Source organism: Cimex lectularius, unplaced genomic scaffold, assembly GCF_000648675.2.
Source record: "Cimex lectularius strain Harlan isolate CLEC.00 unplaced genomic scaffold, Clec_2.1 scaffold204, whole genome shotgun sequence".
Taxonomy (NCBI): domain Eukaryota; kingdom Metazoa; phylum Arthropoda; class Insecta; order Hemiptera; family Cimicidae; genus Cimex; species Cimex lectularius.
The window spans coordinates 302,553-369,137 of NW_019392743.1; the positions used below are offsets into that span (position 1 = coordinate 302,553).

The following is a 66,585-nucleotide window of genomic DNA, read 5'->3' on the forward strand; positions in this document are numbered from 1 at the left end:
TTAATCTCAAACTACCAATTTATTAAACAACAATTCCTCAATAAATTGTTATGAATCAATAGTTTGGTCATTCCCCATCATTTTAGTCTATCTACCATACTATTTGGTCTGTCATACATTTCAGCTTTTTGCCATCTTTACTTATAGGTGGAAATTGACCTGATTTTTGATTTTACAATAGGAGGAGACTCATCAGACTCCTTTTGTTGGGTGTGCAAGCTATTACAGATTATTTAAAATTAATTATCATTTTTAATTTTACAATAAGAGGATATTCATCAGACTCCTTTTGTTGGGTGTGCAAGCTATTATAGATTATTTAAAATTAATTATACTTTTTATTTCAACCTTAACTTAGATAAAAAGTATAAATAATTTAAATAATTAATATAATCAATTTTGGCTACTAAATACATATATGGACTATTATAGATTGTTGATTCGTTGATCTAGCTAAAGAGCCTTTTGCCCTGTATTCTCATAAGGGAGGACTTGCTGCTCCTCCGCTAGGTTTTGGCTATGAATACAAACTCATGATGTCGAGAAGCAAATCATGTTTTAAAACCCTTAATACCGTGTAGTAAGTAGAGCCCTTGAGTGCACCCTGGCTGGTTGCGGTGGTGCTGCCTGTCTCGCTACCTCTGGAGATTCACTTCTTCTTGATTGAAACAGACTCAAGGCCAGATAGCCGTTAGTCTTTTATAATGTTACCGAAAAGAGAAAACTTTGGTACGAATGAACAGACCAAAATGATAAAAAATACCAAACTAGAGGTTCTTCACTCAGAAGCCAAGAATGTTCATCGCCTTACTATAGTGATAAGGCTAGTGGAAAAAAATGCTGGACTATATTTGTCCGTCAATCTTCTCTTTTTTTGCGTACTATCATTTATTTTATTTTGTATTTTTCAAAAAATGTACCTAATTCTCAAGTGACATGTAAATTAGGCACCTATGAAGCTACTGGAATGAGTGTTTTGTGAGCACAACGGTATTGTTTATTTTTGGCAATGACGTTTTGTGAGGTTTAAAAAATATATTTGGTGCTCTCGATGTGACAACAGACAACTCTCACCTCTGTCAAAAGGCAATACAAATCGAAATACAGACAAGTAAAATGGGAAATTTAAATTAGAGTCTAAATGGTCAAGTCGTTACTGTCGTCATGGCAATCGTTTTGTTGCGTCCAGGTCGCCCGGGTGTCAATCGACCGGCTGCCAAACTATAGGAAACCAGTGCATACTTGTGCCAACAACTGCCCGAGGCCGAGTTTCCTGAAGCCTATCGGGACGAGAAGCGTTTTCAGGTCTAATACGCCGTTCTGCTTTTCGTAGCGGACGAAAGCGACTTCTAAAAATAAAATAAAAATAAAAACATACAAAAAGTAAATTGTGGAGGAAGACACGGACTTTTCGACGACGGAAGGTTGAGGATGAATTTCTTCTCCTCCTCGTTGTGCAGTACTTTCCTCAGCGGGGCAGAACTATGGATGAACTTGAAATTCCCCAATTTAAAAAAATTCAACAGCTTATTCATGTAAGCTCTGATAGCGATTGAGAAGATTGCCTGATCGAAAGTGTACGCGAGGACGAAGCGCGCGGCGTCGAAAGGCGAAGTTCACACTTTTCACCTCCTTTTAAAAAAAACTATTTCAATTTGACATTTTGACGTTTGAATCGAACGCCGGTCTACCAAATGTTTTTGTTACCTCCTATTTTCCGATTAGGTTCGATATTTAATTAACGGATTATCGATAGCGGTGAAAGCAGACGCCGCGTGGAATGGGCGCGTTTTCAACGATACGCCAGGACGGCGCTGAATAAGCGAGTCAATAAGTCCCACGGCTTAGCGTCCAGCGAGCATCGCATCGCAAAGCGAAATTATACAAATTCGGTCGAATCGTATAATCGTATAAATCGGGTCTGATTCAGATCCAAGACCGCCAGAGTCGGATTTGATCCTCTTTGCGGTCCCGGTCAGTGCCCCTTCCGCCGAGGCGATCGCCCACTGCGCGCCAGTCGCTTTTCAACGCCCCACTCGTCCAGTTCGTCCGTTTCTCAAGCCACCTGTTGACTCAGTTTCACCACTCTAGGAAAAATGAGGGAAATCGTACACATCCAAACCGGCCAATGCGGAAACCAGATCGGAGCCAAGGTGACTAGAAAAGAGTTTTTCACATTTTCCAACCCGGGAAAATCGCCGGAAACTCTCGCCCTTTGTATTGCGACTCCATATCGTTCACTCCCTCCCTCCTTCCCTCGTCGGTAATTTTTTCCTCACTAATTTCTGCTTTCAATCCATTCCAAATTTTAAACACAGCTTCCAATTTTGAAAAGGGTATTTGTTAAAATAATAAAACGACGATAAATTATAAAATCAATGGGATCCTTTATGTAGGAGAAGAATCCGGCCCTCGTGACGCCCACATCGATCCGACCATGTATGGTCGCCGGGCACAGACTTCGTTGAATTTTTATTTTATTAAATACTTTACAATTTACAAATAAAATTTTTACATCGCACTTTAAACAGTTTTGATTTACAATTTGAATAAATAAAACTTGGGAGTACAGAAAGGACATGTTGAGAAAAGTCAATTGATCCTTCCGTTAAATTTTTTCTCTTTGATCTACAAATATATATTCCTTTTTAGCTAATTATTTATTAATCATTAAATCCTATCTGGACAGATCTACTAAATATTATACAAAAAATTATTTGTAAAAAAATTAATAATAACGCCTTGTAGCCGTAATTTTAAACAGTGATGACCTCTGACCCAGAAAAGGGATTCTCCTTAGGTGATTTGCAGTCTGTAGATTATAGCTGTAATTTCCGCCATTTATGTTGGGTTTGTTCTTTCTCTACAACGACCTTGTTTTATTATTGCATAAAGGAACCACCTGCTTGCATTATTGTGAAATTTCCCCTTTGGGGGTCTGAAGAAGAAGTAACATTTATTACCATCATAATTTATCACGATATGCGTTCTGACTCTTTTAAAGTGAAGTGCGAAAAGCATCTGCGCTTTATGACCTTCAACTAAAATCTCTATGACAATGCTATATTTTTTTTTCTTTTATGGCAGTGCAGTAGGTGGGGAAAAATTAGAGAAAAACTGGCTGACACTTGTAATTCAGAGTTAAAGTAAGTTATAAGAATTATTTAAGTAGAAGCCATACAATTTGTGCATAACGGACAACATAATTAGATAATTTATATATATGTAATATGTAAAATACTACATACATTGACCTCCCTTTGGGGGTCTTTAAAGCGATGGATAGTTCAGTCATTTCTGTAATTTTTTTTTCTTTTCTAAGACACATTTCAGATTTTTTCCTATTCAATCCTGCGCCTGCAATATGACAAAATGAAAAAAATTAATGCTTTGTTCTTCTGGTATTTCTATAGAATGAATCATCTTTTGTCATTGCATCACTGGCTTGCCATCTGCTTGGGAACTTTGTTCTGGAATGTTTTTAACTATTTTATTCTAGCTGCAGAGGCTCCTCTGCTTTCTTCTAACCATAGTCCAACTGCTGAAAGGGCCCCATACTTGTTCAGTTCATTTGGTTTCCATGTATGATGTCATACGAATAATTAACTGAATTTCTAAATTCTATAAATAAATTAAAAAAAGATGGCGTTGGATAACTTAACATAAAAACCTACTCCAACCTTAAATATCGAACTGTCAACCCCTTAGGCAACACAAATTAGCAATACAATATTAATTAACAATCAAGAATTAAAATGTATTGAACTGTCATTGGACGTTTGTCACGCTGGAGGCTCTGCTCTCCGTACATCACAGGGGCCGAAATTGAGAAGGCTAGACTAATATTATAGGGCAAGTGTATGCTAGACTTTGGTGCAAGAGGAGAGACCAGGGGGACGCACTAAGATATATCAATAAGTTTTATTTTAAAATATATACCCTTATTATATGGCAAAATTTTGTTGTTTCATGATTTAATTTAATTACACTCTCCTCCCCTTTATAGAGAAAAGGGATGGGTCATAACTGTACAATACTTGTGACTTTACATGGACAAAAGAATAATAGACACCACGTATGTGTGATGCCATCTGACCAATCAAATAAAGTTAAATCGATGTAACGTCCAGCTTTTGACTTAATCTCTAGGACCCCGATTCATTTTAGTCAACTGACGGTTCATAAAAGTCATTGACATAAATCATATTGAAAAGGAAAGTGTTTTCCTACTTGCAGCATACAGGTTTCTTCAGTGCACAAGATATATTCAACCATTCTTGGTACATCTCTTTTTCTTTACTGATTTTCATTTTTCTCCTACAGAATTGAATCATCTATCGAAAGGCAAAATGCTTATTTTCTTTTGCCACCCATACAATGAATTTTTTGTAGCAACAGCTCGCCAAAAATATAAATGAAAACACACAATTAAAGGAAAAGATGGAAAACTGAGTAGCTGCCAGTTTTTTATTTTTTCAGTTTCGATTCAGGTAATCTTTATGGGTTAACGAGGTAAGTGTGTTAACATGGAAATCCCATATTCAGTTGAAAAGACAGGAAGACCAGGAGGTACTACAAAGTAGGCTACTTGGTCAAAGATCTAATTTACAACTCCATTTTCATCTACAAGACTCCTGAAACAGATATGAACTGAATTGAACTTATTGGGGTCGGTGAAAGAATCAAATTCTTATAAAATCCTATCCACTCTGGAAGTTAATAAACACTCCTTTCAGAATTTCGAACCAAATCCCAATGACCTTGATATTATTAAATATATATGTTAATTTAAAAAAAAAAATCATCCACATTCGCTAGTCCAGCAGTTTTCTTGACCTATTATTCCTCGAAATTGCACACATCGATTGAAGTGGTTATGACGCTGAGAAATTGATTGACCCAATTTAAAAGGATGTCGCCAGCGGGTGTAACAAAGCTATCTTATCATTATGGCGAAGTTGTAAGTTCATTTTAGGGGGTAATAAAAAAGAATTTAGAAACCCTTGTCTTCAAATATCAGCGTTTTATTTTTTTTTTTTTTACTTTTCTTTAAAATTTCTTATCGCCTTCATATAATGCGCCAAAGGTTTATTTTCTTATTTAATTAATTATGAAATTTAGCTTTCAGATTTTTTAATAGATCAATGCTGAACTTGAACCCATTGTTCGATAAATAATTATTTATTAGTTTTTAATGGAATGTTAAATTAATAAATAACTGTTCTTTGAATGAATCAGTTGTAGTGCACTAGGATGGAATTCAGGGACTGGCAAAACGTGAGATAACCCGGGCTTCATTCCATATGAAAAAATGCCTGCTTTGGCACGTTTGACAAAATAATAGTTTACACTTAGCTTAATTGAAACACTTATCTCACTGTTTTCTGGCTTAAATGTTATCATTTTTCTACAATTGCTTAATTGCTGAAACTCATGTCTAGAAATCAAGTAAAATTGATCTTTTTTTTTTTTTTNTTTTTTTTTTTTTTTTTTTTTTTTTTTTTTTTTTTTTTTTTTTTTTTTTTTTTTTTTTTTTTTTTTTTAATACTAGGCACAAGGTATGATTATTTAAACAAACAACCTTAATTACAAAATATTCTGGTTGTGGTGTGCTCCTTGATTAAACCTAGAAATTAGAGGACCGCGGTAGCTGAATGGTCAGCATGATAGACTCTTGGCTCAGACCACGCGGTCGTGGATTTCATTCCCACAGTCACTCCTGGCCCTTTTTTTCACACAACCCTTCCCCTTCCACAATAGAATATTATCAACCGAATTATACTCAGGCTAATATGCAAGCTCACAAGGCCATTACAAAAATAATAATAATAATTAAAATTAAAAAAAGTAAATACAAACATAATAAATTAAAAAATCTAGAATTTTAGTTTTCTGAGTTTACCTTTTTTCTAATGGAGATCCTTGTACTGCTTTGATTTTTGATCATTTAAGGTAGGGTTCTATATGGCCATAAAGAGGAATGTTGAGTGGAAAGAAAAATTGATTATTAATATCAATTAATTGACTTAATACCTCCAGGATTAACTACATTCTAAGCCCTTTTAATCAATTTGTTCCATTCCACATACTCTTCAGTTCGAGAACCCTTTTATTTAAAATAAAACTTTTTTTTTCCCCAATGCCTATGCGATTGTTGATTCATCATTCGGCACCTTGCAACCCAATACAATTTTACATTTAGGGTGGCACTGCTGCTCATTTAGCGTGAACCAGGGGGGCATGTCTACTAGCTGTATGGACGTAAGCAGCATTTACCCCCTAAAAAAATAATAGTAATAAAAAGATCCTACGTTGGTTTTCTAATCCCAGTGGGTTGGGTGCAGCTAGTTCCACTGTTTTGATCTAAAGGATTGGAAATTTTTGATTCCCAGTTGCATTAGTACATTACTTATTTTTGTTGTGTAGTTCTGGGAGATTATATCTGATGAACATGGCATTGACCCCACTGGAGCCTATCATGGCGATTCTGACCTTCAAATTGAAAGGATCAACGTATATTACAACGAAGCTTCAGGTATTAAAACATAAATATTTATACGACTTAAAAAGGTCTTTACAAATGAAACATCTATTTTAATAAATAATCTGTCCACAGGGGGTAAATATGTGCCTCGTGCGATCCTTGTCGATCTTGAACCAGGGACGATGGATTCTGTACGATCTGGCCCGTTCGGGCAAATCTTCAGGCCTGACAATTTTGTTTTCGGCCAGTCTGGAGCGGGAAACAACTGGGCCAAAGGGCATTATACAGAGGGTGCAGAGCTTGTCGATTCTGTACTGGATGTGATCAGGAAAGAGGCTGAAGGATGCGACTGTCTTCAGGGCTTTCAGATGACACATTCATTGGGAGGCGGAACCGGTTCTGGAATGGGAACACTCCTTATTTCCAAGATCAGGGAAGAATACCCCGATAGGATTATGAACACTTATTCTGTCGTTCCATCGCCCAAAGTAAGGGATATTATAACAATAAATATTTTAACTTAAAATTGGCATTATACTCATAATTAATAAAATTATATATTCAATTTTAATATTCATTTATTTTGTAGGTGTCTGATACTGTTGTTGAACCGTACAACGCAACACTCTCTGTGCATCAATTAGTCGAGAATACCGATGAAACATACTGTATTGATAATGAAGCATTGTATGACATTTGCTTCAGGACTTTGAAACTGTCCACTCCAACTTACGGAGATTTGAACCATCTTGTCTCCCTGACGATGTCAGGTGTCACTACGTGTTTAAGATTTCCCGGTCAGCTTAATGCCGATCTTCGTAAACTCGCCGTGAATATGGTTCCTTTCCCGCGTCTCCACTTTTTTATCACTGGTTTCGCACCGTTGACGTCCAGAGGTTCACAACAATACAGGGCTTTAACAGTTCCCGAACTCACTCAGCAGATGTTCGATGCCAAAAACATGATGGCTGCCTGCGACCCACGACACGGACGTTACTTGACTGTTGCTGCTATCTTTAGGTATGCATTTATCATACAAATTTTAATTATATTATAACAGGTAAATCAGCAAACTTGAACAAGTAAATATTGAAGCATTAATTAGATGTAATATTGTACACTTTATGAAATATATAAATTTTTAGGGGTCGCATGTCAATGAAAGAAGTCGATGAACAAATGTTGAATATTCAGAATAAGAACTCGTCATACTTTGTTGAATGGATTCCGAACAATGTGAAGACCGCGGTCTGCGACATTCCACCTAGGGGCCTTAAAATGTCTGCCACTTTCATCGGAAATTCAACTGCTATTCAGGAAATATTCAAAAGAATATCTGAACAGTTCACAGCTATGTTCAGAAGAAAGGTGAGTAATTGTTGATTATTGGTTTTATAACGAGAAAAATTAATTTGTATTTTATTTTAGGCTTTCTTGCATTGGTACACGGGAGAAGGAATGGATGAAATGGAGTTCACAGAAGCCGAATCAAACATGAATGACCTTGTGTCTGAATATCAGCAGTATCAAGAGGCTACTGCAGACGACGAAGCTGAATTTGATGAAGAGCAAGAACAGGAAATGGATTAAACTCACAACAAATAATCTCCTTTTTTTATAATCATCGATCATTCTTTTGTCATAACATTTTTTTTAATCTAACCCAATCAGTTTTGAATTATTCCTGATTTTTTTTTTTATTATTTTGAAGCAATTAATAATTAAACGTCTTAAGAATTCTAAAAAAATTATATATTACATAATGTGTTCTTTTTATTAATAAAAACTTTATGTAATAGCTTTTCCTGTTTTATTTATTTTCCTGCTTATGACCTAAGTACTTATAACATTTTAACAGTCCCTAAAACATTAGATCTCGGAAATAATGCAACTCTTATTCATAAACGAGCCATTCAATTTTTCTAACATTGACTATAGCTCGTAGATCATGCGGTCATGGGTTTGATTCCCACTATCGCCCCTGGCCCTTTCTTCTCCCCAACTACATATATACATTAAACACATTCATACATTGACTAATATGCGAGCTCATAAGACCATAAAAAAAGTAACTCAAGATGCAGACCATAATTAAATTATTGAGATAAGTTTTGCCAGGTTGATTAGTTAATTATAGAGAAAAGTCACTGTCATAATGATGTTTTGATATCATTGGAGTGTTTATTTATTTCTTATTTTAAATAGATATACAGTAAATTAGGAGCCCATATTAAAAAAAAGTAGGAAACCATTACAGAAAAATGTATTGGCTGATAGAAACCTTCAGTCCTGTCAATGTTGATGATCCAACTCTGTGAGATATTCAATTCACTAGTTTCGTGGTCCGCTTGACCAATTAAGAGATCTGTGAGATAATTGAATCTACAGTGTCCAGTCAACAGACCTGCAATAATTTAAATCATTTTTTGGCTTAGCTGTAGCAGGTCGGTTTGCTCTGGCTTTTTTTTACTGTCTTTTGATCATGTTTGTTCTGGGGTGTTGTTCGACATGTGTTTTGGCAAAAAAAATCTGAGCACACATTCCCAGGGAAAAAAACCATGACAAATTTTACAAAAATTCTGTTTCTGGAAGCATACTGTCCCATGTTGCCTTCTGAGAAGCAACTTTTAAGCACAGCTCCATTTTCCAGAAAAACCATGGCAAATTTAAAAAAATCTCTTCCTAGAAGCAGAAGTCCCATGTTGCCTTCTGTAAGGCCAAGTTTTGAGCACAGCTATGAGTAAAACTCAGTTTTCCAGAAAAACCATGAAAAATTTAAAAAAAGCTCCATGGAAGCATACAGTCCCATGTTGCCTTCTGTGAGGCCAATTTTGAGCAAAGCTTAATATTCCAGAAAAACAGTGCCAGATTTAAAAAAATATCTTCCTGGACACACACAGTCCCATGTTGCATTCTGTGAAGCCAAATTTTGAGCAATGCTCCATTTTTCATTAAAACCATGACAAATTTTAAAAAAATTCTGTTTCTGGAAGCATACTGTCCCATGTTACCTTCTGAGAAGCCAACTTTTAAGCACAGCTCCATTTTCCAGAAAAACCATGGCAAATTTAAAAAAATCTTTTCCTGGAAGCATACAGTCCCATGTTGCCTTCTGTGAGGCCAAGTTTCGAGCACAGCTATGAGTAAAACTCAGTTTTCCAGAAAAACCATGAAAATTAAAAAAATTAACCCTTAATTTTCTTCAACTTGTTTAACATTATTAGTATGTGTGGTGATTAGTGACCGTTAATCGATATTTATTTAGAAATCGTGCGATGCGGTCTGGTGTGATGTAGGTTTCAGAAAAACATTTTCTTTATCGTGCCAACGTTTCAATCTTTATTGAGATCATCTTCAGGGCCTGGGATTTACAAACATTGTTTACATATAACAATTACATCTTGGATGTGGAAAAGTGAATTTATACAATTCAAAATATATTTTTTATAATTCAGTCAAAGTATTTCTACTTCTTTACACAGAAGACAAACACTTTGAGTGAGTAGAAATACTTTGATTGAATATATAAAAAATATATTTTGCATTGTATAAATTCACTTTTCCACATCCAAAATGTAATTGTTATATGTAAACAATGTTTGTAAATCCCAGGCCCTGAAGATGATCTCAATAAAGATCGAAACATTGGCACGATAAAGAAAATGTTTTTCTGAAACCTACATCACACCAGACTGCATCTCTCGATTTCTAAATAAATGAATGTTATTAGTATGCTGTGTAGTAAAGTATTAGTAAGTAACGTTAATTAGATAAAAGTTAGTCGTTGGACTTTATTGATCTCGTTGTGATATTCATGAAACACAAAATTGGTATTTTTTATTTAAGGCGATACAAATACATTTGTTATTTGTATATCGATATTTTACATTTAAGGGATGGAAATGTATATAAGTACTCTCTAGTGGCATGATAGATGTAAATAGACTTTTACTCTTCTAAACTTTGTGCTTTCAGCCTTCATGGTAAAAATGTATATTTTAAAAAGAGAAAATTGTTTTTAAAGCGACGAAAAAGAGATTTCCATTGATGAAAAGTTTGCGCCTGGGTGTTCGGTGGGGTGCTGTCGTGCTGTGTCGAAGAGGGGGTGCGGCTCCCTGCCCGAGGTGGGACAATCATTTGTGAAAATCGTTCCTCGTCTGTTGCGGCCCGGGATTCGTACGACGACCGTCTTTCGACACCGACGTTCCCAACCGACTTTCGACGAAGCAGTCAAATTTTACTTCTATGTGAAGTTCGAGCCGGGCTCTATTCAAATCGCCTGGGTGAGTAGTTTTTCCACTTTAGATTAGATTGTGATGTTGACGACATTGAGAAAAACAATCTCGTTTTATTTTTACCGTTTCGGATATTTGACAACTCCAATCTTGCGTTTGTTTCAATAAAATACAATTTAATTCTAGTTGGAACAAAAAATGTGAAAAGGTTTTTGTCGTTTGTTATGAGAAATTATTATTATTATTTTAAAAAAAAATTAAAATCGTCATGGGATTCGACTGTAGCCAATCCTTATCGAGTTGTTTTCTCATGGATCTTTTTCTTCTACGCTTTGGGTTTTTCCAGTTAGTTCATCATTGACAAAATGACGCCTAACAAAGTAACATTTCATTCGGATGTTTATCACAAAGAAAACAATCGCCCCGTATTTTTCGTTATTTTAACCGACATAAAAAAATACGGGCAAAACAAATGTTGTGCAATATTAAATCAACACGACATAAAATATTTTTTCAACACGAATTATTTATTCTTTTAAGGTCACTATTAAATTCGCTGGTGTAAAACGCTTTTTAAATTTTTTCACTGTTAAGCACAGAATGTCTAAACTCAACTGGTACGGTGTGACTGGTAGTTTATTGCCTTGCATTGGAAATTATCAGTCTGCAGGAAGCTATTCATAAAAGTAGGATTGTCTCGTTCAGATTCACTACATTCTGGGGGTCCCACAAGGTTCACACTTGGATCTACTGCTATTCCTCATATTCTTTAATGATGTTGATATCTTCACTTAATAATGTTTTGTTTTATTGCTGGCCTATGATCTAAAACTTCTGTAAAATGGATACCACACATGATACAATGGTACTCCAAGAAAATTTACAAAAGTTTCATTTGCGGAATAATAATTTGTCGTCTGAACATTGAACGAGTAAGGTAATTCACTAGGTAGTCGAAGAAGGTATACCGATAATCTTTAGAAAATTCACATCTAGCAACAGTCCATTCGACATGGACTTGGTCGTTACATTCAACTTGATACTCTCATTTAAAGATCATATGGATTATATAACTGCCAGATCTTATAAATTATTGGGCTTTATAATCTCAGAAACACTCAAAAATGTGATAAAATATAGTCTTTTATATACTTATATGTTTCTCTAGTTAGGCTTATCATGAATTTTTATCTCATTTGGTCTCCTCATTACTCTAATGCCACCGCCTATCAATGCAATTGAAAAAACACAGCGTAAATTTTTGTGTGATACATTGCATTATAATCTATTGCTAAAATTTTTTTAGTTTTATTAATATTTTGCATACCAAAAATAGGTTTGGTTGTAAAAATAAGACATTTAAAAAGAAAATATTAATTCTAAAAAACAAAAAAAACAACAATTATTGAATAAAGAAAAAAAAATCAAAAACATGAAAATGTTAAAAGAAAACTGTTTATCCCTTTTAATAATCATGTCCGTTAAATGCCATTGCATTCCTTGGAAAAGATTTTTGATAAAATTTTGAGTAATTTTTTCCCATTCACCAAGAACAACTGTTTCCAACTCTTCTAGGATGTTGGGACCTGGGTTTTGTCATCGTACTCGTCACTTGATCAAATCTGGACTTCGAACTGGCCACACCAAGCACTTGATTCTAACCTCATGCTCTATAGGGCATGACGTTATTCTGCATTAACAACAATTTCTCACAGATGTGGTGATGGCAAATGGCACTAGTGTTCTTTGATTATATCTTCTAAGTACCTCTGTGAAGAGATCTTCACAGCTACACTGCTGAGATTATAGCAATAGCAAAGTGCTTAACTACATAAGCCCCATCCAGGGAAACGATTGTCATCTGTACTGACTCTTTGTTGGCGCTATTGGCCCTTAAAAACAACTTTTCTGTACATCCATTGATACAAGACATCCTATTTACCATTGAATCTCTGCAAAAACAGGGAAATAGAGTAGTTTTCATGTGGATTCCTGGACACTGTGGAATATTTGGCAATGAGAAGGTGGACCATTTGGCAAAGCAGGCCGTCCTTAATGGAGTTAAAATTACAAAAACACCAAAATCCGATGTGACAGCTTGGCATAAAAGAAAGTCTTGGCAGTTATGGCAAACAGAGTGGGAAACGACTTCTAATGTCAAACTTAGGGAGATAAAAAACAGTGTAAAACCTTGGGCCTCATCTCATAGAGGTTCCAGGCACGAAGAAGTTGTCCTTCCTAGACTCAGAACTGGTCATTGTAGGCTTACTCATTCTTATCTCATGGCAAAAAAAGAGACTCTGCTTTGTGATGTTTGCACAGAAAGAATAACAGTTAAACACATTTTGACAAATTGCAAAAAATATGTAGAAGAAAGACATCGGTTGGAAATTCCAACCAACATCAGACTCGCTTGGTGATGACTTCGACCAAATAGACAAACTAGTAACTTTCCTTAAAAAACTAAACTAATTTCAGAAATATGAAGATAAAATGATATAATAATTTTATACAAAATCATTCAAGTTCAGTATGCAATAATCTGTAATCCACTCAATGTTGGGAGATGTCTTGGGGTGCGGTTTGGGTGCCCATCTGGTGGTGGCTGTGAAGGGGTGTCCAGGGCCTTGGTTTCCGCTATTGGGGGTTCCTGAGCTGTGGCCCACTCACCACCCAGCTTGAAAGTTTTTAAGGCGGAAAATGACCGAAAGTGGTTGATCGCCTTTTATAATTTATAAAAATAATAATAATAATAAAAAAAAGAAGAGATCTTCCTCGCACAACAACCAATACGGTGAGGGTGTCCAAGGAAATGGCCACCCCAAAACATCAATACCCATCGTGAAATGTCACATGAAGAATATAGCATGGAGCGTACCTTTCTCCTGAGGGTTTACTATCATCTGAAATTTTAATGCCAACTCTCACCTCATTTGTAAAGAGAGCTCATCCCCAATCTTGCACTATCCATTTCACATGTTCCCCTGTTTAATGAAATCTGGCCATTTTCTGAGTTGTGGTAAGGTGCTAGGCTCTGAGGTTATTTTCATTGAGCTTTCGTCTTAACAGTCCTGAAAGACATTGAAACATTTTGGACTTGTCTTATCAGATTCCTTATCTCATTTTCTATAATGCTGTGGTTTCGTAGAGCCTGATGAATGAATTTATCAACTCCCTAATCCGTAGACCTAGGTCGTCCCTGTATGAAGCCCTGTATCTCTGAAGTGCTGAAGAAAGCTTCCTATTATAGAGTGATTTACACTGTGTCTTTCGGTGGCTTCACGCCGGCTGTATCCTTCTGGCCACCCCAGAACATCAATGGCCATCATGAAAGCCACATGAGGATCCATACAGCATGTAGAGTACCTTTCTCCTGGTGTCGGCCACGTAATAGCCATGTAAAGATTTGAAGTCAACTCTCACCTCATCTGTAAAGAGAACTCGTCCCCCAATCTTTCATTGTCCAATTCATATGATAAGAAGAGCAGGTGCCAGGCCCTGAGGTTATTTTCATTGAGCTTTCTTCATACAGTCCTTGAGGAAAACGAAACATTTCAGGCTTGAATTATGAGATTTCTTATCTCTTTTCCCATAATGCTGCAGTCATATAGCCTGAAGACAGATGAATTTATCGTCTTTCTTGTCCGTAGACTAGGTTGACCCTCTTGGCCGAAGAATCGTTCTTACTGTAGAGTGATTTACACTCAATATCGTGGCGACTTTTCACTGGCTGTATCCTTCCTCTAATAATGTTATTACCCTGAAATTGTCATATTCACTCAAATGTCTGACGAGCCATTATGATTATTTAGATTGGGGTCGATGGAGTACTTTTATAAATATCAAAGTATTTCTACTCAATCAAAGTGTTTGTCTTCTGTGTAATTGTGCCATTCTTGCGTGTCGTGTCGAGAATGCCAGTGAGATTTTGCTATTTTGTGTTTATATATGTTGGATTTTGAAGGGGTGGGGAAGGATGTCGGTATAGAAAAGATTTGATTGAATATATAAAATATATTGCATAAATTCACTTTTCCACATCCAAAATGTAATTGTAATGTGTAAACAATGTTTGTAAATCCCAGGCCCTGAAGATGATCTCAATAAAGATCGAAACGTTGGCACGATAAAGAAAATGTTTTTCTGAAACCTACATCACACCAGACCGCATCTCACAATTTCTAAATAAATATCGATTAACGGTCACTAATCACCACACAGATGACGTTATATTTCACCCTCATCCCTCGCCATTCACACTAATAAATACATGCACTCAACAAAACATATAGACATACAGCACATAAGACATACTATATACAATAATAATTTAAAAAAAAAAAAATTTTCCCTAAAAAGCGGAACAGAGGACCCAGAAACCCGTTTTAGTGCTCGAGTACCATTTTCAGATTGGATGGCATGCCTACATGCTCCAAGGCATGACATGTTTCCAGTATGTGGGACACATCGAGCAACCTTTCTCTGCATAAGGGGCACCTGCGTGGGCTTTGGCCCAAGAGCAGGTGCTTGTGTGTCAACCACGTGTGGCTTATTCTTAATCGCATAAGGACGATTCCTTGTTTCTGGCTCAGGTTCTCGGAGGGCCATCTACAATTCGTGCTCTTGATGCGCAAAAGCCTCTCGGATGACCACTGACGCTGCCATCTTTCTTTTATCATGTTCTTTACTGCTAGCTTGGCGTCAGAGGGCCTGTTCGCGATGGTCCGGTCTGAGGTAGAGCCATTATTGAAAAAGGTTTAAGTATAAGAATAATATCAAATGAAATCATCGAAGTAAAAAAAAATTATCTGAAAGTGTGGGATTATTAGGCGTAGCAGAATGGAAGGGCATAATGCTTTTTTTGTTCAAATGAGATTAATCAGTACAAAAGTAAACAACGGAAATAAACAAAACATTATTTATGTTTATTTTGACTAGGATAGCTCCTAATTATCTGTAACTAATTTAGAAAGATAGTGGATTTAATTTTAAACTAAATAAATTGAGTGGTGCGTTAAATTTGTCTATCCGTGTAGATGGTCCTGATCTTCTTATATCTTTCTATGTTCCCAGAGTTAATACTAAAAATAATTATCTATTTAATGTTCAATTTTCAATTGTCTGAGCCATACGACTAAAAAAATCAGCTTTAATCTCCATAGATATTTTTGGCCTGTTAGGTTCCCAATTCAAAACTAAAATTACTTAATACAAAATGTCAAATCTGAACTTTAGTATCAAGTTCATTAATCTAACAAGTCTTATCTATTTATAATTGTATAATTTCAAAAACTATATTGTTCTTTAATGAATATACTTATATATTTTTGATAAACGTTTATCGTAATGTATATTATACATGTTATATTTTTTATGACATATGTTCCTATTTGATATTAATTATTTAGTGTTATGAAACTTACATTTTTGTAACAAGCGTAATAAATATTCAATAATTTAAATAAATAAATAAATTTGAATTATTGATACCAATTGAATTTAGTAGATATGGAATCTTAAAAATGATGGATTAATGTACCAAGCCTCCCTCTTAAAATCTCAATCTAAGTTCCTGTTTGATAAGAAGTTTATATATAAATATACGATGTGCAATGAAATATCACAAAAAGAGAAAAAAAAAACGCTTAACAAAAATTTTTAACACGGGCACTCGACACGACACGCAAGAATGACACAATTACACAGAAAACAAACACTTTGAGCCCTGAAGATGATCTCAATAAAGATCGAAACGTTGGCACGATAAAGAAAATGTTTTTCTGAAACCTACATCACTCCAGACCACATCTCACGATTTCTAAATAAATATCGATTAACGGTCACTAATCACCACACACTTAACAAAAATGTAGTAGAATGTTGCTTGCTGCTTTTTTACAATCATCTGTGTGTAATTATGTAGTTCATGTTGTATTATCAACATCAATGGCACTACTAGACTAATGTGGTATTGTCTCCCTTATGCAGAAGTTTGACAGTTTTCTCTCTTGTTTGTCTTTCAGTTATTTATGTTAAGTGAAGCTGGAGTTGTTGCATCATCTTTGAATCATTGTCTCTTTTCTCACTTTTTTCAACCCTCCTGTTTTCCTTTCTCGGACGTTTCTAACGAAAATTTTTTACTTTTGCAATCTTTATCAGATACACTTCTTTTTAAAGCTTTTTTTATTTACTGGTCCATCTGTCTCTAGGTATTGATTTTTTTGAGTTGCCCTGTTGTTCGAATGACTTCATATTGTTTTATTTTTAAGCCCCTGTTTCTTTATTAATTAGTGATAAAAGATGGTGTCATTGGTTGAAAACAATGGTTCTACTCACAAACTGTTTTTCGTAGTTATCCAGATTTCAAACACTCAAGAATGAAATTTTCAGTTTGACAATGACTTGAGTGTTCAAAATCTGGATAACAGCGAAAAACAGTTTGTGAGTAGAACTATTGTTTTCAACAAATGAATTCATATGCTCGCTCACTCCACTTTAATTATTTTTATAAAGACATAAAGCCATCACAGATGAGGCATTGGATAAAAAATTCCAGGGGCAATGTGGATGAACAAATGCACAACCATATATGACAAATTGACAAGCTGACACGTAGTCTACTGCTAGTTTTTACTTTATGAAAACATTTTTGTTTATTTAGCAGTCGATCTTGAAAATTAATGTTCTCACCTTTCAATCACACTTGCGAAATGCATACGGAATTTGCATTCAAAATTTGAAACTGTTGTTTTAGCCTTTTGCAATCATCCTGGTCCATCTATTCACTCTGATTTATACTAGAAATGCACAACATAGACAGAATATGAACTTTCAAACGCTAACTTTCAGATGTAGTAAAGCAGTGAAGATAAACACCAGGATGATTGAAAATCATACAGCTTTAATTTTATTCTTAATTTTCTGCACTTTTTCTTTGTGCAGGATGCCTCTTCATGTGGTTTTGGTGATTTTCATAATTGCTGAAAATTGACATTTATTTGTTTTATTTATTATTTTTGAAGTAACTGGAAAACTTATTTGTCCATTGCTATTTTTTATTTATTTATTTTGATGGTTAAAAACCTTAGTGGTTGTTTAAGCCCTGGTACAGTTTTGTGTGAACCAGAAGAGAAGGAGGCCAACAGAGGGGCCGGTGGACCGACCGCCACCACCAAACAGGGGGAAGTAACGTTGGTTTTTCCCCTTACTTTGTGAAGGTAGGTGCTGCAAATTCCATGTCCTTAGGTGAGTTACTGTCGAGCATAGATGCAGGGATATTTGTTCATCTTGAAACCATGGTGGCGCCCTACCAGTAGGAACATTTTTTTATAATTCTGTCTGTTTCATTTCTGAGATATTCTTTTGGCCAATTAATTATAAGATAGGTTTGTAAAGTCGATCTCATATTCGATGTTGATATAGGCTGGAGGCGAGCCAGAAATTTTGGCACCTTTAGCTAATTTGTTGACATCATTGCATTTAAAACTGGTATTTCTTTTTATCCAAACCACTGTAATTCCTTCTTTTCCTTATTTCTTCAGCTAATATTAAAATTTGTTCTATTATATAATTATAAACAAACAGTCTGTTGTATTGTTGTTGTAAGCTTATGTACCCCACTCAGACGGCCAGTGCCTATTTCTGGAAATTTTAGGTTGAGCCCGGTGACATATCGTAATGCCTGTTCCATAGCAATTAGCTCTGCCAAAATTAGTGATAATTTATCGAAGAGTGCATATTTCTCCTGGTGGTTAAGCTTGGGAACATAAAATGAACTTGGATTTAATAATGACTCATCTGTGAATAACAAAGTGGCCATTTGGAAAAAGTGTTTAGATCAGCCAGGTATTTTTTATTGACTTCTATGTTGGATGATCCCTTGCAGTCTTTTAAAATGGTTGAGCTGATAAAGTGCTATCTTACTAGATATATTGCTGACTAAGCATGTTTCGAGGTAAAGCTGTGCTGATTTCTAATGCACTTTGCGAAAATGGTGATGATCCAAGCTTCATAGTCAGAGAAGGTCTTTTTCAAAGTGTCAGCTTCATTTGGCAAACTTGTCAATTATCCATTTCGACCATTTTTGTTTAAGGTAGTGTTTCAGTGGTTCACCAGTCACCTATTTAAATAGTTAAAACATATAAATTTATTCAATTGTTGTTTAATCAAGTGCGAGTTTTTCTGCTCATTTATTTAAGTAACCTTTCAGCAAAATCTATGGTATGCTTAATTAACTATTTATTTATTTTTATTATGGATGCATACAGGTTTTATTTATAAAACCTAAACAGTTTTGATTAACAATCACGCAAAAACAAAGGGCTTGCAAAAAGGAAAGCAGTTCAATTTTGTTAATTGTGACAAGGTCAATATTTAACATCTATATTCAACAAACAGCTCAAACTTAAATTTTTGCCAAAACAGGTTGCATGAAGGTATAAGAAAAAGGGTTGTTAAATGAGTATTCTTTGTTCACACCCTAAAACTAAGTAATAATGAATAGTCAACCGCTCTTTTCAAAAGTTTTAAAATAAAACAAGCCACATGTATCTTAATTGGACAGAGAATGGGCAAAAATTGGAATGGGCCAACCTATTAGACAAGGCCCTGAGGTAGTCTACTCTAAAACCAATAAAACAAGATTTCTAATAAAAAGATGTTTCATTAGTAGCCATTTTAATTTTAAAATTACACTATGAGAAGAGACCATTAGGATACAATATAAATAGAAATATTTTAATGAATTTATTAGTACCATGAAAAGAACACTTTTTAAATTTTTCGACACGGTAAAGTCGATAATTTCATCAGGCGTTGTTATCACCTTGCCAAAGTGGCACTATCATCAGACCTACATCTACTGTCTCTCATTCTTGTCAGACTCATCAAAAATCCCATTTTCAGCTCTGCCCATTATTTTGGTGTTATTTCAATAGGCAATGATTATGATTTTTATCATTTACTGCCCTGCTGACTTTTGTCTGAATAGTTATAAGTTTATTTTATTGCTTTAGATTTGAACCTTTGTGAGTTTTTCTACCCTCTCATTCAATTTCCCCTTTCAGCTAAATCTGTGATGACCCCAGCATGTATTAGTCAATTGACATCTTCCGTCTCTTGGAAAATTTAAGATACTAAAGGTGTAATATAAAGTATAACTTAGATTCTTGCTTATTATTATTGTGTGGGGATTAGTGACCGTTAGTCAATGATTATTTGGAAATCGTGAGATGCGGTCTGGTGTGATGTAGGTTTCAGAAAAAACGTAAAAAACCTTTTACCTCAAACAAGCCGATTCCTTATACAAAAATGTCTTTCTATACCGACTTCCTTCCCCACTCCTTCAAAATCCAACGTATATAAACATAAAACAGCAATATCTCACTGGCACACTCAACACGACACGCAAGAATGGCACAGAAAACAAACTGAGTGAGTAGAAATACTTTGATTGAATGTAAAAAGTATTTATTTGCATTCTATAAATTCACTTTTTTCCACATCCTACATGTATTTGTTAAATTTAAACAATGTATGTAAATCCCAGGCCCTGAAAATGATCTCAATAAAGATTGAAACGTTGGCACGATAAAGAAAATCTTATTATTATTGTTTATATTACATTTTTATTTTTTTTAGGTGAGGGGTATTCAATAAAAAGTTCATACTCATAACAATAGAAAAATAAAAATATTATACTAAAAAAAATAAGTGTAAAATTTTTTTTATGGACAATGAATTACAAATGACTTATTCAATTTCAGACGAAGACTTGTAACAACTGAGTGTTAATTTAGTAGATAAACATGTCACTTTATCCGTCACTCGAGGATATGAAAGTGGGACAGATGGTGAAGGTAAGACATATTTTTCATTCTACCTTGACAAAAGTTCAAATTGTAAAATGAACATGTTTTTTAGGCTCAGATAAAGGAGGCTTCATATCCTACGTTGAAAAGAAATGAAGAGGACAAGACTATCACCAAGCCCAGTGGGTTCGCCATGCACCAAGCAGGGATGGCGGTTCCTGTCTACCCTTCGTTGACCGAATATATGGGCCTGGACCTTTCAAACAAATCGATATCCATGAACATTCCCGATTACTCAAAATCTCTCGCAATCCAACAGCCGGCTGTGAGTTTATCTATTTATTATTATTTTTGTTTTGTTTCAAACTTTTAATTTAATTTCATTTTCAGGAGAATATGTCCTTAATGTCAAATTTTAACAATATGGTGGCACCTTTATCTGGAAATTCGCTTGGATTTAAAAGGGCCAATGTTACCAATGGGATCAGAGAGGTATTTCCCTATTTATTTTTGTAAATGTCGAAATGTCACTACAAATAAAATCTATACAGTAATTCCTCGAATCATGGTTAGGGACCTGAATCAGCGATGTTAAGTTAAACTATGTTAAGTGAGGCTTATCTGAGTATATATCTAAAGAAAAATAACAGAACCGACTGCTATGATGTATTTTTTACACTACAGTAATTATAAAAAATGAAAAGAAAATGAACAGAAGGGGGTTTTGGAGAATCATATTAACAAGAAACCATCAACCAATGGTACAGGTCCATAGAAACTACTGCTGCTGAACTACTGATGCTGTAATGAAACATGTCGTTAAACAAAAATTGTGCTGCAAAAGTGAAGCGATTTAATAACAAAACAACATAAACTGAGATGTTAACTTAAGATTTATTTACTTTCTATTTTCACATTTTAATTAAAATTTTTTTTTTAAATTGTATTACTATCATTGGATAAGTTGTGTTAGATTGTTATTTACTCTGTGAATTTATTATTAAGTATTTAATAAATACTTTGTACATTTAAGCAACATTTTAATTATTTAATATTTTACTAAATATTATCTTTTTTTAAACATATCAAAGTTGTAAAATTATATATATTTCAGTTGTTCTTATGCAAAGATAAGGATGGAAAAGTTGGCGTGAGAGTTGCGAGTGTGAATAGTGGAATTTTTGTTTGTCTGGTTACCAAAGGATCTCCCGCCGAGATGGGAGGGCTGAGGTTTGGAGATCAAATTCTCCAGGTAAACGGCACTATAGTGGCTGGTTTCTCTGTCGACCAAGTGCACAAATTGTTTAAAAAAGCTCCTGTAAATGAGGTAGTGGTCGTTGTCCGAGACAGGTAAATAATTTTTTTTTTATTTATTTTTTTTTTTACAAATAACAAGACAACTTACGGTATGTTTTTCCAGGCCTTTTGAAAGGACTGTTATACTGCATAAAAACAGTTTAGGCCATGTTGGCTTCCAGTTCAAGAAAGGAGAAATTGTCACATTGGTGAAAGATTCATCCGCTTCTAGGAATGGATTGTTGACACAACATCAACTTCTAGAAGTTGATGGTCAGAACGTAGTAGGCCTCAAGGACAAAGAGATAACCGCCATCATCGAAGCAGCCCCGTCTCCGCTCACCGTCACCATTATTCCCGTCAATATCTATGAGCACATCATCAACAAGTGAGCATTCCATTTTTATAAGTTAACAGTGGTTGGGGTTTTTGTTCTTCAAACGACATGGTTAAATGGTTTTATTTTATGTATAAATACAATTAGGCGATTAACTCAACTAAGTAAAACAAAAATTTAACTTATGTATAAACTTATTTAGAAACAAATTAGGAGACTTTAAAACTTTATGAATGCTCATTTATGAAATAAAGGTGAGATATGTTTCTTTATTAATAAGGAAAGTACCTGAATGGATATTATCTACATTTTGTAGTTCAGCTTTGATTCCTAATGGAACTTAGAAAACCAGCTGAATGAGGGTAGGAAAAAAGTAAATACATTTCATTTTGACCGTAGGAATTCGATTAGTTAATAATAAAAAAAAATTGTTTTGTTTTTGTTTGTAAATCTACTTTTTGAAAGTAGTTGGTGCAGATAATTTGCAAAATTAGAGTTAACTACAGCATGAGCATGTGCATGTAATGATCGATCAAAATCATCAGATTGCCTTTAGCATGCCTATTAAATTTTGCACAAAGAAAGGCATTGGAAGATTGGAGATGATGGAATGTATCATTTAAAGATAATATAGTACAAAGTATTATTTTTATATAACAGAGCTATTTTAAATATTTAGTCTTTAATTATATATATTCTTGCACGTGATAAGTGCAACTTTGATTTAACTTTGGAAAAGTTTTGTTTATGTTCACTTTATTTTATTTTGTTTGTGTGGTTTTATTTTGCGTTTTAAGGTTTATTTTAATTGGTTTTATAATTTTTTTGGGGGGTGTCACTTTTTAATCCTAAGGAACTATCATCACATAATTTTTTTTAAAAAATAAGTTCAGATACCTTCAGAAAATATTCCGCTTTACTAAATGTTTACTTACCAAAGAAATTAAAATAAATAAAAAGAAAGAAAAAAATATAAAGAAAATGAATAAAAATTTGTTACAGGATGTCACCTAATTTAATGAAAAACCTGATGAGCCACAGTATTCCAGCGTTCTAAACAACTTTTATTTTACTAATCTCATATTTAAAATTAAATTTGCATAAAGACTGGAGTTCCAGTGCCAAATATAATGTTATGCCGTTATTATTCATATAAGATTTAATTATTCTTATATTTATTTAATGGAGAAAATATTCATATATTCATGCTAAAAGTGGTAGCAAGAAGTATAATAAATAGTTTTTATAATCTTTTTCATTATTATTAATTAATTTGAAATTATTCCTATAATCTTCAATTATTCTTATCTAATTTCTGTTTATAAAGCAAGAGTAATGATCAATCTTTAATAGATTTTGGTCCACTTGCATATTTTCATAAAATACATACATACAAAATCTATCTTTTTTCATTTTTATTTTATTTTTTTAATTTTTATAATTGATTTGAGTTGGTTAATTAGAATTAGTATTATGCACTTGCATCCATCTGAATTACTCAGTTGTTGAATGTGTGGTTTATTCGAATGATTTCATATTTTTTGATACTAGAGTGTAATATTAAATAAAGATAAAGCCGGACAATGATAGATCGTAAGTGCAATATTGTATTGCAAATATGTGCTAGCCTATTAACATGAAATACATTATATAATAAATACAGATATATTGTTTTATAGAAAAAAAATCTGTTTTATGTTAGGTAAGAAAATATATTGTATAGTTTTTTATAATTGCAATTATAAACATAGACTTGTCACAATTTCAGATTCATGATTAATTATATTAAAATTTAGCGCAATCAATTTGAGCCGATGTTTAGTTCTCTTTGATTCATGATTTTTTTTGTAATGAATTAAGCCTGCGGTTTTGAAAAACTGAATGATCGATCCTACCCATAGTTAACCGCAAGCGGCTGTGAGAACTCATTACACATTTTAAACTGTAATAAATTTTAATTCTTCACTTTTGAAATGTGATATATGTACCTTTAGAAATATGTTTTGGCGACTTGCAGTGTCAGATTGGATGTCCAGCGATATAAAACTTCGCAATTACGATTATCTCACAATTTGTTTACTTTTAAAACTAAATAGGTGTTATTGAAATGTTAACGATTATTGTATTATATATTAATTAATTTCCCAAAGATTATATTGTATATAAAAATTGTGATTGTGACATTATATATTATAGAAAAAATACATTTGTTTTCTTATACACTACAATTTAGTGTTTTTCTTTTTTTTATTGTTTCCAAAACCTCAGTCCCCATATCATCGATAATTATTAATTAGTGTCATTCTGCTCACGGCATGTTTTGCAAACATTGCAAATTAGGGTCAACCTTAAACATCAACACACATTATTTATTATTTGTACCATTGGTATTTCTCAACTGACATACTTTCCTTTAAATGAGGGGTCAGCAACTTAGTTTAAAAAAAGGGCCAAATCGTAAACCAAATCTGGTTCAGCGGGCCAGGTTGCATGCACTAATAGAGTATTCTCATTTTATTAATATTTTTCAATTAATTAATATTTATGAAAGGCATTGGTCGAGATAAAAAGGTCAGTGTCACAAGCGGGATTCGAACCCATTATCTTCGGCTAAATACGCTGCTGCTCTACCACTTGAGCTATCGTGACTTCGATCTGCTCAGACACTAACTTCCCATTTCATAAATATTAATTAATTGAAAAATGTTAATTGGTCAATCGGACCACGAACTGTAATGGATTTAATAATTAAACTGAAGTATATCTTCAGCTCTTCGTGGCCATTTCATTTCTTGCCGAGAATCAAATAGATTACACAACATTTGAAAATGCGAAAGGTGGGTTGAGATGGGAAGTTAGTGTCCGAGTGGATCGAACTCACGATAGCTCAAGTGGTAGAGCAGCAGCATATTGAGCCGAAGGTCGTGGGTTTGAATCCCGCTCGTGACATTGACTTTTTTATCTCGACCAATACCTTTCATAAATGTTAATTATTTAAAAAATGTTAATTGGTCAATCGGACCACGAAATAATAGATTTATTATTATTTAAAAACTATAAAAACTTAAAAAAGGGCACTCTCAACACGACACGCAAGGATGGCACAATTACACATAAGACAAACACTTTGAGCCCTGAAGATGATCTCAATAAAAGATCGAAACGTTGGCACGATAAAGAAAATGTTTTTCTGAAACCTACATCACTCCCGACCGCAACTCACGATATCTGAATAATTATTTAAAAAACAAAAATAATGGCTTTATTTTTGAATATTAGGCAGAGTGAGAAAAATTTGAGAAAGCAATGAATTAATTCTTGGAGGAAGGACAGGGGCTACTGTGGAAATAGAACCCACAATTTCGGGTACTACAAGAAGCCTTTCTCGCTGATCATTCTTGGTCCTCTAAACATCAATTACACAACAGTTACAGCAAACATAATTATACGTGGCTTAATATCACTGTTTATAATATTTTTTTCTTCTTTCTTGGAATATCATTATTGACCGTTGGGAATCAAATGATTTTATTTTGACCCTAATCGTCTCATCTGAGACAAGAATATTAAATTTACTTCTTGCCTGAGAATGATGTCCCAGAAGCAACTGTCTTTTTCTTTCTTTTATGATAATCACTGTCATTCAATGTGATACATACAATTTCAGTACTGATGACTATTTGACGATCTTCAAGTTGTTCGGCAATTGTGGGGTGGTTATAAAATATGTATATTTTTTCCATTTTATTCTCTTTTCCCAACATACCTTGTCCTGATTGGTGATTGAAGGGTAATGAAATAACAATTTATAAAAATTATATATTATAATTAAATCCATTTTGAAATAATGCAAATTTTTTTCTCTTGTTTACTAAACACATAACCAATGAGACCATATTTACATTTTATTTTAGAAAAATATAATTTTCATTTTAAAATAATGAGCATTAAACTATTGCTATATGAGATTTATTACCAGTTCATGTGTGTTATTAATTTAAGACAATAATAAATTAAACAATCAATCTTAAAAACATAGTTGTCTGTTTTTCTACTAAAATTATAAATAAAGTTCACAGATAACAATACATATATTTTATTTTGATAAAAACTACTATCACATTAAAATTAGAACAACTTACACATCTATATAGAATTCATTTATGAGTTTTTCAGTATAAATTTGAAAAAAAAACAAACAATTATATTCAGTTACTAAATTTTGTTCGATAATTATTATTAACAAATGTTCGTTATACTAGCAAAGATCTTCGTATTGTAAAATAATCATGGGAACAGGAAATAAAACTTTTATCACGAAAATAACTAAATAGCTGTACTAGTCAGACATAAAGTTATGGTTTTGAAAGAGGGAAAAAATCAGGTACTTAAATTTTCCTATGCTGAAATATGTGTACTTCCATTAAGACATGGAATCCATGTACCAAATCTGTGCAATATTTACCTTTTATAATTCATAATGGATCATTTCATTCAAAAAGAAAGAAAAAAAATTAGCTAAAGTCTAAATCTAAAAATACTAACATTTGATTTGTGACTCGAGACAAAAAAGCAAATTTGGAATTTCAAGTGGCAGCTCCACGACTAGAAAAACTGCTATAGGTAAAACACACTGGTACTAATGTTCAATTTCAGCGAATAATAACATTGTATAATTACGTACCTAATTAAAAATATAAAAACGGAAAAGTAAAAAATAAAAAGTTATTTTATGAATGTAAATAAAGTATATAAATAAGGGGGTTGACTATGCTTTGTGGTCACATTCCCTACGCTAATAACACCATATCAATCTCGACCAAATACAATTAATGACTTTTTGTGTCAACATCAATTTTGTCTTAGGCTTTTACAAATTTCTTCTTTTTCCCACGTCATTAATTTACATTTCATCTATCAATACATAAAATTTCTTATTTTAGATTTTACAATAGCTACATAATTTATTCTCGATAAAATTTATTAATGTTTAACTTACGATTCACATTGTAACAATAATTGACACTTTTTTTCAACGCTGAATATTGTCTAACATTAGTAATAAATTACTTTTTTAACTACAAACTTTTACAAAAAAGGATTTGGTGATTTTAAATTTGAAAAAAATTAATGTATACACAATTGGAAATAATTTGTGAATCTACTAAACAGCCTCTAATAATGAAATTTAAGTTTCATTAAGTTCCTATTGCACCATCTGACCTACAAGTTTTACCTCTAAAAATCTTTTTTGCAATTAATTTATCCAAAAAATCTAATTAATTAATCTTTAACTGCTATATGTTGGCACTGGGGTGGTGAGCCAGCACATTAATCTAACGATTCTCATCGTGCAAATTGTCCTTTCTACACTACTTATGTTCTACACGTTAAGACTTAAAAATTCTTTAATTTTTAAAATATTTTACATTAAGTTTTGTACAGTTTGTTTCAATTTTGAAAATATTCATAATAAAATGGATCTTGCCTAAGAACCACTTTATATTATGTGAATTGAAATTAGAAATTTAATAAAATTATGTAGGTAGACAAAATTAATTAAATTTTTAATATGTCGTTTGCACGGTGGCCTGCCTACAAAATTTCTTATTCTTTAACTCTACCGAGGCTTATGTAGACTTTTAATTATAGCAGTTAAAGAGCTATGGCAAAATGGAATCTTCAAATTATGTTCTGCCGACTATGGTACAAACAAATCTAAATATACACTGATACCAGGGGAAATAAGAGAACAAAAGAAGAGGTGATCGATCGCATTACGACCTGAGAAATGGAAATTCGCCAAGTGGATACACGCCTCATGCTTCCTCTTCAGTTAGAATGTTAGATGAACTCAGATCCATACATCATCTGCTCGTTGCAGGACATGAGGTGCTTAATGCCGAAAAAGAACTGTTGCCCGATTGCAAACTTGACATTGATCCCCTGGAACAACAAAAATAAATAAAATCACCAATAATAAAAATTTATTTTATAGTAGTATTAATTATTAGCATTTTACTGACTTATAATCTGACGAAGAAAGTATTTCGTAAAAATACATAAGCGTAGCTTTATGATCACCGATGTGCTTCCAAGAAAGGATGTACCTTCCTGGTTTCGAACATACATGGGAACCTTGAACACTTTCACCGTCCCGACAAGTCACAGGCCCTTCTACACGTTCAATCTCTTCTACTGGAGAAGGATTTGCATCTAAACGAGGATAAATTTATTAGAAAGTTGTAATGCTGTAAAAGATAAAATAAATACCATGGTTTGTTGTAGTGTCAGTGTCACTAGTGGACAATTTGTTCGACCTGCATACAGAAAATGAAACGTCTTCTTTCATAATGTCGAAATCCCACGTGATTACAGAGCCAATGTCAGTTATATTGATGGAAACGTCATGGGTCTAGAATTAAAATTGAATTGGTTAAAGAGAGCGTTTCTCATGACTCATGAGTTTACTTTCTGATGACTTGATTTACCTGGGACTTTGTTATGCTCACTGAATGATAGATGCTATCATCTGTCATGTGATGGCCCTCTTTACAAAGTTCCCCTTCAGTTAAGTACATACTTTTCGGGATGAGACTTACATCTTGTACAACAGTCTGAAAAAGATAATTGATTTGACCAATATTTTTGCATATTAATACAAATAACTAAATGAACGAAAGACATCTTGTATAAAATTAAGCACAAAGGTAAAATAGATTTTATTTATTATTTTAATTCCGTGGATAATCAAAAATGGTTCTAGTGTTGAACCCAGTAGCTTATTGGGTGTGTGTATAATATTTTTTTAAAATTTTAAATTTCGACTTTTACTCTTATAAAGGCAATCCTAGCCCTGTTAGCTCTAGGGTGGAAAAAACTCTATTTAAAGAAATTGTTAAGAAAAGGGTAGTAGATCCCAAAAGTCGGTCTAGAATAAGCTGCGAGGCATGACATGAAAGCAGATAAAATTCATTTCATGCTATAAAAGTTTATCTTGGGCAGAGTGGTGGATGTCTGTTGAAATTTATGTGGAATTTACGATGATAACATAGTAACTGAGCGTGCATGTCAACATTGTTTCCGATGTTTTTTTAATGGAGATGAATCAAACCATTATGGTAGAGCGTGCCAAGCTAGAGCATCTTTGAGGCAGCTTTGAAAAACCTTGCCCTGGTGAACAGACAGACGTCGTGTTTCACCATGACAACACCAGGCCTCAGCTGCACTCACTTAGGTCTTAGGGTAAAATCGCAGTTGGGCTGGTAATAAATGCCCCACCATCCATGCTCTCCAGACATTGACCCTTCCGATGTTGACTTGTTTCACTCCCTTGACAACCACTTAAAAGGTAGGGAGTTTTTGAATAAATACGCTCAGAAAATCAGACTTACGTTGGCGTTTTGTATTAAAATAAAATACATTTAGTAAATTTTGAAAATTCGACTTTTTTCCTGAAAACTAAAAAACACACACACACCTAATGTGATAGTAACATATATTGCACACCCACAAAAAAAGTGACACGTTGAAAAATTTCTAAAAACCGGTTTATTCCTTTATCATTGTCACTGTCATTCATTGACCACCATTATCATTAGAGCAAGCAAACTAATGTAAAATATTGAGAACAAATGTATGGAAAATAGTGTCACTACTAAAAAAGGGGTAAACGGTTTTTTAGGGGTAGTACAGCTGGAATTTTAAGTTTTGTGCTTTCGCTTAAGTTCGGACACATGAAAGACAATTGATGGATTGTGACAGTTTTTCTTGCCAGCATCCGTAATGGCGTGTACTTAATACATAAGTAAAAAAAAGTAAACTTCCATTTGTCCCTCCTGTAAAGTTTTCTTTTGTTGAGCTGTGTCACTTTTCTTGTGGATGTGCTGCTTAAGGATATATTTTGATGGGAATAATTACCTTGCATGGGCCACCAAGGAAATCAGGAATATATTCTTCAGGAATATAATCAACTAGGCCACCTGGCTCTTGATAATCGTTTCCACCGTATAACAGAAACTTTGTCCTAGTTATATCATCTACAAATCAAATTGCGCATAAAAAATTTGCATACAAAAAACGTAAGGAATAAATAAAATAACATGAGTATTAAATGAACAGCAAATACTTATACACCCAGAGACAGACACACTCACGAGTGAGCCTACATGACAGATTTAAGTTTTATTTTTCAAACCAATTGATTTCTAATTTTGTACTTTGCATTACAGAAGAAGCTACTTCTCTTTGATGTGGCAAATATTATAAAATAATTTATGTAAAAAAAAATCAAACATTAGTTTTGTCATGCATATTCTTACCTATGAACGTTGAAACAAGGGCCCACATAATTGGAAACACCCTTGGAGCCCTAATGATAAGAACTCGACCAAGGGTTTCAGGATAGTTAGCTTCAACTATCTCAATGATGTGAAGGAGCGCCTGAATGCAGATTAGTTTTGTATTAAATTCTGATTGAAATAAAACAAAAATAAAAAAAGTACCTTGATCCCCGGCCTCCACAGATGCCTCATGTTCAGACCTTCCAAATCGACGAGGAGGCACCATGTAGAAATAGGTTTACCCCAACTCAACGTCGCTTCTTCGGTAAGGCGCAAGCCTTCCTCGCATACATGAAGAGTCTGCAAATTTTATTCAATTAGATAATTCAAATCACAAATGAAACAATGACAGTAAGGGCCTTGAATAAATCATAAATTGTTTAAATAACGATAAAAAATAAAAATAAGAAACATGACTTACTAGCTTTAATAAACCATCTTCCCCAATAGTCTTGAGAAGGCCTTTCACATCCATTTGACCCAATCTCAGAAGATACACAGGTCTTCCATCTATTCATAAAAATAAAAATATTTAAAAGATTAAACGGGCAAAAATTAACTTGGAATTAATTTAAAACAAAAAAACTTTATATTGATATTTTGTATACCTTTGTCATGATGATGCCATCCACCGGGAAAATAATCTTTGACTATTTGTGGGGTCACATATTCAGACAGTACTTTGTCCACCCCATGTTTCTTTCTCCAACTGAGAGACTCGGAGAGAAGGTGTCGAGCTTTGTCGACGTTAAAGTCTCTTGCTCTTAGAAATCTCAAAAGCATGGTATCATTAGGAACCTAAAAAAATATAGTTTTTATATATACAAAAGTTGATTTTAATAGACAACATCTTACTTTTCCTTTGTGCAGTTGGGCGAATGATTTTCTCAATTGAACGAGTCTCGACTCCTGAATCAATGTCAAATGTCCCAAATAACGTTGAATGTACTCAGAATCAATTTGAGATTGACACTCTAAACAAGTTAATGTTGTACAATATACTTGAAATGAAAAACACAGTTAAATTAAATTTAAAATTCACTAATGAGTAATGAACCTTTTGATGTCTGCTGTCCCGAATTCCTCCTTGGCTTTGTACATAATGTGACCATTTCTGGGCTGACAGTCGCTTCATTGTTATCATTAGTATCCTCACTAAAATTTCAATTAGAGTATTCTTTAATGCTACTGTAGGAAGAACATTAAAATGATCAAGGATGAATACTTACTTTGAAATGGCATCTGGGGATGGCAACCATTTTGGCACGTGTGTAATTCCTTCTGTTTTCAATTCTACTATGAAGTGTTCCAGCACTTCTTTTCCCCTCGCAATATTCTGCGAAAACTGTTTCATCGCCAGTTTTTCAATTGTGTTTTCAAAGCCGAAAAATGACTTTATATCAAGCTCTGCGCATTGCTCAAAACAAGTCCATTCATTGTTTTCAGGATGGACCTAGGGTTTAGACATACAATTAATTATGATCTGTTGTACAGTTTAACGCTTATTTAATTCAACAAATGATGTATTTACAAAGTAACGGCAAGTTTCGTTAACAACGACCCTCGACTGAAAACTTTCGTTGTATGCTTTTATATCCAAAGTTCTATTTCTTAAGTTGAGACTATTCTTTTGTATAAAATAAATAAAATCCACTCCAATTATCTGCAAAAAAAATAAAATAAAATAAAGAATTATTTTTTTTATACATGATTTTAATGTGATTCTGTCGATCAAGTCATTGAACAAGTATTCTTCTTATCTTGTTTTGGTAAAGTAGTAATATCAACAGACTTGAATTAATTGGCAGATAGACCGAAAATTGTATTTTTCCCCTTGTCTAGAAGATTTAATGATAATAGGCATTTATTCAGTTCATACCAATCCACAACAATAAAAATTCTAAACATTATTTACTGGGCAAGTAATGCGGTAATATGTTGTTGATTCAGGAAAAATGAAGATTTTTTTGCAAACATGTGCACTGCTGAATAAACAGTGAAAGGTTGAATCACAGATAAGAAACTTGATATTTAATTTAACATAGTTCTTTGGTCAAAACCTTTTATTGTTCCATTATGTAATTCCTTTTTTTTCCATGCCTTCCATTGAGATAATTTATCTTTGTAATCTTGCAAATGGGGAGGGTGCTGTTTCGCTCTTTAATCAAAGGAGGAAACCAGTTTGGGACCAAGGTAAAATCTATTTATTCAACGCTGGGCTTTATAAAATAGCAGGAAGCTAATTCAAATTCACCAAGGGAGACAGATTTCTATTTTTTGTTGTTCGATTATTTATCGTGAATTGTATATAAACATTTAATAATATTATGAACCATTTCATTAACTGTTTAAATACACTGATGGCCAAATTTAACGCACCACTCAATTTATTTAGTTTACAATTAAATCCATTATCTTTCTACATTAGTTACAGGTAATTAGGAGCTATCGCAGACAAAATAAACAGTAAATAATGTTTTATTTTTTTGTTTACTTTCGTATTGATTAATCATATTTGCACAAGTAGCATTGTGCCATTCCATTTTACTACACCTAAAGATCTCTTTCAGATAATCTTTTTCCTTCGTTGTATTGTTGGCATTTGAGTGAGTATGACACTGTCAGGGTCACAACATTATTAGAGCCAGCATGAAGTCTGACTGAGAGTAAATCTTTCTACAATAGGAAGGGTTCTTTGGTGCTTCAGAAATACAAGGCTTCAGACTTGAAGGCCTAGACAGGGTCGACCTAGGTCTACAGGCAAGAGAGATTCACCACAGCATTTTAGGAAAAGAGATAAGAAATTTCATAAGAAAAGTCTGAAATGTTTCGATTTCCTCAAGGACTGTAAGAAGAAGGCTCAATGAAAATAAGCTCAGGCCCAGAACCCGCTCTTCTTACCAAATGAATTCGACATTGGAAAATTAGGGACAAGTTCTCTTTAGTCTTTACAGTTGAGGTGAGAGTTCAAATCTTCAGATGGCAGTAATTTCATATGGAGATGCCAGGAGAAAGGTATGTTCATGCTGTATGGTTCTTCATGTGGCTTTCATGACATCCTTGGATGCCCACACTGAATTGGTTGTTGTTGGAAGATCTCTAACTTCATAGAGGTACTTAAAAGACATAATAAGAACATGTAGTGCCATTTGCCCCTCACATCACATGAGAGATTCTTGCTAATGCATGATAAACCAAGATATTGTGGATATCGATCTGAATGAGGTAGGCATTGAGTGCTTGGTGTGGCCAGCTCGAAGTCCAGATTTGATCCCACCAACTTAAGTGACGAATACGATGATGAAACCCAGGTCTTAACACCCTAGAAGAGTTGGATAGGGCTGTTCTTGATGAATGGGAAAGAAATTATAAATAAAATCATGGGAAAATCAATAATAATAAAATCAATGGGAATGAAATATAAATTTATTGGCAGTGCATTTATTTAGCTATCAGTGTATTATTTATGAGCTGATTTAATATATTGTACAGTTCTTCTGTGTTAAATTGCAAAATAAAAGTATATTTACTGTTTAATAGTTACCACATGAATTTTTATTCATTCATACTGTTTTGGTATTTCACCATTTTTGGAAGATTCCAAAGAAATCACATAAAGTGAAGATAGCAAATCGGCAAAAAGTGTCTGAACTAATATAAATCAATGGGAATAGGAGGTACCTATCAAATAATATGTTTGTCACCGTACAAAAGGAAACCTCTTAATTTAAAAGTATATTATTTTAAATGTAAGACAATACTTGTCCATGTATATAACAAATTAATTGACTGGAAGATTATACCATATAAGAAAACAAAACATCTCAATGGGTCAATAAATTGAAATTTTAGTTGGAAATGATAAACAAAATGTATCAGATATCAGATATTTCAAACTGATAAATTTAAATTGTCTTACTGGCTTAAAAAACCAATTATTATGTTTTGCAAATTGATTAAAAAAATACAGTCATTGCTGTACACACTTAGTTTCCAGTTAGATTTATAATTTCCTATTTGGAGCATCATAAATAGACCACTGTGAAAAAGGGGATGATAAATAGAAATACATACATGAAAATGGAAATGTTTAGTTTCAAGTACTTAAGTTGGTTGCTTAGGGACTTGATTGAATTTCCAAAGAAGTCTCTTTAAATAAGGAAAAGCTTGATGATGAAAGGAAAGTATTTGACAAATTCAAAGTAAATGAAGATATGCAAATGAACAAAACTGAGATCCTTGTGATGAGGAATGAGTTTGTACATGAAAACCTAAAAGCTGTTGCTTTGACCCCCTCCTTCACCTACATTATATTACAGTAAATCATTCAGATACTCTTTTTAATGTATATGAATATGTGATAAACTAATGGATTAACTTTATGGCTAGTAATGAAACAGTATGGGGAACTTTATGAAACTTATAAATCAGCACTATCAGACCTTGATAAGTCTAAACTTATGGAGGTCGATTAGTCAGTAGTAATTACGTATTTCCCCTTTCCTCTTTTTAATTCAATAAATCTGAAAAAAAAAAAAAAAAAAAACTATTTACATTTATTAATAAATTCCAACACTTGTCGATCAGCAATAATTCAATGAATTGCTTAGCTGCTGGGGCAATAATAAATCAAGGATATTATTTGTATTAATGCTTTGATGGGGGGGGGGTATTTGACTAAATTGTCTTTATTAAAGAGAAATAAATAATTAAATTTAAAGAGTTTTATCGTAAATAATCAATATATCGGGGTCTAATATCATCACCCAAACAGTATTTAAAATCACATTTCAAAGATTTATTATATTATAAAGTAGATAAAAAATTTAGCTTTACAATGGTGAAATCAATTATGTGAATAATAGATTTGATGAGGTTAAATTAAACAATTAACAATTTTATGATGTTATAGTTGGAACTAATTTCATTTGCTTTTAAAATTTTGTTGTTGTTATATCAATTGTCAAAAATATCAATATTGTGCTCACTCACTAATCCAAACTAATCAATCACTGTAGGGGTATTCAGATTACAGAGCGTATTAAACAAATACTTATATATTTACACAAAAACAATTTCAACACAATTTATTATTATTGCATCCACAAAATTATAAACCTATTAGAATATACCGTCAACTTTTCTTTAAAAAATCTGTTTAAAAAATTTATTTAACATTTCCCTCATTGCTTCTTCTTCTTTTTCTCACAGTTTTGAGCAGTAAGTATAATATACTTAAAACAAGTAGTGAACGGAGGTGAGGGATTCATCGAACATAAATTTTTTTTGAAAATTTCTGTATCTACGCTGGTCTTGGACTTTTATATCATTCTCTCTCTCTCTCTTCCTCATTCACTCACTCACTAATGCTCTCCACTCACTCTTCCTCTCTTACTCTCTCTCTTTCTCTCACTCACACTCACTCTCTCTCTCTCTCTCTCTCTTCCTCATTCACTCACTCACTAATGCTCTCCACTCAGTCTTCCTCTCTTACTCTCTCTCTCTCTCTCTCTCATTCACACTCACTCTCTCTCTCTCTCTCTCTCTCTCTCTCTTCCTCAGTCACTCACTCACTAATGCTCTCCACTCACTCTTCCTCTCTTACTCTCTCTCTCACTCACACTCACTCTCTTTCTCTCTTCCTCATTCACTCACTCACTAATGCTCTCCACTCACTCTTCCTCTCTTTCTCTCTCTCTCACTCACACTCACTCTCTCTCTCTCTTCCTCATTCACTCACTCACTAATGCTCTCCACTCACTCTTCCTCTCTCTCTCACTCACACTCACTCTCCCTCTCTCTCACTCACACTCACTCTCCCTCTCTCTCTTCTTCATTCACTCACTCACTAATGCTCTCCACTCACTCTTCCTCTCTCTTTCTCTCTCACTCACACTCTCTCTCTCTCTCTCTCTCTCCCTCTCCCTTTCTATGAAATAATGTTTCCCTTAAAATTATGGCTTTTTGAATTTTTGTCCAGTTCGGATTACTGGAATGGAATGTTCCAAGTATCGAAGTTCATATAAGGGAGAGAGCTCTGCATGCTTATATTGGCCACGTTAGTGGTTCTGGGTTTGAATCCTAGTATAGCTCATGTAATTTTAATTGATAATAATTTAACAAAAAAACTGTAAAGTGGCTGGATTTCATGACCACAACTCCCAATGGTTTAGTTGGACATTAAGCCCGATTGTACGACAGGGATTACCTTATTTTATCAGCCTAATTCTTTTTACAAAAATGATTTTTAATAAAAATCGCTTATTTAAAGAATAATATTATTAAATAAAGTATTTGTTTAATTTCTGCTATAACATAACATATACAGATATTAAGAAGTAAATAGTAATATATAGAAGCAGTAGTTCGACACAAAATACAAGCAAATAATTCTATTTATCACTTTAAATATATAAATTAAATATTAAGTTTCTGTCAAAGGATAAAATTCATCTATTTTACAAAGCCCCAATGTAAGCAGATTATCGGTCTAACCTGGTAAAAAAATTACAACTGTTCAGTTATCTGTCAGAAAGGATCACATTCAATTTTATCGGTGTATGTCCTATAGTAAAATAATTTAAGTCATGTTTATGTTTGAAAAGGGACTGATTGATGAGGCGAGGGAATGAGGGAATTCAACTCAGGTAAAAATGAGAGGACTGGGACAAATATTTAATCAAAGCCTGGAAATATAGGTCATGTCTTAACTGTCTGTTCAACTCTTCACTGAGAACTTTTAAAAATTTTAACTTTAATTTAGCAAAGCGTGTAAAAGTTGTTCTTTTAAATATAAAACTGTTAAAGTCAATTTAGAATGTGCGACAGTATAAATCCTTGACAATAAAGGTTGGTATCCTTTCTTCTTTGCTCTACTCTTGCGTAAAAAAACTATTAATACATTTAATATTCTACAAGGAATAAACAGTCGTATTTTCAAACGCCCGATAAACGAAAAGGAAACTGTAAAGATTTCACGTCCGGCCGGCGAATGTTTCAGCAAAGGTGGAAATTCGATTCGGAAGCGAGCTCCTGAGTTCCTGGCTCGAGGAATGCCTGGACCCGCCAAGGACGACGAGGTGTGTTCAGCCGGGCCGCGATGGTGTAACGGGAAGTGGAGAAAAATCAATGACAGGAAAATATCTAACTTCAATAAAAGGGTATCGTGCAAAACAGCCTTACGTTTTGTAAGAAAGGAGGAAGTTTCGACATCTGTTTGAAAAATCCTTCACGCTTGCGTATTAATTATGGCTAGTTTTAATTATAAGTAATGCTGCAAAGGGGCAAATGCGGCTGCCGTTAAAATTTAAATAAAATTTTGCAGAATTTCTTAATCGTATAACATTTGCATAAAAAAGAAGAAAAATATACCCAAAATTAACATATGAAACTTGACTTTCTGACTTGTTCCTAACAGCTAGGACGTTCGCAAACACTTGATTTGTCAGAAACTCAATTTAGTTTTGAGCTTAACTTCAGCTTTTGTGTAATCTTAATCAATGTCAAAAAAAAGTTAAAACGGATACAAGGAAAATTTGGAAGAATTGCTAGCGAATGGCGTGCACGGTTTGAAAATATACAAAGTTTGAAATCAAGATTTTGTGATATTGAAAAATAGTCGTAAATTTCTAAAATACTTGTTTAAAAAAAGTAGGCTGGTGGAAATAATTACATATCAGAGATGATACAAATAGACCGATAATCGACTTCTATAATGGAATTTTGGAAACTAGTGCCAGAATCAACCAATATCCACACTTACAGAAAGCTGCTTTCCGTCTAATTTCAACTGTTTGTTTCAACTGTCAATCCATCAACTCCACGGGAGTTCGTGAAGTCGAACAATATCAACAGAATGTCAATATAACAACTTTAACAGATTTGATATGAAAATCTCAAATATTTGGCCAAAAGACTTCGTTAGATGTTATCTTTTTGAATATTTAAACAATATATAACGTAAGCTTTATAGCTTTTCAGATTAGTGTAGAATAAAATTACCTATATTAATTTAATTTAAATTTATATATTCAATACTATGTATAATTACAATAGCTTTATATTTTACACTAAATTATATTTTCAATCTAAGGTCTTGATTGAGATGAAAAAGACCTTATATTGAAAGTATAATTTATTAAAATCTTTAATACAGTCAATTGCGTCTGTTAAATACATATATAGCTTTTATATTTTACAATATATATGAAAATGGAATGCGGCTCTCATTGACCTCAAGCGAGCCCATCTCTTTATATAGAACACCCAATGAATGAATCATAGCACAACTCAACAACCAACGAGGCTAAACCAAGCTGGAAACTACAGCCAATAAAACTGAAAAGTTTTAATTTTAGACAAAAGTGTTATTTAATTTAAAATCTGCAAATTCCTATATAAATTGATAAAAGGCTTCAAACGATATAAAACTAAACGAAAATGTCGTCCGAACTTTCACCTATTGCCAAAAGGGATTTTCAACAACAATAAAACATTTGAGAAATAGATTTTGATTTTGTCTATCTGCTGAGGCCATGAGTTTTTCGCATCGACACGATAACCGGCCCTTACAGATTAAATGACTCATAGTGCTACTAATTTTGATGTCAGGCAATGCTGTTATGCTTTTAAAACATAACAACCGCGTTTAAAGAAGGTGGGGCAACGAGAGAATAGATCACGCTACGAATAGATTTCGTTGGATCAAAATAAGCATTCTGAATGTTTAAAACCCAGAAAAACAAAATTAACCTATCTGCGGGATTTATATCTATTTGCGATAGTCATTTATCGTTTACTTTTCATAAGGAAAATTTTTTGAATGATGCCAATTTTAAAAGGAAAATCATTTTGATTAACTGCAAAGTGTTCGTCATATGCAAAGGTATCTGTTATCTGAAATACTTTAGCGTTAAAAAAAATGCATTTCATTTCTCATTTAAAATTTATTCTACCAAAGGAGTGATAAACAAGGAAAGAATGCAAATTAGGACGATAAGAGTGAGAAGTGTACGTGCAAGGACAACATCCGAGATACACTAACAAGAAGAGGAAACGAATAATTGCTATGGCAGTTTGACCACTTAACAACGTTATACGGGCAGTCATAATTCGAATCTTCGAGCTATATCGGGATTAGTGATGAAATATTTATTTAACGAACTTTTATGAAAAATGTCTTCTCATGAGCACTGACCAGAAATACTTATAATTGTGTACAAAGATTATTGGGTTGTCCCACATGAAACGTCCATTGAAGATGGTTTTCTGTCAATTCCCAGCAAAATATTAACGATCTTTTAAAAACATTTTTAATCTATTTTACAAGTTTTTTTTTCTAAGCAGATATTCAAATTTTAGTTTAATTTTAAACGTGACAATGGGAACACGTAATTTTCTATAATAGTTCAAATTAGGTCATTCTGCTGCCAATGCTGCAAGGAATAATAATCGGGTTTTTGTTAGGTTTGGAAAGTTTTCTTCAAGATCTATCCATGAACTACGGAAGACCTTCAACGTCAATCGATGGCGAACTTTGTAAGAAAGCTGTAGAAGAAAATCATCAAAACCTTCAAAGAACTTCCGCTTAACTGACACTAGTTTTCAAACGCTTAAAAATAATCGAAAAAGTTAAAAAACATTCGTTGGATGTCGAAACTTGGAGACTAATCACTTGCATGGTCCGTCTATTCTCGCTCGTTTTTAACTCATACGTGTTTTTCAAGCCATTTTCAGTGAGGAAGTGATTCAAAATTCATTTTCGACACGTACGCGACATTTACGCGTCGTAAAATAAAGATTTCTTGGGATTGTGACAAAATGCGATGAAATACGGGTCATTTATAACAATTAGACGCTGATCGGGTCAGTAGTTACATGTCGATCAGTCTGAAGTAAATTTTAAATTTAGTATATTCTAACTAATAGAGAAATGAAAAGTATTACCGAGTGCAAGAACACCAGGAGTAACGGCAAGAGATTTGAGTTCCTCTGCTTGAATGTCAAAAAATGAGCCAAATCTTGGGTGTTGTGACGAAAAAGCATCATTTGTAACAATTAGACGCTGATCAGGTCAGTAGATAGATGTCGATCAGGCGTCTGGTCACTCGAAAAAACAGAATCTTAATCGAAATCAAATAATGGTTGTGTGTTGGAGGTAATCCATTTGCTTTAAATATCAACCCGACGTACTGCGACGAAATCGACCGGAAGAATTGAAACATATCAAGAAATAGCTGGCAAAAATTAAAGGAGCTTGGCTGTAAAATCATACTTATCCTACTCTCCATCAGGATACATTTTCTTTCCTTACTTGGATAATACGTGACGAAAAATGATGAAATGAAGTGAAAAAAAAAGAACGATCATATTGACAATCGAAGGTCAGAAGTTAGATGTCGATCTGCATGGTCTACACGACTAAACAGAATATAATTCTTCTTTTAAATATCATAAATGAAACCGTTAACAGCCAAAATATTGTTGTAACGCAATAAAATTTGATTGTAAAGAAAGTTGGAATTGTTGAACAGGAAATGCCATGATGTTTGATCTTGGAGTTTGGAATCCTACCTAATTCTCGTATATCCTCTTTTTGTCGGATAACTTTCCGATAGATAACTTTATTCCAGTATTGCAAATACAAACGGACATTAAAAAGCTTTTTCAACTTTCTGTCCAATGAACTGGGCATTTAATCGGTGTCAACACAATAAATCAGCAAGGAATCGGAATCCCATAAAAATAATAAGCGTCCCTGTTACAATGTGAGAGAGACATTTTTAAATTGGTAATGTTTGTCCGGTACGCTCAGTAATTTATAATGTTCAGAAAAACGAAAGCGTTATGATAATTAATAGAAAGCCAGAATAAAATTGCATTGTCAGTTCCTGCTGGCTTTTCAACACAGTCCAACAACAATCCTCGATACGAAGAGGGCCAGATTGTTGGTGGAAAAGTGATTTTCTCTAATTCTTCTCAATGCACTGACCTTTTTCAATAAATACGGAGCATCGACGTGAAGCTTGCATCTCCTTTCTGTCACTCTCAGCGAATTATCTGGCGAATAAGTTTCTGATATGATATCACAGTGGGCGACAATAGGTATCTGAGGGCAGCATGGAAACCTTCTTTCGTAGGCCTGGAAAAATTAAAAAAAGTTATGAGATAACGATTAAAAACAACTTATAAATAAATGGGAATGACAGCAACGAATGATGAGTTAATATTTGAACAACTCAAGGACAGTTTGACCTTTGAATGATTTATGATTAATTATGATGCACTGTTGGATTTTATCTTGGATAATTTTACAACCAGAAAAAAAAATATTGGACAACTCCGTGGAATATTTTCTAAAGGTTGTTTATAAAACAAGGATTTTTCAAACTCCAAAACATGAAAGTCAAATTTGATAAATACCCGCAAAAAACAAGATTAATTTATTTAACCAAGCAATAGTTTTAATTGATCAGAATTTTCTTAAGAATAATTTTTCTTTCATTTATTAGCTACTATTTGAGAAACCGAAAACGAGAATATTTTATCACAATAAAGATAAACATAGATAAAGGCAAACATTAAGTTGTTAGTTTTACTAATTTTCCTAAAGTCCAACATATACAGGATGTTTTGTTCATTTGGATTTTGATCGGCGTAAAAGCTCTCGCGTATCAAGAGCACGATAGGTGGTCCTTCTAGGTGATCTGACTAGTAGAAGGGTCATCCCCATCCGATTAAGGATAGGGCATACGGGATTGACACAAAGACACATACTTTTTGGCTAAAGGCCGCGAATGTGTCCGGTGCAGAGAAATGTGACTCCATATAGAGAGCGCGTAAGAATGCAACCCGATATGAGAATTGTGCTTAAGCACGGCAGCGATCCGATTCTTGGAGAAACAGAGTTGTTTTATTGTATATAGTTTTATGCCCCTAGTGTGATGAATGTGAACGTATTTATTAGTGTGAATGTGTAGTGTAATAGAATAGAATATAATGTATTTAAGGGTGAGTGAGTGTGAATTGGATCTAGGAACTGCAGGGATTGGGTGCTGAATTGACCTAGTTGTTGACAGCACTAGGAGCCCAACCTCAGCGGATGAAGGGATAAGACCAAAGACAACCAACACCCGTGGTGGGTGAGTCTCGAGGCATGCCTGAGAATAAGTTGTAAATTACAAAGTTGAAATTTGTCGTGAACTGCGAGAAGTGATAGGCTGAACTCTGCAAATGAGAGTGTTAAGTTTTATAAATCCAAATCCAAATTATTTGGAATTTGGTACTTTGACCATCTGACTATCATGGACTGATAAATGACACGTTAATGGTGCGTTTCATAAAGTGGCGAGGTTGTTCAAAATAAGTAATTTTCATTGGAAAAAAACAACATTTTACAAATACACCGTCTGACTTTTTAGTGTTTAACGCTAATTATCGCCTGTAGCTATAACACGATTTTACACAACTTGAACCACAAGAAAATCATTGATAAAAATTGAACTTACTTGTTTTAGTATCTGGAAGGGAACATTTATAATTTAAACTTGGTTCGATCGACCAACTGCGAACGGGCTGTTGTGTAATTTTCCATTTCGGACCACAATCGACTTACACCGCACCGCGTAAGACGCAACCGCTCTGGCCATAACATTGGATGAAATCGACTACATTCAAGCAAACTATAAAATATTACAGTTTAGTCGATGAAATGATACGATAATTTGATCATTTCAGGATCAGATTTGCACCCAGTGGTGCTTGTTTACGGTAGTCAGTCATGTGCCACCCAGGAGAGTGGACGAAAAATGTATCAATTTATAATTCGATCTGTGGAAAGAGTAAAAGGGCATAAAAATCGCTTAAAACAATTGCCGCACTGAACGCAAAATGTCAGAGGGGGAAAGTTGTGCAGGTATGGACCGTGAAGCAATTCTGTTCCTTTGACTCTGGAGGATGTGAAAGGGACAGCGATTCATTTCGGACATTCCTTCACGGTCCACGTTACTTCTAACAAAAATTACTAAAAAAAGCTAAAACTTTTAACCCTCAAATTTTTACAGCTTAGTAGAAAAAGATCATCGACTGATTTTTATGCCCTTTTGCTCTTTCCACAGATCGAATTATAAATTGATACATTTTTCGTCCACTCTCCTGGGTGGCACATGACTGACTACCGTAAACAAGCACCACTGGGTGCAAACCTGATCCTGAAAATCTGACATAACTCTGACACTCTGACATAAAAAACCCAATAACATTCCCAATAAAAATTAAAAAGAAAAACTTATCTGGATCAAGGAGTATCGTCGAGTAGTGCGCGAAATGAACGTCTTCGGCAGGTCGGTGTCAACCAACAGACGCAGCGAAAACAGACGGACCCGATTAACTACGAGTTCTGTTTATAAAAAAATCCTCTTGGAACAATTGCGAGTAAAAGGGGATGATTGCCGTTTTTCGTCGCGTGCAGGTACGCATCTGCTGTTAAGCATAGCGTGAATACCAAGAAGGTATCGTGCTCGTGATTTAACGCAAAGGGCACAAGAACACGAACCACGGCATTTCATGAATCGAAGTTACGTTCGGAGTAAACTGCTTCAATAAACCATTTATTCTCCATTTACCAATTTGCCTTTTCGACTTGGGGTAAATGGACAACTGTGGTCAGTTTATCAGAGCTTTCGCTGCTTAGGAAAACTACAATAAGAGATCTCTCTGCATTAAATTATTGTTATTAGTTCAAATGAGCTACGTTAAATGAATTTTGTACCCCTGCTGTATCTGAAGGTTTATGATTTACAGGCAAATGGTTCAAATCAGGTGGGATGGGAACACTAAAATAACAACCATAGTGATCTCCACAAAAGAAAGTTGAATATTTAAGGAGTTGTACAATACAAAACGCTTTGCAGGTAAGAACCTTATCAATTAGCAATACTGCTCAGGATGTACACGACGATAAGACCCATCCCCACATTTGGTGCAATTGCCTGGGCAAATACAGTCAAGCTAACTGCGAAATATAAAAAACTCGAAGGACAAAGAGGCTCTCGGGTGTTACAGATGTTTACGTTTAAACAAAACCTCCAGACCAGCCGCCAAAATTGTGTGGGATTTCCTTAATGTAGATTGACGTTAATTGGGGAAAACGTCTCGGTCAAGGAAGAAGCAATCTGTGTGATTTCTCTCTAATGGCCTGATGAGGATCTAAGATGTGATTAAACGTGATTAAAATGTATTTTGGTCGTGATTAAACTAATTTAATCTGTGGATTTGTTAATGAAGTACCTAAAGAGTTTTGTGTTATGGCAAAGCATAAAACGGGACTATTCTACTCTTTCACGAATGGAAGCTCATTGCCATTCTGGTCGACCGAAAATGGCAAGCCGAAACGCAAACCAAAATCGTTAAAAGACGGATGTAGAACATAAGAAAGCAAAGAGGCAGTAGCAAGTCCTCGGGCGTGTACATCAATATATTTCCAATCCGAACAATGTTTACACCTGAATAGAAACATAAAAATAAAGATATAGCTATCATATCAGATAGCTTAACGGCCATCAGACCACCGTGCTCTATCATTATCAGCTCGAAGATGTTTTAAAACAGCTACTATGGGTTCCCGGGCTTGCATTTGTTGAGGGAACGAAGAAACGGAATTCTCTTGCAAGATCACACCGCTAACAAACCGAATCCTTCTGCAGGATATGATTTCATACTGAAGAAAATAACTTGAGGGTAGAAGACAGATAAGAATTAGATCTGTCGGTAGACACAAACAATCCAAACATCTTATAGGATTTGAAAGTAATGAATTACAGAATATAAAGTATAAAGTCTACCATGAATCTGACAAACTTGCTTGTGATCAGCACGAGAAAATGTTATGAGATTTACGACAAAACCGTAGCAAATGGGCCCATTAATCTAAACCCTCGAAGAATTAGGACCGATCCATGGTAAGAACAAAAAAAGAGGGACTCGACAGCTTTTAAAAGGTGAAATATAAAGCCTAGCTTCACACTGTCAATCATGTTTTGTCTGTCAACAATGTTCATATGTTGTTCAACAGCACCAAGTAGAAAACGTTGACCTTTTTAGAAGCACAGTTCATTCATAGATTAGTTTGAGATCTGTGATTACCTAGACTGATAATTTAAATATTTCGCCAGGAGCATCTAAAACTTCAAGGTGCTAAGGAAAAGTGATAGTTCACCGAAGAGTATCCTCTTCGAAACTACATAGAATCATATTTCTAAAACCAGCTCAGTTTTTATCTTTGTCCAAAGGTCATTGCTAGCACTTTCCATCAGTGCGTTTTTCCTTATTCATCAACTTCTTTTCTTCAAATTCCTGTAATAGCCTTTCTAGACATGATTATCGTTTGAGAAACGCAGAAACACTGACGTCTGTAGTAGAAACAATGTACAACGGTTCCATCAGAAACTATGTTTTACAACTGTTACGAAACAATGTTCAATATCGTCCAGAAACATTGGTTACCTGTCTGGGCTAAGCTTAACATAACTCCAATCAATCAATACGCCTGTTTCTAAAGTTCTTCACCTTACATAAGGCCACTATTACTTAATTTTACTCTATTTATTATTATGTTTACAGGCAGTCAAAATTAATTTTTAATAATGAAGTGGGATTACACGAGATAATGATCCATTTTTCATTCAAACATCTAGGAAGTTCAACGTTAACATTTAACTCTGGTTTGCTATGGAACTACTTTCTAAACGGGCTGAAAAAAATGCCAAAAATTGCCCAATTGTTTGTTTTTTTAAAAAACGTTTCTATAAGATATGAGAGGCTGGAAAAACTTTCCACTCTCCTCGGCCGTTTATCTATCTTCAGAACGCGTGAAAAATTGCGTGGAATTTACTTAGCGTCTGTATCCCAGACAGCTTCTTCTGCTGGTTCTCCATTTCGCATTGAATGAGGTTGAAAGTTTTCTGCCGATTTCACTTTGCCTGTTATCGTCCAATAATGCCGTTAGACCGGCGGTTCCTCACCTATCAGAATGAATCACCACGATATCCGATTGTTTTGCCATTCCTTTTTAATTTTATCTTTCGTATGCAGATAGACAATTCAATTAAATCGGATTTTGAATTTTAAAAAAAGAACAAGAAACCCCGCGATCCTATTCAAGCAACAAAGATTACTAGAACGTTCGTCTCGAGACAAAGGTCTGACGCAACAGTCGTAGAATCTTGTCGATCAAGGCAGATAATCAATACCATAATTTACACTGGGAACAGATAAGCGATTCCTAACATTCTTGTCTAAAATCGTGTCATTGAAACATAAGTTATCATGGCTGGTAATGGCCCACATAAAAAAAAGAAACAATTGTATCATCTACTCTAAATTCGGGGTTAAAGTCAAGTATAGCTTGCATTTTCTTTATTTTGGACAATGTCACTTGGCAATTGTAAATTCGACATGATATGAAATACTTGATAAAAAAAAGAAGAGATCAATTTTGGGACAAATGTTTTATTTGAGCAATTTCCGTTCTCTTGTTCGAATTTTCAAGTTTTAATCGCTATAGTGGATTATTTTACGAAAATGCAACTCTTGATGATGGTGATGAGGCTACAGGGAAGCGGGGTTTGTACTCCCCAGGCATAGCAGCCTTCTGGCTTATGGATAGACAACTCTTAATAAATTAAAAACGACCAGAATTGATGAGACACGAGACAATAATAAAATCGCCTCAAGAAACGATAAAATGGACTGGCGATAAAAACATCGTTAATGGCAGTCCAGAACATATCACGAAAACAGGGGTCAAAATAAAATTCCAATTGGTAAATTTATAAACAAAATACTGTACCCAATAAATATAATAATTTTAACAAATAAATTTGTCAAAAACATAGAAGACGCAGGACAATATTTTTCTTACTAAGAGTTGTCCTCGTCAACTTCACATAGAAAAAAGTAAAATAGACTTAATTTTTAGTCAATAAACTGTCATGATTGTTACTGTAGGAAAGAGGCTACTGGCTTCGTAAAGATCAAGTGTTGAAAGAGCGACTTTAATTTAAGGCAACAAAACGAAGGAAAAATAATTTTGTCTTTCGACATTCGACAGCACCATTCGTTCATTTTGTCCATTTAAGCGTACATACCAACGGCTCCAGTGCCACTTAAAAGGCATTTAATTCCGACTTTTTTTCATTCGCCTGGGCCAATTAATTATTGCAAAAACGTTCAATGCACGTGGGAAAAAATTTCAGATTATTTTCGACTGGTAAAATTACAAACAAAATACTGAACAACAAAATGGTAATAATTCCTCATATACATGAAAGATTGAAACATTTCAACGTCGGACATTTTTTTTTTACTCTTGTTCTCAATCCTTAACTTTGTTATACTAACAAATATCTACAGAAGAACGCTGAAACACTCGTTCGATGTAAAGAAATATTTCCTTTTTTTTTTAAATTTATTTACTTGAATGTATATAAAATGAAATCTCATCTCTACTTCAAACAATAAACTTACACCACAATGGCTTATCATGCCAATTTGCTTCTGCTACAAATTGTCATCCTAAGAAGCGGAAGATCAATAAAAAAAAGAAGATTAATTGGCGCTTTACAGTTTAAAAAATTACAAACATTTTAATACATCACCCAATTTATTGTTATATCTATCTAAATAACTACAATATTTGTTAGTTAATGGTAAAGAATGTCAACGTACAGAAGCATTATCTCACCTCACATGCCAGATAAGGAGGCCATGTCATCATTACTAAAAATTGTTTGAAGTTGTATTTTTTTATATTTAACTTTTGGCCAATAAACATCTTTTTTATTACTTTTGAAAGAAAAAGTATTATATAGAAAAATATAAAATATTAAAAATATAATGTATTATACGAAATCTAATGGATTTAAAATATATAATTGAATTTTAAAACAATCAAAAATTAGTACCAAAAAAGAAAATGTGTAATTTGTTTCATAAATATACTCAAATACAATTGTTGCAAATTAGAAAAAGAAATCTACGGACAATATTTTGATATACCTGATTCCTTAACTGCATTCTTAAATGCAGATTAATGCAATTGTCGTTTGAAGTAAAGAATTTTACTTTTTACAAATGACTTTAAGACAACACGAAACAACTTTATTATAGTAAAAAGTACTGAATATAATTAAAATACCGAATAAAATTTTCAAACACTTCAACAAAGAAAAGAAATTTGTCTTTCGACATTAGCACAATTCGTTATTTTTGTCAATTTAAACCCGCATACCAACCGCTCTATTGTCTCTTTTTTTAAAATTCGGATTGTAAAAAAATATTATGTTGGGGGCTTGTTAAATGTACTAAAATGTTTAATGCCAGTTCGAAAAATATTTAGTTGTAAAATTTTCAAATTGAATCCTGCCTTTGTATTACAAATTAAAACGCATTTTAAGTGTCTCCGGAGTCGTTGGTATGCGAGTTTAATAGACAAAAAGAAGGAATGGTGCTCATGTCGAAAGACAAATTCCTTTCTTTGTTGAATAGTTTACAAATTTCACTTGGTATTTTAATTATATTCAGTACTTTTTATTATAATGTAGATGTTGCTTGACTAAAAAGTCGTTTATGAACAAAATTCTTTACGTCGAACGACAATGGCTGTCAAGACAAGGGCTATCACGGTCGATAAATATTGTCCGTAGATTTCTATTTCTAATTCGCAACTTGTTCCTGATGTTTTGACGATATTTATTGAACAAATTACTTTTTTTTTGTACAGCTCAGTATTTTTTCGTTCGCAAACGAATTGAAAGTTTTTGAACAATTCCTCAGAATAAAAATTTTGAAAAGTCCAATAAAAATTAAAATGTCTTAAGTAACAAACAAAGCAGTTGGTGTGCACGTTTTGACAAAAAGAAGGATGGTGATAATGTCGAAAAACAATAATTATTTTCTCTTGTCCTTGTTGATCATTTTATAGTCATTTTTCTTTAAATCATTTACATTAAAAAAATCTTTATATCAAACAATGGCATTGTTGTACCAATAATGGTATGGTGAGGGATTGAGGACTATCATGGTCCACAAACTATTGTCCATAGATCAAACATTTCTAATCTGTTACTTGTTCCCGAAGTTTTTGATGATATTTATGGAACGAAGTCAATGTTTTTTATTTTGTACAGCTCAGTTTTTTTTTTCTTTCAGCAAACGCATTGAACGTTTTATTCTTTAGAATAAAAATGTAAAAGTCCCATTACAGATGTAGATGCACGTTTAAATGGAAAATGTTGAAAGACAATTATTTTCTCTTTTCCTTGCGGAACTTTACTAGATCATTATATTATATTGTTTTCTAGCCAGTAATTTTTCCTGTAATAATAATAAAAACCAAACAATTTATACAAAATGTCTTTACGTATAAAAATTGGCTGATAGTTGCCAGAAAATCGTTCCGTTTGTCGTTTATAAATTTAATAGATGGAATTTACGTATAAATCGTTTTTACAGGGTTTTTATTTTAAAAAAATGAAGAAAAAAAGAAAAGCTTCTAATTAAAATTTCTGGTGTACTCGGAGGCGTTGATATATGCGTTAGCCAAAAAATAAAAAATAAAATAAAGCTGTTTACGGTTTTATTGTTTTAAAATGTAATCCTTTTCTTATAAGATTTTATCTTTTTGTAGTTTGTACTCTTTTCTATAGTAATAATAAAGATGTTTATCGACTAAAAGTGATTTAGAATAAAAAAATAATACTAGGAATAAACGTAAAATGTTGAAAAATCTAACGAAATTTTAAGACAATCGAATAGAGAAAACAATTCGTCTTTCGACATTTGTACCATTGTTAGGTTGTTGACCATTGGTTGTGCATACCAACGGCTCTGGAGCCACTTAAGACATTTTAATCGGTCTTTTTTTAAACTGTTGTTGTTATTCTGCGTGGATCGGTATTTGTTCAAAAAAACGTTCAACGCGAGAAGCCACGATATAAAGCCGTGGACGCGAAAATTTAGCCAGATGACGCGTTGACCCTGGGCAAAATTTCTCTGACTTATCGCGAACCGTCGCGGATAAATTTTTTTTAATCGTTTCCAAGAGCGAAAAACTACGGCGACGGCGGATCCAAGGGTCAATCAATCGCAAAGGGGTCAAAAGTTGAAAGAATCCGTGGTCGTTCCCCTCTCACCAAGGGGTCTTCTTCTGAAGTTGACACTGAATTGTCGCCCCACGGAAGAAGGCGATATTCAATATCAACATGTGGCCCAGCTAACGTCATTTACAAACGTCAATCGATAGAAGGCTGAAAATGACATTTTATTTTATTTTTTATCCGGGCGGTTTTTAAAAACGATTTTTTGTCTATCGTCGGTTTGCGTTCCGCTGCAATTTTTTTGAACAAATTGTCGACTGACTTGTGTACAAAAATGCTTGCCTTTGTGTTGATTTTTTAAATAAAATCGTTGACCCCTGTGACTGTTGAAAATATGCGGCAGATAATGAACGTCCGTCTCCAGGGACGCCCGGACGAGTTTAAAAGGCGATCCTTATCCGCCGAAGGTCCCCATCAGACGGAAATCCGGGGCATACAAGGCGACGGCGTTCACCACACACACACAAAAAATAAAAATAAAATACAATAAAAAAAAATCCTCTTACCTTCATGACGAGTTCGAATGGGTACTTGTACACCCTGACGGGCGACTGGTACTTCTGGACCATTTTTGCGGATCGTCTTCAGGGGCTGTCCGGGAGCATAACGCGTCGGCCGGGTCGTGGGAAAGAGAAACGGTCGGATTTCGGCTTTCAAGTCAGGCAGGGCGAGAGTTTCTCTTCCACGGGCCGGGACGTTTTGAATCGCGTGCTGAGAGTCGACGGCGTTCTGCTGCGGACTGTCTCACTCTCATTGACCCGGGGCAGAGTCGGAAACGAGCCCTGTGAAAGGACGTCAATCGCCTCGACCCCAGCGCCCCTACCACGCGCCCGCAACACAATTCCACTTAATACTTACATCTCATTCATTTCATTCTACTAAATACTGACTACTAACACTACTAATGCAAAAAAAATTGCGCATACACCACAAAAAATATAGCAAATTTAGCTTTTTAATTAGTCCTCAGACAAACCAGTCCAAAGTGCTCCATCCAACATCCATTATTTAACTCCCCACATTTTTATTATTATTTAACGATGTACTGTCATAAATCTATTTACAGAAGTAAAATGAAATAATACTAATTGATATTAATCCATTTAAGTTTAGTGGTCTAATTGTCCATGTTAATTATTTCAATTAATTATTCTTTTTATGTAAGGACTTGGTTGAGATGAAAATAGAAAAGAATAATTAATAATAAAAATATAAAATATACTATTATAATTTGATGATGTCTTGATCTGTTACTCACAAAAAGATACACAGTTCAAATTATTTTTTATCTTGATCTCTATTCCACGTACAGACAACCAAAAACACACTTTTATGAAATTTATACTTTTACTTTTATTAATTTGTTAACACTTTTTGAAAAATATTTGATGGTTTTTGTATTTTTAAGTCATAACAGTTGACGAGGGGGAGTGGGCAGCACCATGAAATCGATACTTGTTTAAAAAATAAAGAATANTATATATAATCAAGATGAGATAATATACTTTTTACGCAGTTCAAGTTAGATCTTCTAAATAAGAACTGCAACGAAAACTCACTAACGGTCAACTTATCCAAAACGAAATTTGTCCTGTTCTATAAAGGTAGAAAACCAAATAAAATTAACAAATCTTTAAAGAAATAGAAACAGTTGGCTCATACTGTTCATCTTGAAATTTTTTTACATCATATTGTAAATTCACTAAAGCTGATGAGTAGAGAAAGAGTCAAGGTGTGGCGGTGTCTGCAAAGGCGAGGGAAATCCTTTACAGAGGTGTTGGCTTTGGAAAATAAATCCAAATCAGATTTGATAAGATTCTCTTGCAACTACCTAAAAAACCCACCTGACACTGTAGTTATACTGTAGACGGGGAGAACACCACTACAAGTCCAAATATTTAAAACAACCCCCATTAATTGGTGGATAAATTTGCTTTCCATGGAAAATGACAAGTTGCCCAAATTATGTTATCATAAGGACCAATGATGACATAAGAAAAGCATTATTAAACTATTATTATGTTATCATAAGTTGAATGATTTGATTTTTCACAAGAAAATGCCCTACAATTGCTGCAATTATTTGTTTAATAGTTCAACCATGATTTATAAATTTTTATTTCTCCTTGTCCTCCTATATGTCATATTCGCTGGCTTGAATATATTACATCTTTCATCTGACATAACTTCCAAAGCTTTTTAACATGATTAAATATACATTTGGAAACACTACCCTATGCTTTTTGATTTATTATTATCACTATGAAAATGGTTTTGATATAAATAATTATTTATTCTTTAGGAGTAGCCATAACATACCAGATAATATCTACATGATGTTTTAATATATTCATCACATAAACAGACATAATACAAGCTGAATTTGATTTATTTCCAATGTATTAAATTGTGGTACATTATTAGTTTCAAAAGAAAGTACAGTTGTTTGTTTATACATAAAAATTGATGATAAACTGTAAAGGTCATTTTATGTCGATCCTGATCAGGCCAGTTAAGAATTATTAGTCGTAGTAGTCATTGACTAACTCTTCTAACATTGACACAAATTTCTGATAAGTGGTGTCTAAAAATAAACAGTAATGAACTTTCTTTATTGGAGGGGTTTTTGATGTCTTGTTGTCGAACATAACACAATAGTGCCTGTGTACGGGTTCAACATGATGACAATATAATTTAACACAATATCACAGGCGATCTGTACAATTTGTCAAGACATCATCAATGACTAACTACAAGTTTGAATTCTCAGGCAATTTTGAGCTCACCTAGAAGAATACAAATAATATTGATCAATACATGCTGGATTTCTCCCTGAAAACACTATGCAATTGAAATGAGCACAACTTGCTTGTTGTTGTTGGCAAACATTGTACTTAGGAAAACATTTGGGCTAATGTCTACAATTTATTTTTACGATGCTCTAAGGGGATTAAGAATAGATTTATTAACTGCAATGTAATTATTTAATCTATCAAACTCCCAGCTTTGTTATAAAGAAAATGAAGATGTGATATTGTTGCAACAATCCTGTGAGATAGGTTGTAAAGATTAAATATGACTTATCTTCCTAAATGATATGTGACTATAGAATTACATCAAACATTTGTTTTGCAAGCGAATAATAGGAAGGTATAAGATTTTGTAAGGCGACTGTAATGCCTAGGTAAATATATGAAGAGAAATAATGGAAAATGCCAGTTAAAAGAAGTGAAAGGTAAAGTTAAAAAGTTAAAAGTAAAACTAACATAAAGGTGTACTTCCTTGGGTATGGGATATCCAACCAATTTTAAGTTACAGTGGAATAAAGGAAACTAGAGTCAACGGTCATCCCAAAGCAAAAAATATGTAGGCAATGAAGCTCCTCTCAAAATTATTCCAACAACTTGGTTTTGAAACCTTTCCTGCTTAGCTATAAGATTTTCTAGTATTTAAAATTAGTTTTTATTTATGCTGACATACATTGTAATGGAAATCTTGGAAAACTAACAAACTAAGTATGCTGGGATTTTTCTAGACATAGAAAAGGCAAGAAAAAGCAAAATATGTTGATATGTGGGGTATAAAGCTAAATACTGAATCAAAAGTTGACAATTTTTTTTCATCTGTCATACCTTGAATGTGTTGGGTCTATTACTTCATTTTGTGTTTCCCATTGGACAGAATACTCACTCTTTGCACAACTGGGTTTTTCTAGTAGACATAATCAAAATCAGAAAAGGAAAATTACAATACATGATTGAAATAAAGAATCAGTGTCAAATTTGTCACTAAACACTCCTCTGACGATTGGCTAAAAGATCAAAGAAAATCTGAGACAAAAACAGACATCACCAAGATGGTTTTCTTATTAAGCTATATGTTTATCATCAAGCCATCAGTGATAGTTTGGACAAATTATTGATGGCTTTGTTTAACTCAAAAATATTAGATGCAATATTCCCTATATTTAATCAATTTGGCGCCAGTAGGATAAGAAGATCAATAGTCACAGAAATAAACTCTAACTTTGACTATTCTTTCTGCTAAGCAACAAAATCATTATTTGTTCTAATGGTTATACTCAAGTTAAAAATACAATGCTATTGTTGACTGATGCATTAGAATAGCAAAACTTTTGACTACTGCCATGGTATGTTGCCAAAATTACTTGACATACTTATTTCTAACTGGATCCTTTAAAAACTATTGTCAACATCAATCAACTATGGAAGGCCTTATAATTATCTGGCTATACAACAATAATCATTGAAGTACGTTTGTTCCAAAGCTGTTCTGTACTCTTTTTTATTTTAAGCCCTAAATTACGTATAAAGGAAATTATCTATGCAATGGATCTTGTGCTTTATCCTAACATAAATTCCATACATATAACTGTCATAACTATAGTATTTTAAATTAAAATGGTACTGTTTTCTTTTATTAATAAAAACAAATACAGTAAGAATTTTTATTGCACTTTGTACAACATATCAGATCTTATTTAAAAGTTTAATAATAAGATACATTCCACATAATACAAATCATACTGGATTCATCTAGGAAGGCATTCAGTGTTTTTTCTCATTAATGATCCAGTAACGAGATTGACTAGATTAATTAATACTACTTACAAAAACAAAAATGACACATATAAATAAATAACATTTTGACTAGGATATTATGACTAGATTACAATATTAAATTAATTATACACATTTCATTACACTTAAATTTTAACAAAACAAATATGAACAATTAATAGCCTTACAATAATACAACATTAATTAAATGACTTAGTTATTGTGCAGTTTCAGGATGATTTGTTTTTAATTTAAATTGTTTACTTCATAAAAATGTATAATAATGGCTAGACTTATCAGTCTTCAAGTTCTTAATTGTGTGCGTTGAAAATTAAAATTATCGACTCGTATTGACCTTAACAATAAAGTCTGTTAGCTGAATAAAATGTCAAAACATGTAAAATAAACATTTGTTTATTTCAAAAAAGAAATTCAGACCTGTTGAAAGGGGATGTTATTTCTAAAGGGTTTCAATCAAAAAGGTATTAGGTGACGGTGGAATGAGAGTTTACTCGGACTCATATCAATATTGGCTAGAGGTTCTAAAATCACAATACCACTAGATAAGTAAACCTTGAGTACTTTTTGTTCATTTGGCAAAAGGAATTTTAATATGATTAAAAGATTTGGAAAATATCAACATTTCCAGATGCAAATCCCGATGTTACCCCCAAAGAATAGATACAGGAGGGACTTGCACTCATACGAGATGTTGAAGCCAAAACCTTCACCGACAACAGCATGCCACGAAGGCCCGAATTTCTGATCTAAATTGTCCTTTATGACCTTGGCAGCCATCTGAAAAAGAACGAGTTACTTTGTTACACCAATTATGTAAAATATAAATAATGTTCGGTGTTTAGTGACCGTTATTTAATGGTTATTTGGAGGTCGTGGACCAGACCGCATCTCTTGACCTCCAAATAATAATGTAAATAACATTGATAATCATGTATTTTGGCCATTTCAGATCATCAGTGGTGGTGGTGGTGTGTGTGCATGCGGGAGGGGAAGGAGAGAGAGAGAGGGAGAGAGAGGGAGAGGGAGAGGGAGAGGGAGAGGGGGAGAGAGAGAGAGAGAGAGAGAGAGAGGGAGAGAGAGAGAGAGGGGAAACGGTGGAATCCACACACTGTACACAAACAATCCAAAACCCTTATACCAAGTTTTGGAAGGAAACAAGCAACAGAATGAATTAAAGGCAGCAGGAAAAAACGAATCATAACATGATTCTTTACAGGACACTGCGGGCTGAATGGGCATTTGAAGAAGATTGGTATAATCCGACATTGCACCTGCAGATTCTGCAAGGAAGAAGAAACACCAACACACCTGTACAAAGTGTGGTGCAACACTTACCCTCAGAAGGATGTGTACAATGTACCGTAGAAGAAATTCAACCACTGAAACTGGGCCTACTAATCAAATTTCTTGAACTAGGTTACAATAGTTCTCAATACTATTCACTATAGTTCTGTATACTATTCACCCCTATTTCATCTACATGGAAAAAAAACCCTAACTTCCTAGTATCCAAAGAGCCACAATGTTTTTGTCAATGACATGGCGCTCGTCACTTTACAGTATAAGTCCCGGTTTCGAATCCAACGGCCCTCTATACTTACAAATGGGCTTTTTTCAAAAACCACTGGCACCCAGAGGGTTCATATAACCTCATAGTAAAAACAAAAAGAAGAAAAAAAAATTAAAAGACAACTTTTTGACTAAAGGTACAATTACTTGAGCTTCTGCTAAGGGAAAATATTAGGCCCATTATGATATACTTGGCATGTTTGGATGTATAGGTACAAACTGGTTAAAGAATTTTACTTGTGAAAAAGTACCTTGTTTATTTGTTTATTTATAAGTCCAACGAGATAAGTGTACAAGAGGAGTAGTAAAAGAAAACAGAAACATTATTATAAAAATAAAACAATTGAGTGCATAACAATAAAATAACAAAAACACATGGCTTAAGGATTCCTGGCAAGTAAATGTTTTCTTTTGAATTTAACTAAATGCAAGGAAAAATGGAATACATCTATTTCATTGGAATAATGATTCAGCAATCTCATTATCCTTCGCAGAAGGGAGTTTAGTCCATATTATGATCTGCAATGTGGGCCAAAGAACAATTTATGGTTTCTTAGATATCAAGAGCCCCATTCGACAATTTCCAACCACCAATGTAATAAGATGAAATACAGCAGGAGCTATGTGAAGTAACCTTTTTTGGCCTCATAACCAATTTTATTTATTGTGTATTAACCATTATTTTATACTTTTGTTTTTGTAAAATGCTGCAAAGCCTTAGATATTTTTGTGTTAAATTTTTGTAACTTATTTGAACAAATACAGTTTTTCTATTCTAGAATATTTTTGACTTTTAACCCTCCCTCTCACGTTCTCACTTCCCTCCCTTTCATCACTCTCTCCATACTAACCATTTTCTTTTTTCTCTTTCTCTTTGTTTGTGAATTCTCTGCTCTTTTATTTCACACATTTTTATTTGTAATTATGTATTACATTCAGTGTATATCGTTTAAGTTCTTAATTATTACTATTCACTATATAATGATGCTTGGTATTGTAACTGGTAAATACCGATATAAATAAATAATTTAAAAAAGTGAGTAGTGGATCTGGTTGAACCACCAGTCGCTAAACATCACACATTTAAATAAATAATAAAGGAAATTAAAGGAACAAATCAAGGTCACCTTGAAGAGCACTAGAAAAAATCTCACTACTGATAGCTGATAATATTTTTTAAAAATATTATTAAAAAATTTTAAAAAAATTTGCACTTGGTAATTTCAATAAATTTTTAAAAGATGGGAAAACACAGAATATAAAATGTTTCTTTAAAGTATACGTTGCAATCAAAAGTTTCCTACCTAAAGGCATGACATATTTGTTTTATTTGTTAGATGTATTTTTGTATGTATGTTTTTTACTCACGTATAATCTAGATCCTGGTATAGTCTTGATGAAAAAGCAAATTCAACTGTTACTGCCAATGTTTGTAAATCCCAGGCCCTGAACATGATCTCAATAAAGATCGTAACGTTGGCCCTGATAAAGAAAATGATTTTATGAAACCTACATCACACCAGACTGCATCTCACAATTTCTGAATAATCATCGATTAACGCACTAATCACCACTCATTTCTTTAATATGATCAGGTCATCACTACAGTCCTTGGAAATATTGGGACTGAATAGTTCTTCAAAGAAATTTGAAATCGTCTATTGAAAACTTAATTATGTCAATTTGTAGACATATTTAAGATTTTTTGACCCTTAAAATAGGTCGAAAGTTTGGCAGTAACAACTGAATTTTCTTTTTCATCAAGACCATACATTGATTCAGATTATTTGTGATGTATTTGTGTTATTACATCATTGCTTGTTGTATTCTCAAGATGTTCATTGGTATATAAGTAGACAATCGTTGTTTCAAGATAAAATTTTTCTAGTTTCCCATTCTTGAAACAAGTGAACTTGGTGGTTTGAAAGAAATCAATGTGGCCCACTCTATATTTAGCAAGTCCACCCAAACATTTATACTGGAGGTGAGATTTTGGCTAGTCTTGAATTAATTTTGTGAAAACGTGTGAAAATAAATAAGATAAGTGTATTTACCTCGTTGTTGCTTTGGTGTTTTTCACAAGCAGTTACTATCAATTCTATCGCTTCATTCTTCATATCCTCGACCATATCACAATTCTGAAAAAAGTCCACATAAGCAAGAAGAATCGACTATTTAAACGAAATAGATAATGTTAAGAAAATGTTACAAACTTTGACCAGAGGGTAGATGTGTACGACTTTTTTCCCGTCCTCCGGCTTTCCCCCTTCGTCAGCCATTTTCGATTAATTTTGTCCTTTATTAAACGCCTACATTAAATCGGTCAAGACATTAAATTATTTGTTTTGGGGGGCCAGAATACAGTAACTTAAAACAAAAACAAAACTAGCTACTGATGTATTTTGATAAAACTACTGATTAGAGAAGTAACCTCCCTTGCCCCATATGTTCACCTAGCCTCAGTGTTGAACCCTACCTGAAAACATGAAGTGTGACATCTAACACGACATAAACTTGAGAATCCTAAATCATTTGTTCTTACATTTTAATAAAGTATCTAAGGTGCTTACAGTAAAAATGACATATGTTATATATCTGTTAATTTGTAACTTCATGTGTTGGCGTTTTTTAATTTAGGGAGGGGCGAGGCTGCTAATCCTTTAATATATATTTTTTTTCATGCAGTCTAAATTAGCTTAATTAAATAACAACACACATTTTAATTGTAATATACTTCTTAATAACGACGATGGCGAGAATTTTAAATTGCAGGAGGCCCTCATCTCTTCTACACACACCTTGAAAACCATTCCTTAAATTATAAAGTATATATCTTAAGGAACAGTGTTATATAGTTTTCCAAGAAAATAATTCAGTTGTAAAATTAATTTTTAACGATTTTCTAACAAATCGTGCATTTTTTATTGAACGCTAATAGCATTTAGTATTCAGGCGAGACTGTGCTCAGGTGAAGCAGTATTTGAGTTTGGATTAGTAAAAAAAATATATATATATTTCTATACGAAAACAACCCGACCCAAGCCTCGATGCCAATGCTACTCTCAAGTTACCAATTTCAGTCTGTCTAGTCGTAGTAGAAACCTCGAAAATTATTACTATAAAAATCACATTTTAGTAATTATTGTTGATTACTGATTTATTATGCTCGAATCTGCACTCGCATGTCGTACGAAGTTGAATATATCACTTTTTCGCAATTCCAGCTTATATATTATAAATTATCTGCAGGCCTCGAGAATCACCCACCCTGGGTGTTGGCAGTCCGGGGTCAGACCTCGGTTTTATCTGTCCAACTGCCGAGGCTGAGCTACAGGGGCTACCAACAACTAGGTCACCTTTACATCTATTATATAACTAACCAGATTGAAGGTGGGGTACTTAATATTCTGCCAAAGGCCCTCGCACTACATATTGATGCTAATAAATACATTCAATCTAAACTGCGCTAGGGACACAAAACTATCAGTACTAAATACAATGCTCAAACACAATTTTCATATCGGATGGCATTCCTACTCGCTCTCTTTATGGAACCAAGGAATTGCGTTCAATTAGGTGGGAAACATCGAACATCCTTTCTCTGCATGCTGGACATAGTAAGAGTATTAAGAACAAGTAAATCTAAATACATATAAAAATAAGGCGAAACTTAGGCGGATAGTTTAGTCTATATAGTATAACAATTAATAAATATAAATAGAAAAAATAGATAACTAACCAACCACATCATAACAAAGAAAGTGATAAGAACATTTAATTTGAAAATTTGCGAAGTCGAGATAGATAGACTTTGAGCTCGCTGAGTTAGTTGGTTGAGGGCAATTTGTTGTGCTAATTGTATAGAGTTGGCCATCATAGACTGATGATGGCAACTGAAGAATTTTGTCTTATGTTTGGACATACGGTGTGCCCATTGATGAAGTATGGAACTATGTTATAATTCAGTCGTTTAGTATGGAGGGGGTTGGATTTGCCAGCGAGGTGACGTGTCAAACATTCATCGTTTCCATGTAACGATATTTTTGATGTGCACGTCATTGTCAAACCTTAGTTCACAGCTGAACTTAACGAATTAACGATGTAGCCGCATTCTTCAGGAAAAGCTGAGACCGTAGGCAAATTTAACGACTTGAGATTTCGTTGGATTGACACCATTCGCCGATATCATCCGCAAAGCCCGTGAGCACGAGCTTTTTGGTTTGACGCTATAAGCAGTTTCAGTTCACTGTCTTCAGGTTCACAAATTCACCAAATATAATCCAGAACCACTGGAAGAAGAACTTCGTCATAAGTGTGGCTTCATTTTGATTAAAATGTCTGGGTGTCACATTGTATCATATGATTGCCAAGTAAATATAAATATTTAAAAAAAAATCTCCATCCATTTCTTACCAACACAAACATTCTATTACATAAGTGAGCTACCATGGAATTCTATATTCCGACCATCATTCACGACATAAAAGACCTGTAGACTAATAAACCATTCATACTAAGACTTTTATCATCAATCTCGATAATAAATATCATATATATCAAATACTAGGCTATTTGCAATTAAAAATAGTAGGCACCAGTCGCCAGTTTTCGCCAGTGGATCTTGCCTCATTCATGATCACTATCCTGGACGAAGGCCGACGAGATACTTGGATATACCGTCAAATATCCTGTTTTCGGTCATTCGATTTATATAACATTCTCGCTAATAAATACATTCATCCCCACATTTATAGAGTTGACGCGGAGAGTGGAGCGTAGGTCTAAAACAGAACTGGTTTCCATTTGAATAAAAAAAAATTGGGTCGGAGTAGTAGCACCTAGGAAAAATATGAGTAGACCAATTGACCCTTGACTTTGTTAGGTCATCTTCCTTTTTCTTGACTTCGTGTTTTCATTTGCGTGGGTGTATGTAGTGAACAGAATTGAATTACTATATAAATATGTGTAAGTCCAATTTTCGGGGAAGTTGGCCAGTAGTAGCAACTATCCCTTGTTGTGAAGGTTGTTTTGATTTGTTTAAAATATTTCTTTTTACATTCCGTAACTTTGTTTGATCAATATAAAATCTGATGATTTCTGTTCAAGGGAAATTCAGCCGGCCCATCTAAAAAGAACACCCTGTATATATGTATTTTATGTATTCGCTAATTAATAATTATATACTATGACGCCTTGATGTAAATGTACGTAAAATGTCTCTAAATAAAGCTTGTTGATTTGATTTGAAACGATACCATGGGTCCAACTACTTATGGCCTATTTTCGAAAGATATCACTTCTTGAACTGCCGAAGGCCGCCTGCCGACTATATGCCTTCTTTTCAAGACTATATCCGCTTTATTTCCTAATTGGAAACTTATCGTCGTTTGGCCATGTTATGAGGTTAGTCAAAGGATTTGGGACAAACATTTTAAAAAGGCCAGGAAGCCAAATGAGTTTGAGGGAATGCATTAACGTCCACCCCCTCGATGTAAGTAAATCTGAAGGTCTCATCTCAATAGCTTTACCAAGGACGATTGTAATTCCGCTAGAACAGCTCCGCTCCAAATTTTTTGTATAATTAAAAATCCTTCGATTTTATGGGTAAAATCATGCTTTCAATTTCAAAACATGAGAATATTTTACATTCTAATCAATACAACAAACTAGTTTATTATATCAAATACCCTCTACTTAATCCTCCGCTCTAACAGAACGGTTCTTTCGGGTTCCGTCAAGGATCAGATTACATCGAATACTGCCCTCTGGTCCTCGGGAGTACCGAGTGTGCCTATCCTATATACTGCAGATGTTCCCACTAAATCTACCATCATCTTTGAATCTTTTATCGATGACACAGCTGTTCTATCCTCTAATCTCGACCCTGCGGTTTCTTCGGAAAATCTACAGGGATATAAAACATGCGTGTCAGACATAAACAAAAACAACGGAAAATGAATATAAACGAAAGCAAATGTGTCCATGTCACATTTACACTCCGAAGCAAATGTCCTCTCACAATATACTACATCAACGTTCCTATCCCGAAATCCGACTATATCCGTTACCTTGGGTTCCTAGACTCAAGCTTAACGTGGAATTGGCATACACGACTGAAACGATAAGACCTAAACGGACGCTACGGTTAATTCTACTAACTTATATATAATCCAAGTTATCGCCGAAAACCAAACTTACAATTTACAAAACGCCACTACAATCGATTTGGATATACGGTATAGTAGGGCACCACTAAGCCTTCCAATATCCGACGTCTCCAGTGTTTTCAGTCTAAAGTCCTTAGATCAATTATAAATGCTCCGTACTATATCTCCAATAATACCCATCAAATTGACCTTAAAATCTCATTTATCCAAACCATAATTCTTCCAAAATTTACCAAGTTCCACAATAATTTTTTCCATCACTCCAATAGTTTCGACCAAGCCTTGTCCAACTGTACTCATCCCTGCAATCCCACAAGGCGTCTCAAGAAGAAATGGCCCCGCGATCTCCCTTCTGAGATAGGCAGTGATGTTTACCTAGTGAAATGTAGTACTTAAGCAGTGTACCTAGTAAAAAAGAGAAATATTGATTATTTGCTCCCCACAATGAAAATAGCTGTAAATATGTTCACCAAATATCATATTGCAACAAAAAATTGCAGATTTGAAAAAATATTTGAAAAAAAAGTTATTATAGAGTCACTAGTTTTCGTGGTCCGCTTGACCAGATAATATGTTTCAATTAATTAAGGTTTTTAGTTAAGATAAAAGGTCACGATAGCTCAAGTGGTAGAGCAGCAGCGTATCGAGCCGAAGGTCGTGGGTTCGAATCCCGGTCGTGACACTGACTTTTTTATCTCAAATAAAAACCTTAATTAATTGAAAGTTATTATAGATATGTGTGTTTTTAGTGACCGGTTGTTTAATAATTTGTTTGATTCGTGAGGAGCGGCCAAGGATGAGGTATGCTAGAAAAAACACCTTTTTCATTTTTTTGCGTAAGTTTCAATCTTTAGTCGGGTCATCTTCTTGTTGTGTTTTATGTTGTTCCTATCGGGAAGAAATGTGTGTTTTTTCTACAACAATTTCACACAAAAGCACTATTACACAACAAGATTAGCACCACACTTTATGCCTGAAGATGACACGAATAAAGGTCGAAACGCCGCAAAAAATGAAAAAAAGTGTTTTTCCAAATTACCTCATTTTTTACCTCTCCTTTCGAATCAATAATGATTACATAGCTGGTGAATTAGGTAGATTCAATATATCGATGCAGGGCAAAAGGATTCAATAGCGTATTCCCAATCTAATGATAAAAATTTATTCTTCAAATTGCCGAAAATTCAGCTACAACAATCAGATATAAGAATTAATAAATTAGCATAAAAAGGCAGAAAAACAGCTTATCGAACATAGTGGATTGAAATTGTTTCAGAGTTTGACTCCCCGAGTTTGGAAGTCGGGTTTAATTTTAAGCTGTTGCTTCGGTTGCACTGGAACGCTTGAAATTTAGATTAGGAGCCACGTCAATGCCAAATTGTTTACATTTAGCCGAGAATGTTCCACTTTGTATATTCCGAAGTCCTTGGTTCCTAATCCTGCGTTCTAATGGAACACGGGTAAGGATTGAGCCCCAGCCCTTGACATTTCACCGACGGCAATCCTTACGCACATAGTCTTCCGCTGGATCTAAGATTCTTTTGGTAATGAAAACAAAATATATGTCAACTGTCAAAACCCTCGTAATCTATAATTCAGTTTATATAATAGATTAAAACTAATGGAAATGCTAGCAAATCGGAAGGAAGAAAAAAAGACAAAAATATTAACTAATAGCCATATAACAGATTGAACAGGCAATATACTTGAGAAAAGTAAATTTTAAAGGAGAAAAAATGTCGGGCCCTTTAGAATATATTGAAATCTGATAATCTAAATATGAATATAAAAATGGAAATTGGTCTTAGTTCCATGTTTGGTGATCCAGGTGCACATGGAAAAAAAGCCCCTATGTGTCCTATGTGTGAGACCTAATAATAAAATAAAAAGATTCAGCAATTAGGATAGGATTCAAATGACAGATGCGGTACGCAAAGATGCTCAAGCGACTAAAAGATAGGCGGACAATGTTACTGACTTAAAAAAGAAGTCCTGAGATGCCGAGAAGAACTTAGAGACTTTGGTGGACAATCTTGGTCAAGAGATGTCATGGACAGAGAGAAAGAAGAAGGCCGATATTGACTAATATTGACGTTAATTTTTGCGCGTGACCAAGACCTAGTGATGCAGGTTAAGCCCCATAGACGGTCAGTATTATTGTACACTATAGATTGCACAATAATTTGACGGTTGCCCCTTAACGTTCAATAATATTGTACAAAATTTTGTTTGTGCAATGAACTTGAATAGTTTGAAGGCGATATTGGAGTTTGTGCAATATTTTCCATTTGTTGATACTTCACAAACTGACTGATATTGCGCAATAATGCCAACAGAAGGTGCAATATTTTCCAGGTTGTAACTTTTCGTCAATCATGCAATGTTTTGCACCAACTTTCAATATCGTCTACACACGATCAATTAAATTGCACAACCCAAAATACTGTGCAATAATATTGATCGTCTATGGGCCGCTTTACACCTTCGAACTAGACACAGACTAAAAAATATTGAGCAATATAAACCCTACACGGTGTAATGAAAAATATTGTGCAATATTAACCCTACACGGTGTAATGAAAAATAACGATTAACATGGAAAACATTGTAAAAGCGTTTTGGTTTAAGGTTATGGAGCATATGGCCAGGTCCTACATTTTTGACGGTGAAAATATCTCCGCTGAAAAGCCATATGACTAGATGTCCATCTATTTTTTGTTCTGACTAGTAATTTCTTACAGGTAACATTTGTGATCACAGAGAATATATTTAAAACTAAAAATTACAGCTATTTACTGAAACTACGTACACAGGATTAAAATTAATGAGAGAGAGCGCGACGAACTCCGTCGCCTCCGGTTGGACTGCTACGATTACTAAACATAGTTAAGTTTCCATTAATCGTTTTTCTTCATTCTTGGAAAAGCCCTGATGATGGCACTATAAGGTGCCTTGAGCTCGGTGAACTCAACAATTAGTCTTGTTCAATCATTCACCAAACTTGTATACTAACCCAAAACGGTCAAAAATATTGCGCAATTCGTATTAGTTTGCAATAAAACTGGCCGTCTAGGGCCCGCCATATAAAGGGGATCCATTATTACTTGTTCTCCCGGTTGGCTCTAGTGTGGGGCGCTTCAAAAGCCCTATTGAAAGTGATTCTTAAGAAAGGGGTAACTACCCCTTGTATCAACTTTACATGATCCCAAAACTCAAAAGTCAAGAACTGTGACGCGCACAGCTTAGAAGCAGATAAAATTCATTTGAGGCATTGCTTGCCGTACGAATTCGATCTCGGGCAAAGAGTGGCGGATGCCTGTTGAAATTTATTTGGAATTCACTGTGATAAAGTAGTAACTGAACTTGTGATTTAACAACTTAACAGTAGCTCCTACGTTTTCTAAACGGAGAAAGACGATTCAAAGACCTTAATTGTGAAAAGCCTAACGAGTTTAAAAGTAACGACTTAGTTATTCGTGGCATTGGAGGATGAGGCAAATTATCTGTAACAGCGCCGTCAGAGAGATTTCAGGTACATCGTACAGTAAAAACACTGTGAAACTCGATTCATGAGTTAACTATGAATTTTCTC

General features: G+C 34.0%; 5 protein-coding genes across 9 annotated transcripts in view; 2 read left to right on the forward strand and 3 right to left on the reverse strand.

Annotated features, from left to right (window-relative positions):
- Positions 1–1,704, reverse strand: part of LOC106663638 (tetratricopeptide repeat protein 21B-like) — a 14,539-nt gene extending 12,835 nt beyond the window's left edge. Inside the window, exons 1-2 of one of the 4 annotated variants that reach the window (XM_014388619.2) lie at positions 1,409–1,704; positions 1,243–1,349 (exon numbers count right to left, since the gene is read on the reverse strand). The gene's annotated coding sequence lies outside the window, so the exon portion shown is untranslated. Of the gene's footprint in view, positions 1–1,074; positions 1,220–1,242; positions 1,350–1,378 lie in introns of those variants that run through there. The other 3 variants (XM_014388622.2, XM_014388621.2, XM_014388623.2) reach the window with 3 other exon arrangements.
- A 300-nt stretch (positions 1,705–2,004) lies between these two features.
- LOC106663641 (tubulin beta-1 chain-like) lies at positions 2,005–8,082 on the forward strand. Its single transcript, XM_014388629.2, has 6 exons — positions 2,005–2,153; positions 6,427–6,535; positions 6,617–6,972; positions 7,074–7,504; positions 7,630–7,852; positions 7,913–8,082. The coding sequence occupies exons 1-6, from the start codon at positions 2,097–2,099 to the stop codon at positions 8,072–8,074; spliced, it is 1,338 nt and encodes a 445-aa protein (XP_014244115.1). The 5' UTR covers positions 2,005–2,096; the 3' UTR covers positions 8,075–8,082.
- Positions 8,083–10,579: 2,497 nt separating this feature from the next.
- LOC106663653 (syntenin-1-like) lies at positions 10,580–24,232 on the forward strand. 2 transcript variants are annotated; one of them, XM_014388656.2, is made up of 7 exons: positions 10,580–10,767; positions 20,484–20,576; positions 20,641–20,853; positions 20,919–21,020; positions 21,643–21,878; positions 21,949–22,212; positions 23,164–24,232. In XM_014388656.2, the coding sequence occupies exons 2-7, from the start codon at positions 20,526–20,528 to the stop codon at positions 23,216–23,218; spliced, it is 921 nt and encodes a 306-aa protein (XP_014244142.1). In that variant the 5' UTR covers positions 10,580–10,767; positions 20,484–20,525; the 3' UTR covers positions 23,219–24,232. The 2 variants fall into 2 exon arrangements, with proteins under 2 accessions (XP_014244142.1, XP_024082891.1); XM_024227123.1 differs by lacking the exon at positions 10,580–10,767 and adding an exon at positions 18,789–18,811.
- A 2,430-nt stretch (positions 24,233–26,662) lies between these two features.
- Positions 26,663–51,451, reverse strand: LOC106663652 (SEC14-like protein 1). The gene is made up of 15 exons (XM_014388654.2): positions 51,163–51,451; positions 41,494–41,643; positions 32,035–32,166; positions 31,733–31,956; positions 31,561–31,658; positions 31,359–31,504; positions 31,112–31,301; positions 30,925–31,013; positions 30,666–30,803; positions 30,483–30,603; positions 30,082–30,200; positions 28,653–28,778; positions 28,435–28,576; positions 28,188–28,377; positions 26,663–28,107 (listed from the first exon to the last, which is right to left on the reverse strand). The coding sequence occupies exons 1-15, from the start codon at positions 51,223–51,225 to the stop codon at positions 28,029–28,031; spliced, it is 2,007 nt and encodes a 668-aa protein (XP_014244140.1). The 5' UTR covers positions 51,226–51,451; the 3' UTR covers positions 26,663–28,028.
- A 4,181-nt stretch (positions 51,452–55,632) lies between these two features.
- Positions 55,633–59,442, reverse strand: LOC106663766 (dynein light chain 4, axonemal). Its single transcript, XM_014388855.1, has 4 exons — positions 59,303–59,442; positions 59,040–59,135; positions 58,881–58,964; positions 55,633–56,034 (listed from the first exon to the last, which is right to left on the reverse strand). Exons 2-4 carry the CDS (start codon positions 59,103–59,105, stop codon positions 55,873–55,875), a joined length of 312 nt encoding a protein of 103 aa, XP_014244341.1. The 5' UTR covers positions 59,106–59,135; positions 59,303–59,442; the 3' UTR covers positions 55,633–55,872.
- Between the last annotated feature and the right edge of the window lie 7,143 nt (positions 59,443–66,585).

Excerpts from the sequence above, each read along its gene's own strand:
- LOC106663653 (XM_014388656.2), top strand. The coding sequence starts at position 20,526 with ATGTCACTTTATCCGTCACTCGAGGATATGAAAGTGGGACAGATGGTG. Across the intron at positions 20,854-20,918 it reads TCGCAATCCAACAGCCGGCT|GAGAATATGTCCTTAATGTC; the intron begins GTGAGTTTATCT and ends TTTCATTTTCAG. Across the intron at positions 22,213-23,163 it reads TATGAGCACATCATCAACAA|GATGTCACCTAATTTAATGA; the intron begins GTGAGCATTCCA and ends AATTTGTTACAG.
- LOC106663652 (XM_014388654.2), bottom strand. The coding sequence starts at position 51,225 with ATGGTCCAGAAGTACCAGTCGCCCGTCAGGGTGTACAAGTACCCATTC. Across the intron at positions 31,957-32,034 it reads ACGAAACTTGCCGTTACTTT|GTCCATCCTGAAAACAATGA; the intron begins GTAAATACATCA and ends TCTAAACCCTAG. Across the intron at positions 28,779-30,081 it reads TCCTTGGTGGCCCATGCAAG|ACTGTTGTACAAGATGTAAG; the intron begins GTAATTATTCCC and ends TATCTTTTTCAG.
- LOC106663766 (XM_014388855.1), bottom strand. The coding sequence starts at position 59,105 with ATGGCTGACGAAGGGGGAAAGCCGGAGGACGGGAAAAAAGTCGTACAC. Across the intron at positions 58,965-59,039 it reads ACATCTACCCTCTGGTCAAA|AATTGTGATATGGTCGAGGA; the intron begins GTTTGTAACATT and ends GACTTTTTTCAG. Across the intron at positions 56,035-58,880 it reads AACACCAAAGCAACAACGAG|ATGGCTGCCAAGGTCATAAA; the intron begins GTAAATACACTT and ends GTTCTTTTTCAG.
- LOC106663641 (XM_014388629.2), top strand. The coding sequence starts at position 2,097 with ATGAGGGAAATCGTACACATCCAAACCGGCCAATGCGGAAACCAGATC. Across the intron at positions 6,536-6,616 it reads ATATTACAACGAAGCTTCAG|GGGGTAAATATGTGCCTCGT; the intron begins GTATTAAAACAT and ends ATCTGTCCACAG. Across the intron at positions 7,505-7,629 it reads ACTGTTGCTGCTATCTTTAG|GGGTCGCATGTCAATGAAAG; the intron begins GTATGCATTTAT and ends ATAAATTTTTAG.